The sequence below is a fragment of the Heloderma suspectum genome, chromosome 1, assembly GCF_057233095.1.
Source record: "Heloderma suspectum isolate Gila_16-S chromosome 1, 16-S_ref, whole genome shotgun sequence".
NCBI lineage: Eukaryota > Metazoa > Chordata > Lepidosauria > Squamata > Helodermatidae > Heloderma > Heloderma suspectum.
Window position 1 is genome coordinate 134,507,777 of NC_139458.1, and position 72,089 is coordinate 134,579,865.

General features: G+C 45.2%; 1 protein-coding gene across 1 annotated transcript; it reads left to right on the forward strand.

Moving 5' to 3' along the window:
- Positions 1 to 20,037: 20,037 nt before the first annotated feature.
- On the forward strand, positions 20,038 to 47,784 carry LOC146357933 (acyl-CoA (8-3)-desaturase-like). The gene is made up of 12 exons (XM_084810835.1): positions 20,038 to 20,379; positions 26,471 to 26,581; positions 31,453 to 31,650; positions 32,426 to 32,527; positions 32,626 to 32,754; positions 38,792 to 38,849; positions 39,627 to 39,703; positions 39,824 to 39,921; positions 41,702 to 41,798; positions 43,483 to 43,562; positions 43,710 to 43,835; positions 46,406 to 47,784. The coding sequence occupies exons 1-12, from the start codon at positions 20,134 to 20,136 to the stop codon at positions 46,455 to 46,457; spliced, it is 1,374 nt and encodes a 457-aa protein (XP_084666961.1). The 5' UTR covers positions 20,038 to 20,133; the 3' UTR covers positions 46,458 to 47,784.
- Positions 47,785 to 72,089: the final 24,305 nt, after the last annotated feature.

Here is a 72,089-nt window from a genome sequence, read left to right on the forward strand (position 1 = left end):
GAGCCTACCTGGCGGCAGCTCCGGCTCCTCTTCCGGCTGCTGCGGCAGCAAATGGCGGCCGTCATAGCGGCTGCCATTTGCATGGCTGCCTTTTCGCATGGCTGCCTGACTGGCATTTGTTCATGAGTTACTGAATATAACTGGAGCTGTGGGGAATCATAGAATAGTAGGGTTGGAAGAGGCCTACAAGGCCATCGAGTCCAACCCCCTGCTCAATGCAGGAATCCAAGTCAGAGCATCTGGTGCAGCTGGTGCAGCTGGAAGAGCACCAGCTGCACCAGGTGGACCCTGAGCCTGTTTCTGCCCTTGCCAAACAGGCACTTAGGTGGGGCTGCCAGAGGCAGCGCCTCGGCGTCGCGCCAAGTACAACGCTAAGTGCGCACTTGCTGTCACACTTGGAGACACACTGAGGAGCACATGAAGACTCACCCACCGCCTCTCCAGAGATACCAGCAACCAGAGATACTAGCAGCAAATAGCAGCAGCAGAGGGCAGCAGCTTTAAAAACCAGGAAGACAGGGGCAAACACAGATCTTATCTGCCCTTCTTAGCTGCTGCTCTCTTTTATAGTCTTTTATACTGTTTTATATTTTACATCTTAATATTTTAACATGTGCCTGCAAAGTCTATTGAACAACTCAGGTCGTCAGGGAGGTGCCCCCATAACTGTGGTCACGTGCAGGGGGAGGTATGGCACTGGGGGATTAGCAGGGCAGCTGAGGAGAAGAGGGGCTAGACACCTTATGGCTATCCCCTCTTCTGGTTCTTCCCCCAGACTGATGGTTCCTGGCGGCCTTACCAGCTTGCCCTTGGGTCTGCTGCTGCTGCTGCATGCCAGGTGGGTCCAAAATAAAATCCCCCTCATCCATGACTTGATCGTGGATGAGGGAGCTGACCTGGTATGTATTACTGAGACCTGGGTGGGGGACCTGGGAGGGGTCACTCTTTCCCAGCTGTGCCCTCCTGCGTACTCAGTGCAGCACCAACACCGACTCATGGTTGTGGGGCGGTTGCCGTGGTCTATAGGAATTCACTCCCTCTCTCCAGGCTTCCTGCTCATTCAAGTGCAGATCTTGAGTGCTTGTACCTTGTGTTGGGTACCCGGGACAGATTAGGGATTCTGTTGGTGTATCACCCACCCCACTGCCCATCAGACTTCCTGCCTGAGCTGACGCAGGTGGTCTCAGACTTGGTGTTGAGGACCCCTAGGATGATGGTCCTGGGGGATCTCAACTTCCATGCCGAGGCTGCTGTATCTGGGGCAGCTCAGGACTTCATGGCCGCCATGACAACCATGGGCCTGTCCCAACATGTCATCGGACCAACACATGTAACCAACACATGCTTGATCTGATTTTCTTGAGTGGGCAGGAGGATGGTGATCTGAAAGTGGAGGAATTAATATCTGTCCCTTTGTCATGGTCAGATCACTTCCTGTTGAGGTTTAGATTCTTGGCAGCCTTCCCCCTCTGCAAGGGTGGGGGACCTATTAAAATGGTCCGCCCCTGGAAGCTAATGGATTCCGATGAATTCCAGAGGGCTCTGGGGGATTTTCCTGCTGGTGTGGCTGGTGTTCCTGTCGAAGCCCAGGTCGCTCTGTGGAATGCAGAGATGACTCGGGCGGTTGACACGATTGTGCCCAAGCGCCCTCTCCCTCTGAGCAGATCCCAGGCAGCTCCTTGGTATACACCTGAGCTGAGGCAATGAAGCAAGAGGGAGACGGCTAGAATGTAGGTGGAGGAAAACTCGTGCTGAGTCTGACCGAACACAGGTAAGAGCTCACTATCGAGCCTACTCTGTGGCAGTGAGGGTGGCAAAGAGACAGATCTTTTCCACCAGCATTGCATCTTCTCAGTGTTGTCCAGTGGAGCTTTTCCGAGTGGTTCGCAGCTTGTTACATTCTGGGCCAGAGAAAGAGACTGTGGAACCCTCAGTTGCACGCTGTGACGAGTTTGCAAGGCACTTTGAAGATAAAGTTGCTCAGATTCGCCATGAATTGGACACCATTATTAATGCAGTTCCATTGGTAGAGGCGTTCAGAGCACCATCTGGTCCAGTTTTATTGGATGAGTTTCAGTTATTGAGGCCTGAGGATGTGGACAAGGTGCTTGGCCAAGTCCAATTGACCAGCTGTGTGCTTGACCCTTGCCCTTCATGGCTTATTAAATCAAATAAGGAGGGGCTGTCCGGCTGGGTCCAGGAGGTTGTAAATTCCTCCTTGAGAGAGGGAGTGGTGCCAGCTGCTTTAAAAGAGGCGGTAATCAGACCACTCCTGAAAAAGCCTAACCTGGACCCAGAGGATGTTAACAATTATAGGCCAGTGGCCAACATCCCCTTCTTGGGCAAGGTGCTTGAGCGGGTGGTTGTAGGACAGCTCCAGGAACTCTTGAATGAAACGGATTATCTAGATCCATTTCAATCGGGCTTCAGGCCTGGTTTTGGAACGGAAACTGCCTTGGTCGCCTTGTGGGATGACCTCTGCCAGGAGAGGGACAGGGGGAGTGCGACCCTGTTGATTCTCCTGGACCTCTCAGTGGCTTTCAATGCCATCGACCATGGTATCCTTCTGGATAGATTGTCTGGGTTGGGAGTTGGAGGCACTGCACTGCAGTGGTTCCGCTCCTACTTGGATAGCCAACTCCAGAAGGTGGTGCTGGGGGATTATCGCTCTGCATCATGGCAATTATGCTTTTTCTTTTTCTTCTTTTTCTTCTGTGGCACCCCGGCTGTGGAATGAGCTCCCTAGTGAGGTTTGCCTGGCACCTACATGGTATTCTTTCCAGCACCAGGTGAAGACCTTTTTATTTTCCCAGGCATTTTAGCATTTTAGCTTTCTAGACTTTTAGTGTTGCTGTTTTAAATCTGTATTTTAAATTACTGCACTGCTGCTAGGTTTTATTCTGGTTTTAATCTGGTTGTATTGTTATACTGAGGTTTTAAGGTTTTATATATTTTATATTGTTTTATTGTGTGCTCCTTGGTTTTAATTTTTGTGAACCGCCCAGAGAGCTTTGGCTACTGGGTGGTATAGAAATGAAATAAATAAATAAATATCCCCATTTGCATTTAGTCCATCTTGGAAAATGGCAGCTACCAAATTCATGCACCAGAATGGGCATTTGTGCCCAAGTTAAATCTGTTCCTTCGTGGGCCTGAAACACATACAAGCTTCAAGATTCTCTGAACATCTATTTTTATGGAGGTCTAGAGCAGGTCCTGGACTAATATCTATGTAACTAATTTTGTTTAGGACACATTATACGGTAACTCCAAGTAACCGAGAATGGTATGGGTTCAAATGAAACTTACTTGAGCAGGAAGCTCTTTAGATCCAGTAGGAATGCATAACTCAGAAAGAAACAGATATAGAAAGTCACTATCCAGGCCAGATCCTGTCACAAAAGAGAGGAAGGGAGTGTTATATATAGCACCACAGTTTTTCCCCACCAATTTGCACATGTAGGGCACTAGCCCTGGAGACCACCTGTGTCATCTTCATTCACTATGCCTGTGGCCTCCCGCAGTGTGCCACAGTGGAAATGGAGCCACCTCCATCCAACTATTTACCAAGGCTTTATTAAAGTGTACAGAAGCTGAAACCTATTTTGGTAACTCTGAAACTGAAGTGTAGGTTTCACCATCCGTTCAAGTTCAGTGTAAGCTTTAAGTTTAATTTAAAAACTCAAGTGCAAGTTTAATAAAGTGCAAGTTAAGCCAGGCTTAAAGTAGGTCTTGTGCTTCCAGAGTAGTCTAACTGATCTAGGGTAAGCAATCCTATGTCCCCTAGACAATATCTGGGGGACATAGAATATCTCGGTTTCCTGGATCCACGCTCAGAGACAGGGCTCCAAGCTCGGGGCCAGGAAACTGTGCTCCCTGCCCCCTCCCCTGCCCCTCGCAGCCAGTGTGGAGAGACCCGCACTGGCTGCTGCTATGAGCTCACAAATGCGAGTTCGTTGGGGATGAAAAGGAGTTCCTGGGGGAGGAGAGGGGAGGGGAAGGGAGGGGAGGAGATCGGGGTGGCAGCCCTATGGTTGCCCCAGCCTCCTTCCTTCCCCCTCCCTGAAGCCTCCATTAGACAGGCGAAATTGCCCACCTAGCTTAAACAGAGTGGGAGGCGCAACAAGTACCCAGGTCAGTACTCGTTGTGAACGCTTACAAGTACCCACAGCAGACCCCACAGGACTGCGCCCTTAATCACCTTTCATTACCACTTGTTGTTCAATCCTCCATTACAATCATTATAGTCTTGTGCAGTCCAAGTCAATATAGATACCCTTGCTGTAACTAGGCCATCCTATTCTAATTCTTTACAAAAGGAGATGAGGGTATCTATATTTAGGGCTGGCTTGCAAAGGGGCCCAGCTCTGTGAGTTTAAGTGTACCCCCATGTTGAGGTATAATAGCCATCACAGCAGTAAATTGAACATTCTGTCATGTATGTTAAGGGGTAGTGGGGGATTGGGTTATTAGGCCACTCCTGAAAAAGCCTACCCTGGACCCGGACTATGTTAACAACTATAGGCCAGTAGCCAACATCCCTTTCCTGGGCAAGGTGCTTGAGTGGATGGTTGTGGGACTACTCCAGGCACTCTTGAATGAAACTGATTATCTGGATCCATTTAAATCGAGCTCCAGGGCTGGTTTTGGAACAGAAATTGCCTTGATCACTCTGTGGGCTGACCTCTGCCACGAGAGGAAAAGGGGGAGTGTGTCCCTATTAATTCTCTTGGACCTCTCAGCAGTATTCGATAACATCAACCATAGTATCCTTCTGGGTAAGTTGTCTGGGATGGGACTTGGAGGCACTGTGCTACAGTCGTTCCAATCCTATTTGGATGGCTGATTCCATAATGTGGTGGGAGATTATTGCGCTGTGCCTTGACAGCTATGCTGTGGGGCTCCAGGGGGCTCTATTCTATCTCCCCATGCTGTTCAACATCTACACGAAACCATTGGGGGAGCTTATATGGAGGTGTGGGCTGAGGTGCCATCAATATGCAGAAGAAACCCAGCTCTATCTCTCCTTTTCATCAAATCCACGTAAGGCAGTGGCTGTTCAGAATCAGTGCCAGGGCACAGTAATGGACTGGATGAGGACCAATAAACTGAGACTCGATCCAGACAACACGGAGCTATTGTTGGTGGATGGTTCATCTGCCTGGCTAAGTGATGTTCAACCTGTTCTGGAAAGGGTTGCACTCCCCCTAAAGGATCAGGTTCAGTTTTGGGGTTCTCTTGGATCGAGAACTGTAACTCGACGCACAGGTGGTCTTGGTGGCAGGGAGCACCTTTTATCAACTTAGGCTGATATACCAACTATGTACTTAACAGGGCAGAGATAACCTAGCTGCAGTTATCCATGGTCCGATAACCTCTCATCTGGGTTACTACAATATGTTATACATGGGGCTCCCTTGGAAAACAATCTGGAAACTTCAGATAGTCCTAAATAGGGAAGTGAGATTATTAATGGGGACTGGACGTGATCATATTATGCTAGTACTTTTCCATCTGCACTGGCTGCCAGTCCATGTCCAATTTAAAGTGCTAGTATTAATATTCAAAGCCCTAAATGGCTTGCGGCCAGGTTACCTGAAGAAACATCTCCTCCCATATGTACTTGCCCAGACCCTAAGATCATCTTCAGCAGTCCTTCCCCAGGAGCCCCTGCCAAAGGAAGTGAGGTGGGTGGCTACCAAAAAAGAGGGCCTTTTCTGCTGTGGAACGAGCTTTCCAGAGAGCCTTGCCTGGCACCTATGTTGTGCTCTTTCCAGCATCCGGTGAAGACCTTTTTATTTTCCCAGGCATTTTAGTCTTGTTTTAAATCTGTTACTGTATTTGAAATCTCTGTATTGCTGCTAGGTTTTATTCTGATTTCTACTTTTATACCATAGTTTTAAACTTTTAAATTTTTATAATGTATTTTATGCTGTATTTTGTGATTTTAATTGTTGTGAACTCCCAGAGAGCTTTGGCTATTGGCTGGTATAACAATGAAATGAATGAATGAATAAAGTAGGTTGCCGCCTTTTTTAACTTGCTAAATTGTGGGCAATCCAGCAATTAAGTCCTACTAGTTTTGTCCCACTGATATGGGGAGGATCTTCACAACAACAGAATGAGAAGCATGTGGGAGCATTTTCTGAATTTTCATGGAATCAGCTTTGGTCCATCAGGGACACATGAAGCAAGATAAGCCAAGTATACCATACCTTTAAAATCTAGTTTTCAGGGGTCACATGACGCTTGAAAGGAACATACTTCTGTGTGGGGTGGTGGGGGAGTAGAACTGAATGACATCAACCTGGCAGGGGCTGATCAACCAATGAGAGAGGCTTATTTCCAGCTCATATCCAGGGTCCCCCCTGCTATTACATTATTATGAATGGAGAGCAACTAATAGGCTTCCAATGAGAGCATCCCCCGCCTCCGATTTCCCTGCATTCCAGCAATCTGCTGTGGAGTTATGTTTTTCTCCCCTCTTCCCTAATGTACACACTTTTGCCTTGAGAAGCCAGATACCCAGTTCTCAAGTGCAGCATCTGAAGACTCCCCCTAAGAGCATCTCCCCCACCACAATTTTGATGCATTCCAGCAAACTGTCGCAAAGTTATTGCTTACACACACACACACACACACACACACCCTGCCTTTCTCCTTCTTTGTGCACTTTCTCCCTGCTTGCAATGACAACCTCCTGAGACCTCACTAGATCAGAGAAGCAACTTTACATAACATCAAAGAATCAACTTCACACAATTATCAAAGATGCAATGTAACACAGCAATGGAGAAGCAAATGCAAACATCAGAGAAGTGCATCATCATGGAGGCTAATTACTGGCGAAATGGGAGTGCAGGGTGATTCTGATGGCTCGAAAGGCTCAGTGAGGTCATGGCAAGGTGAAAGACACACCCCTGAGCAGGGCTATCATACCTAAGTAAATGCGGAGGATAGGGGCACACAGCACCAGAAGCGCAGAGAACACAAATTAAATAAATAAAATAGAGTAAAAGTAGTCTCAGAAAATCTGGCTTTTCCACCAGAAATCTGCAGGGTGGCTGCAGATTGACCATGATGTCATCTGCTGCCAACAACCTTGAAGTGCTCCCAATTCGCAGCAAATCCCACGTGAGGATATCCTCGTGGTGAATGGCTGGATTACCCACAGTTATTTGTAACAGACACTTAGGGTGCAATCCTGTGTCTGCTGGGGCATGGTGGGAGTTGTAGGGTTTTTTCTGTCTAAACAGGCATAGGATTCTGCCCTACTTATCCCTGCTCTAACAGTTATTTGTAATAGACACTTAGCTATATATCCCTGCACTAACAGTGACAGCAGGGTTCTCTGGAAGCAAATACTCCTAGTCCCTATAACACCTCTGCCAGCACAACCCCCACAAGCTCCTCCTCCTCTTCTTCTCTGTTTTGAGTTCTGCAGGGCAAAGGGCGAAACCAGTAGAATTTCCTGACTTGTTGGATTGTGGCTTTCCAAGACATGATCAGGCAGGCAGAACATCTCCATGTCTTTTACCCATTGTTTTCTACACAACCTGGCAGAAGATGAAAGACACCTCCAGGCATGTAGCTGGGCCCCAGAAGGTGCAGCCCCCGAGGATCCAGTGTGGCTTTAATCTCATTCCAGAGCGGACCGTGTGTAGAAGTCTTGAATGCCTGACAAACAGTAAGTCAGGGGGATCCAAACAGATATGACTAAATAGTCATCAAGGGTCTCTCTGTGCTAATAGAAGTGAATCTAAAATGAAACATGGGGCAAGATGATATCCTGCATGGAAATGTTGGAGGTAATTAAAATAATGAGTGCTTCTGCTCCCTTCCTAACTCATTGAAGTTCAGAGTGCTGCTTCTTAAGTTCACATAATTAAGCCCTTCCTTGAAGGAAAATGCCTTGAGATGACCTCAGCAAAATAGTAGTGGAGGACTGGAGCATTTGTGAAGAAAATAACTCCTTCATTCTAGGCTGGGATTATTTCATTTTTGCCATTGCTTCTACAGCACAAATTAATATGGTCTGCAAGCTCAAAAAACAAATTACTTACCCAGACACTGCCACTGAGTCTATGAGCTTTTCTACACGAGGCTTTATTGTGCGCTCACCATTCTTCGCTAACACTTGTTTACTGTGCTTTAGACAACATTGTTTAGACAACATTGACCTTGCAGTTTCACTTCTGTTTTTTAAGAGCACTTTCATTCAAGGTTTTAGACTGGGGAAAATGCAATATTTTTTCATCCCAAAACAAAGCGTAAGTCCCCACTAGTATTATTGTGTTGTTCCACTATATCACAGCGCCACCTAGAGATTATGTAAGAGAGAGTATAGAAAGATAGGAAAGACAATGCTCTTTGTGTAGAGAGCCAATCTTAGTTCTGCAACAAAACCAGAAGTAGATACAGCAGGTTAATAGCCTCATCTAGAAAGGCTCTATAGATCAAGATATTACTTGTCCCTAGTAAATTGTTGTCCCTATTTTGTCTTCTGGATAGGTTTTGGAGGTATCTTTTTGAAATGTTTTCACTGTGAGTTGTTAAGAGTTGCCATTTTTCAGGTTTGAACTCCTCCCCAGGTTTCAAGGAAGTAAATCTAGAATGGTGTAGGTCGTCTTTCCTGGATGGCCATAGTAGCTGCACTGCGCAGGGAGTTGAACTAGATGATCTCCAAGATCTCTTCCAGTGCTAGGATTCTATGATCTTTTGGCCTGAGGAAAAAGAACAGTAAGAGAAGCAGCAGAGCAGTGTGGCAACTGCCTGATCAAGAAGAGGACTGAGGAAAAAAATACTGACTCCCACTGCTTCTTCCAGCTTGGTAAGAAGAACTCATCCCCACCACTACAACCTAATTAGGATAATAACATCTGCCATTTTCAGGGGAACCTGGACCCCAGAGCCATCGAAGTATCCCATGGTAAAATATGACATGCACAAGCAACATGTCCCCTTCTTCCACAATTATGGCACTGAAGGTAGATAAAGATTCATTTTTCAGGCTGGTGTCTTTAAACCAGGGATGGATAAAGATGTAACAAATTAAGTAAAATAGAATAAATAATACTGTCCCTGCTTGAGACTGCTTCTTTTTCTGAACCATGCCTAATAGTCTTTTTTTCAACTCAGAATGTCTTAATTCCAGAACAAATTCACCTCTTCCTTCCAAAATTACATAGCAGCTAGCAGCTTCTTTAAGCCTGCAAGAAATGTTGAAACACTTTCTCTTTTCATTTGTTTTCATAAAAGGAAATTATCAATCTACAAGGAAATTATCATTACACTCATAATGGCTCTTAAATATTTTAATGATGTCCTTATATCCCACTTGCCCAGGCTCTTGGGGGTAAGTCAAGTTCTTAGACAAAGCCAGTCATCTACCCTATTCATGTGAAAACACAGTGTTTCCCCCACCCTTTATCTTGTTGAGTGCCAATTGCTTTAAAATACTGATCCAGCCTCTCAACATATGTGTCAAAACCTTCCTCTTTTAAATTATACTCTAAACCTTCCATGCTTCCATGAGTAGCCTTTTCACCATCTTACTTACTAGAAGGCCTCTGCTTTAATGAGATCCATCCTTGTGGCCAAACAATTTCTTCATAGCAAACATATCACACAGTCTCAACTAAATTTATTTCACAACGAAAGAATAAATGTATAAAAAGAACAAAGCAGGGCTGGACAACTTATTATTATTATTATTATTTATTAAATTTATTAATCGCCCATCTGGCTGGTCACCCAGCCACTCTGGGCGATGTACAGCATATAATAAAACAGTTTAAAACAATAAAATTCTACAATAAAAACATTTTCTAAAATACCCTAACCCACCCCAAATGCCTGCCTGAACAACCACGTTTTTAATGAACGGCAGAAGCTCATTAATGAGGGGGCATGGCGGAGTTCCCTAGGGAGGGAGTTCCACAGAGTGGGGGCCACCACAGAAAAGGCCCTCTCCCTCGTCCCCACCAGTCTAGCTGTCCTGGCTGATGGGACAGAGAGAAGGCCATCCGAGCCTGATCTTGTTAAGCGGCCTGGGTTTTAAAGGTCAAAACCAACACCTTGAATTTGGCCCGGAAAACAACTGGTAACCAGTGCAACTCCTTCAGCACTGGAGTGATGTGAAGTTGCCGGCGGCTGCCTTTAATCAGGCAAGCCACCACGTTCTGTACCAGCTGAAGCTTCCGAACTGTCTTCAAGGGTAACCCCATGTAGAGCGCATTGTTGTTCAGTCGTTCAGTCGTGTCCGACTCTTCGTGACCCCATGGACCACAGCACGCCAGGCCTCCCTGTCCTCCGCTCTCTCCCGGAGCATGCTCAAGTTCATATTCATTGCATCGGTGATGCTATCTAGCCATCTCATCCTCTGCCGTCCCCTTCTCCTTTTGCCTTCAGTCTTTCCCAGCATCAGGGTCTTTTCCAGAGAGTTTTCTCTTCGCATTAGGTGGTCTTACACTAGTCTAAATGAGAGGAGACCAGGGCATGTACTATTGATGGGAACAGATGGTCGGGAAGGAAGGGGCGCAGCCGCCGTATCAGATGGAGTTGGTACAGCGCTGTCTGGCTCACAGCTCACACCTAAGCCTCCATGGACAGCTGGGAGTCCAAAATGACCCCCAGACTGCGGACCTGGTCTTTCAAGGGTAGCCGTACCTCATTCAACACCAGGTCTACATCCCCCAGCCTCCTCTTGTCTCCCACCAAAAGTACCTCAGTCTTGTCAGGGTTCAGCTTCAACTTATTCCTCCCCATCCAGCCACTACCCATCTCCAGACATTTGGACAGGGATTCTACGGCCAACCTTGGTGAAGATTTGAACGAGAGGTAGAGCTGCGTGTCATCCGCATATTGATGACACCGCACCCCAAACCTCCTGATGATAGCCCCCAGCGGCCTCACATAGATGTGTGGCCGTCCAGATGTTTTGGCCTACAACTTCCATCAGACTTAGCCAGTATAGCCAATGGTGAGGGATCACAGGAGTTGTAGACCAAAACATCGGGAGAGCCACAAGTAGTCAACCTCTGAATTAAAGAAACAACAAACTCTTTGAATAGGCAGGCCAGCTCTTCTCTTGGTAGCAGCACACATACAGCTCATATTCTTCAGGCCCAAACAAAACAGGAAGTTGTACCTTAAAAATACAGCAATGCTGCATTACACACACACACACGGCATGATATATCCCTTTCCCCACTTGCAGTATTGTGAGCGTAGGAAAGGTTCCACAAAGGAAGCCTATTGAGTCCCCCACTTAGCCAGGCACATCGATTACGGACGAAGAAGTGAGATTTAGCAAAAAGGCTTGCTGAAGGCCTCCTAATGCTTGGATAGGCAGTGTGGTGCCCATGGGCACGAATGTGCCCCCAGATACCTTATTTGGTGCCCACCAAGGTGCCTCTAGCTGCTGCCATCTTCATTTCCCATGAATATCTCTGGGCTACATGATGGGGCTCAGAGACATTTTTAGGTAATGAAGACAAGAGAGAGAGAGAGAGAGAGAGACTGAGTGAGCATATATGGGTGGTGATCCAGAGAAAAGAGACGGGGGGAATGAGTTGGTTGGCAGAGGAGAGAGGAAGAGAAAAAGAACTTTCCTTCTGTGAAATAGATTTCTCTTGACACTGAAAATTGTGGGTTCAAAAGAGTTGTTGAGTGTGTTGTGGCTCAGACCCAACTCTGTCTTGTAAGCAATTGTTTGGGCAGGTTACTTGTCCTTTGTGACTAATTAGACCTCCCATGGCAGCCATTTTGTAGTGCTGCCTGTTAGATAAAAAGGGGAGGTCATAAGTAGCTAGTGACTCAGTCACATAGGCATGACACGTGACAGATGAGTCAGCTTAAACAGAGCAGGCAAAGAAGCAAAGAACAATAGGTCAGTTTATACTGAGAGCAGGAGAAAAGACAAAGAACAATGGGTCAGTTTAAACTGAGAGCATGCGCAGAGACAAGAACTGATGGAGAAGTATTGAGCTGTTAGGGGTGGGTATAAAAAGATTGGGCGTGCCATGTTCTGGGTCCAGACTGCTCTGTACCCGTTTTGCAAAACGATCAATAAAACTTTGTTGGTTCCTCTGTCGCCTGCCTGGCCTCTCATTTGACCAGAAGCAAGAACTTTTTCTAACACTGCCCATGACATTTTCTCAAATTATCATATGCCCACAGGTAAAAAAGGTTGCCTACTCCTGACCTAATGTGTTTGTAGATGAGACAACAATTTAGAAGACCCTCATCTGGTTCACGCCTCAGCATCCTACTATTACACTACACCGCAACTGGTTCATTACACCGTTAGCTTTTTCATGGTTATGTAAACAGAAAGTTTGCTCCTTATAAAGCTCCATGTATTAAAGGAGCAAAGAAAGCATGTATTCTAAAGAATAAGTTAAGTTTATAAGTGGAACCTGCAAAAAAATGTTGCAGTGTATTCCCAACGAGAGTGCTCCTGTTCAGGGTTCCTGCCAGCTTGGAAGAGAGAACGTAGTGCTGTACAAGGCGCCGGCAGGGGTGAGTTGCAGGAGGAGGGGAAGGCCTTGGGCTTTCTTCACATGGAGCTTTTATCCTGCGACTGAGATTGCTCCGCCATGGAAATTTGCAGGCTGTTTACATGACGCCATGAACCTCCAGGGTGTCTCCTGCACTAAATGCCCTTTGTTCTCTTTTTAAATAGATTGCAGATAATGAGCTACCAAATTACCCTGTTGTGTTCTACTTGAGTTCCCTCTGTGAAAAGAGGAAAAGGGCCAAGAGGAGCAAGATCAAATAAAAGATAATGGAAGACTCAGATATGGGGAGAAAGAGAGAGGGGAAGTGCGGGGGGGGGGGGGAGTCATTGTGATCCTGCATTTAAAAGGGAAGCACAAAGCCCCATTTTAAATGCAGGATTTTAGGCTGGTGTAAAGATGCCCCTGGTCTTTTTCTCCTGCTACTGGCATAGCTTTCCCTGCTCTGCAATACAGCATTTGAGAGTTCAGGTTTGGGGCTGGTTGCCAACGTCATCCCAACACTAATCCCCCCTTTCCAGGATACTTACTATAAGCTCTTAGTGGTTTGAGCAGGTCACTTCCCTCTTCCCCTCCTGGCCTCCATTTTCCATACCTTTCCCCTTGACTGACAGTCTAATATTTTGTGTTTCAACAGCTCTTAACTACAGACAGGCCCAGCCCTCCCAAGATACGGTGAAGCCCCTGCCTCAGGCCACAGACTAGGAGGAGCAGCAAATTGCACCATTCCCCCCTGCCCCTGCCACAAAGGCCCCCAGGCCCCTTCCACAAAGGCATTTACTGCAGTGGGCCAGTGGGGCCAGCAGGGCTCTCCAGAGCAGCAGCTCACCCAAAGGACAAGCAGCGGATTTCAGTTACCCACCCTCTGGCTTGCGCTGAGAATCCTCTGAGAGCCAGAGGGCGGGTGGTCGGGGGCTCTGGAGACCCAGCCATGCCAAATTCCTGGCTCTGAGGGTGCTCTTCCTCAGAACCGGGCATGGGAGCAGTGTCCCAGGAGATCCTCTGGATGACACGGCTCTCCAGAGGGCCCATTTGCCTGCAGGCTCATGCAGCACAACACAGCAATGGCAAGCGAGGTGGGGTGGGGTGCGAGTGATGTGATGCAGTGGCAGGAATTGGGTGGGTAGGTGGGAGCACGATGCAGCAATAGGAAGGGGAAGGGAAGGCGGTGGGCTGGGTGTGATGCAGCAGCGGGAAGGGGTAAGAATGCAGTGTGATGGGAAGGGCGTGGGGAGGTGCGATGCAACAAGGGGGTGGGCAGGGGAAGGGGCGGGGGGCAAAATGCAGCAGCGGGGACAGGCAGGGGATGCAACAAAGGAAGAGGAAGGGGAGTGGGGGGCACGACACAGGAAGAGGAAGAATGGCTACAAGACATAAGATATGAACTCAGTCTGCCTGACTTCTGATTCCTTTGGACCTTTCTCTTTTTCTCCTCATGGGAAGAAGTTAGAGCTACCCATAGAAAGCAATAGAGAAATTCAGACTTTTAGCATAGCTGTAATTGGCCAACAGCATTTGTTATCCTCTCCCCACTTCCCCCCGCAAATGGTAGGAGCAAAGACAGGCATTCCTGTCTTTAATGTTCAGTGTGAACCTGGAGGTTCCTTCTCCACATAAGGAGTGGATTATTCTAGAACTGGCTCAACTGTTATCAACATTCCAAAGGTCCTGGAAGCTTGCTGGGGCACTTTTGTTTGTAATTTATATTTTCTTTTAATTTATAAACGTGTGTGTTTCTATGTACCTAGAGAGTCCCCCAAGTATGTAGTAGCCACTACCTTATTTTTGGGTGGCACTGTTTTTTTGCTTCCAAACTGACAGGCACTTGCTCACCCCTGTTCACTAACCAGGCCCAGTGTCAGAGTGTCGAAGGCCAGGCACCTGCTGAGGGGCCACAGGCTCAGAAGTTCAAAAGAACTTCAGAAGGATCTCTCTAAACTGTAGGAATAAGCATCAAAATGGCAAATCTAATTCAATTTAAACAAATATGAAGTGATGCACATCAGGGCAAAAAATCCTAACTTCATGTATATGCTGACTGGAACTCAGCTGGCGATGACTGACCAAGAAATGTCTAACCATGCCTGATAGTACCCTTAAAATACTAAAATGCCATGTGGAATAAAACAGTTTTAAACAGCCCGTCTAAAATTGAAAAAAGAAAGGGCCGGTCTCCCTTCCTTAGGGAGGGCTCCACAGGGGGTGGGGTGGCATACAGAAAAATACGTTTCCAAAAATATCCTCAAATATCCCCTGAATGTGCAATTCAGTTTTTTCCCTCCTGGTAATGGGGTTGCAGCTTGGGCCAGAGCCCTCTGGATCTCCAGGGCCCAGTAAAGTGTACCATCCTCACCGCCACCAAATGCTTGAGCTCTGGCTTTCCAAGCCTTCTAACAGAGCAGCTGAGCCAGATGATTCTGTTGGGAGTGGATACAGAGCTGGGGCACTGCAAGAGGGGCAGCGAGAGGACACCAAGTAGAAACTTTTGATGTAATGTGGAAGAACATCTGATCTGGGGTAGGAGGGAATTGAAGGCCTTACCAGATACTGTGGAATCTCCATTATATCCTGGAGGTGTTGAGGAGGTTGGGTCAGGGTGTGATTGACTGGAAGTGCAGGGCCTCATGGGTCTACAGTTATCCACTTTTTCCTTTTGACTGGAAACTAGTAACAGTTGGGTTTTTGTTTTTTGTTTGCTTGTTTTTATGATGGGTAGTATGAGAGAGGCATTGTTGCAGGGCAGGAATGTCTCAGTATCATCTCAGGGTTTTCAGGATGTGAGGATATGATTTTTAAAACACTGCAAAACTTGTATACAAGAGGCGATGGCAGGATGCGCGAACATGGGCATAAGACCCTGCTCTCATTCCACTTTCAACACTCTCTCAAGAGTCATAGTTGGACTAATATAATGTCTGTGCGAATGTGGGGTGTAAAGGAATGTTTCATATAAAGGGGGGAGTTTGCAGAGGAATATGCTGACAGCCTGCAATAATTTAAGATGCTTTTGACCATTTCCAAACATTTAAAGCATGTCAGAAATAAGTGGGAGAACTATTGTTCAGGATATCCACAGGTTAGAGCAGGAACCAAATGGAAGGAACATTTGGGAATATATTAGAAAGAGCTGATCAACAATGGGAAATATTTGGAACAATGCTAATGAAGAAATTTACTTCCTATAGGAAGGGAGAATTCAGTTGACTGAGAAATGTGTTCAAAACTGGAACTCCTCCCCACTCCCTCCACAATACTGGAACTGAGAAAATACCTAAAGAAAACATTAAGCTGGAAGTTTGGTCTCTGATTCAAATTTTGTTTGTATGGGCATGTGATCTTGCTACTCTTTACACTCTAACTTGGTTTGCACATAATGACAATCCAGAGTCCCGGTTGAATATGGGCTGTTGTTGAATTGTGGGTTGTTGCTACATGCAAACATTGCACTATGGTTTAACTATGGGTTGTTAATCATGAACAACTCAAGAGTTCACAACCCAACCACAAACCATGAGTTCTCTTCTTGGGATATTTGTGGTTTACAACCCATAGTTACATCATAATGCAGGGTTTGCACATAACAACAACCCACGATTCAACTACAACAATCCATGTTGTTGTTGTTGTTGTTGTTGAGTCGTTCAGTCGTGTCCGACTCTTCGTGACCCCATGGACCATAGCACGCCAGGCCTTCCTGTCCTCCACTCTCTCCCAGAGCGTGCTCAAGTTCATATTCATTGCATCGGTGATGCTATCTAGCCATTTCATCCTCTGCCATCCCCTTCTCCGTTTGCCTTCAGTCTTTCCCAGCATCAGGGTCTTTTCCAGAGAGTTTTCTCTTCGCATTAGGTGGCCAAAATATTTGAGCTTCAGCTTCAGTATCTGTCCTTCCAATGAGCACTCAGGGTTGATTTCCTTTAGGATTGACTGATTTGACCTCCTTGCAGTCCAGGGGACTCATAAGAGTCTTCTCCAGCACCACAGTTTGAAAGCATCCATTCTTCGGCGCTCAGCCTTCCTTATAGTCCAGCTCTCACAGCCATACATTACTACTGGGAAAACCATAGCTTTGATTAGACAGACCTTTGTCGGCAAGGTGATGTCTCTGCTTCTGACTATGCTGTCTAGGTTTGCCATAGCTTTCCTCCCAAGGAGCAAGCGTCTTTTAATTTCATGGCTACAGTCACCGTCTGTGGTGATCTTGGAGCCCAAGAAAATAAAATCTGTCACTGCTTCCATTTCTTCCAGCTCATACTCTGGATTGTCATTATGTGCAAACCAGACCTCTGTATGTGGGATTTGGTGGTGGTGGTATTTTTTCCGCAGCTTTGCACTACATGTTTTGTTTTAAAAAGTATATACTTCCACTTCTAAAAAAAGTTTAGAAGTTTTTAAAAAGTGGGATAAAGTATACAGGCAGATATGGAATCTCATTCTTTGAAGGTGTTTCAAAGTAGGGATGTACGAAAGTGACTTACCTGTTCGCGGATTATGTTTATGGGGGGGGGAGGCGCTCTATTCCTCCCCCTGGAATCCTTGAATGGCCGGCTATGCTCCGCGGCAGATCCGCGGAGCAGCCAGCCAGGCCCAGCCAGGCCAGAGCCATCCGCAGCCAGATTTCCAGCCGCGGAGGGCTCTGGGTAAAAAACAACAACAAATCTTTACGTAGGCTAAAACGGCGAATCAAAAGGGGACGCAAATAGTGCCCGCTACGCTATTTGCGTTCCCCTTTCTTTTCGCCGTCATAGTCTACGTAAATATTTATGTAGACTAAGACGGCCAAAAAGAAGGAACGCAAAAGATGGTGGCCGTAGCCACCGCCATTTGCGTACGTGGGTTTTGTTTTGTTTTTAAACCCACCCAGCCATGATAGGCTATGTAAAGATTTACATAGCCTATCACGTCTTTTTTTTTAAACCCACCCAGCCATGATAAGCTACGTAAATCTTTACGTAGCCTATCACGTCTTTTTTTTTTTTTTTACCAAGACTGCAAATGGCAGTGGCGGCAGCCAGTCAGAAGACCAGCAGCCGCTGCTGCCGGAGCCGCCGCCGGAGCCACCGCCGCCCGGAAGATCCGCCCCAGGTGAGTCTCGTCCCTGGGGGGATCCGCAGGGGAGCGGGGGATGGCAGGCCATTCTGCCACAGATTTCGGGGGGCCAAACGCACTGGCATTCGGCCTCACCGAGATCCATGGCGGAATTCTCTGCCATCCCTATTTCAAAGATGGTTGGACGAGTATATCTGTAAGGGATATTTTAAGCAAAGGATATCCTTTCTTGAATAAAGTGTATTTTATTAGATTAGTGGTTTCCAAGCTCTGTTCCAGGAAACCGTGATGTTTGTTGGAAGTTTTTTAAATGAGAAGATCAGTAATGGCAGACAAGCTGCCCTGAGAGACAAATTGTCCAACATTACTAAGCACCTCCTAAAATGCATAGCTGCAAGAGTAAACTCTAGGATGCATTCTCAGTTCAAGTGAGGCTAAACAGGCTTGGCTAGCGCTCCATGTATATTGTAGTCCTCAGAACACTTCTGAGAATCCTCTACAGCACATAGGGGTTCCATGGCAGGTATGCAGGGATTCCTAAGCTGAGAAGTCTATGTGGAAAGGGGTCTCTGAAGCTTGACAATTAAAACGTTTGGACCAAACGATTCACCAGATCCCTTCCACTTTTGTCATTCCAAGTCTAAAAAAAAAGACAAAGATGAAGATGCAGATTCTGCGTATCATCTTCATTGTGTTCATCATCACCCCTTCCCCTATGTTGTACTCATCCAGGAACAGCCCCTTGGCTCCCTGCCTATGCACATGCTGGCAGATAATGGATCACTGCATGAACACAAGTGATCCATGTGGGCTCTGGGAGCCTGGGTGCATTGCATCTAAATATTCTAATGCTAGAAGTGTAGAGGGGAGTTTCACATTTGCTATTACTTATTCCTTGTTTTTCAGTTGCTCCTCATATTTTATTTACTTATTTACAGGATTTATATATTGCTTCATAACAAACAAGATTCCCAAGCAGTGATCAATTAAAAAAAAATCAAACTACAACTACAAATTAAAATATTTAAAATCAACGTATGCCAATAAAACCGTGGCTAGTTAGTCAGGTAAGGCTTGTTTAAATAAAAATGACTTCAGCAGTGCAAAAAACAAGACGTCAGCACCTGCCTGGCAGCAACAGGCAGAGAGTTTCACGCAGAAAAAGCCAGTACACTGAAAGTCTCAGGGTGGACTCCATATCTTTCAAAATAATAAACTAGAAAAATACCTTGATTGATTTATTTTAATTTGTAAAGAAGTAAGGGAGAAAATGATGGCCAAACTCCTAAGCATGGCAATGAAATAAAGAAGAGATCAGGGAAAGTTGGGGAGGCGAGGCAAAATAGTTTTGGAAGTAGTATGACAGAATCAGCTTCGCCTGTGGGGTCCATACTAACCCCATCAATGGGTGTTCACAAGCTTAGCAGAGCTTCCTAAACCTGCAAAACCTGCTTGATCCAGAGCAATAGCACGGGGGGGGGGGGGGAAGCCGCCCAGCCAACACTGTTATTTGGTGGCAGATAAATGTTGTTTATTAATCATAAAATGAGTGACGCGCTACAAACAAATATGGCTCTTCCACACTTCCTGCAGGGGGGAAAAGGCACAAGGCTGTAATTTACCTGGGAGTAAGTCCCCCTGAACTGGAGCTGAGAGGTGGAGGATTCACGACAGATAAAAGGAAGTTCTTCGTCACAGCTCATAGTTAGACGACGATGGAAGTCGCTACCACAAGCCGTAGTGATGGCCGCTAATTAGGATGGCTTTAAAAAGGGAGTAACACGCTCCGGGAGAGAGCGGAGGACAGGAAGGCCTGGCGCGCTATGGTCCATGGGGTCACGAAGAGTCGGACACGACTGAACAATAACAACAAAAGGGGATTGGGCAAATGCATGGAAGGCTATTGATGGCTACTAGCCCTGATAGCTATCTGCTACCTCCTGCATCAGAGGCAGTATGCCTACGTGCCCCGGTTGCTGGGGGACTTGGGAGGTAGGGTGCTGTTGCGCTCGTGTCCTGCTTGTGGGTTTCTTGTCGGCAGTTGCTTGGCCTTTATGTGAAAAGAATGCTGGACTAGGTGGACCCTTTGATCCAGCACAGCTTTTCTTCACGTTCTTATGACATGCACAGTTGGCCTCGTAGCAGAGGGGCAGAGAGAAAGGCCGGGATGGGGCTTCTGAGGAGAGATACATAAGATTGCACGGCCGCTCTCACGGCGGGAGAGAGCGAGAGAGAGACGCCGGGGATCTACGTGCCGCAGCTCTCTTCAGGGGCGTAGCAAGCCAGCGAGCGGAATGAAGGAGACCTTCGGCTTCCTCAGAAGGCGTCGTTCGTCCGCCAGAGCCGGCGCCAATTTAGCGAGGCGCCTAATAGCCAATGGCGTTCCCCGAAAGCACGAGAAGCCAATCAGGTGCTGAGTGCGCGGCCCCTGAAGAAGGCGCTTGGGCGAGCGCGCGGCGGCGGCGCTTTCGCTCGGGACGGTGTTCGCGCCGCGTGGGCCCGAATCTCCGCGCGGAGACCCGTGGCGCCGGTCCCGACGGGCGCGCAGGGTTGGCCGGGCGCGGGGATGGCTCCTCCGCTGCAGGACGCCGGGGTGGGAGCGAGGGCGAGGAAGGCTGCGAGCGACGGCGAGGTCCGTTCCCGCCGCTTTTTCACCTGGGGAGAAGTCGAGCTGCGCACGGGGCGGACCCAGCCTTATCTCCAAGAGCGCTGGCTGGTGATCGACAGGAAAGTCTACGACATCAGCAGCTTCTTCAGGCGCCACCCGGGAGGCCCCAGGGTGATCAGCCACTATGCCGGGCAGGACGCCACGGTGAGAGGGGTGAGGTGGGTTGTGGTGGAACAGCCGCTCCTCAGGGTAGCGGCGGCAGGTCGTGGATTACCGAAGGCATCGCGCGCACCTCTCCCCCTCACCCCAAAGAGATCTGGATTACTCTGCTTTTCTCTGGGGCCGACAATCGGGGCGGCTCTTGAACGGAGTTAATCGGTGAATGATGCCAGATTCACCTAGATCTCGTTCCTGTTCGAACGGTTTCGCCATTGGGAGTGGTGTCCAGGGGTTTGGGGGAGGCCATCCGTGGGTCTTTATGGTATCAGGACTGGTGCTGTTCAGGGGAGTTCCAGGCCCGTTTAATGATTTGAGTTCATTTGTTTAGAAATAATGTTGTATTTTTTCTTGTCATTGACAAGCTTTTGGCTTCTTGCACCTGTCCTTTCTCAGATAAGTCTCGTCTGTCCAAAGAAAGTAGATCATATGCCACAAGTGAAATCCACTGAAATCAATGGGACTTAAAGCTTAGTAAAGATGCTTAGGTTCACAGCGTCAGATGTTGCGGTGTAAAATCACACCTCCCTTTTATATAAAGCCTATGGTTTTCTTAGTTCCCGTTGATATATGTCATTTCACTGCCAGTTTCACCAAGCACTGCATTAAGAGTCTAACCTAGCCTTGCAAATATGCCTCCAGAATTTGTTGTTTATTCAGTCAGTCGCTTCTGGCTCTTCGTGACTTCATGGACCAGCCCACGCCAGAGCTTCCTGTCGGCCGTCGCCACCCCCAGCTCCCCCAAGGTCTAGTCCGTCAATTCCAGAATATCATCCATCCACCTTGCCCTTGGTTGGCCCCTCTTCCTTTTGCCTTCCACTTTCCCTAGCATCAGCATCTTCTCCAGGGTATCCTGTCTTCTCATGATGTGGCCAAAGTACTTCAGTTTTGCCTTTAATATCCTTCCCTCAAGTGAGCAGTCTGGCTTTATTTCCTGGAGTATGGACTGGTTGGATCTTCTTGCAGTCCAGGGCACTCTCAGAAAAATTTACTAGCCCATAAAAACCTTCACTAGCTCAGCTGCTCACATGTACTTATTAGTAATATCTGGTTCAAAAGAAGGAAACTAGCTGTTGTAATGCTTTTCTTCTTAGTTGCCTGGATGCAATTCTAACTTACCACAGTACACTAAGCCTGGTCTAACAATGACCTGGATTAAACATCCCATGGCCTATTGTGCACAAGTGGGAGAGAGCAGGCGCACTGCTTCCCATATGCCCGCCACTTCTGCTTTTAATCAGCAACCCATGAGCGGTTCCTTCATAGGTTGCTTATTGTGCTGTCTGAACCCAGAGTGCTGGGGCTAAACAACCAAGCAGTTAGCCCAACATCAAACCATGATTAACAGCTGGGTTCTTCTGCTAGCTTCTAAACCACCCAGCAGTCTGGGTTTGGACAACATACTCGGCAAAGTACAAAGGAGTTGCTCATAGGTTGCTGATTATAAGTGGAAGTGGCGGAAATGTTTAACCCATTTGTTGTGCAAACCGGCCCATTGTATTCCTGGCTGAATTGATGTTTTGTGGTGTGATTGTTCCATGGGCTTCTCTTACAGTACTTCACACCAGTCACAATTTTTTCCTGCATTTTTTAGCATCAAGATTACTTCAGTGACATGTTTGGAAAACAAGGTTTATTATGGGTTCATAGAAATGCTATCTATGATTGCCCTGTACTACTTTGCAAGGACAGCAGTGGAAGTGGAATGAATCATTAGAATGGACCACATTAGGAAAGAAAGAGGGCTGAAACTTGGGTTTTGCAGAGGGCTGGGATTTTGAACTAAATGAAAATTTTCTCAGCAAGGTGTTCAAATGGCAACAGTGAGCTGGCTCTTTGCAGTGGAAGTTTAAATGGAGGGGAAAAAATGAGCCTCTGCCCATATTTAGAAAGTTTGCTCTCTCTGAGGGCAGAAAGAGGGTGTATATTTGTTGTGGAGAGGGATATACAGCCAGGCATACATTTAAGTAGTGGGGGTAGAAGGCATACATATGCACGCAGAAGATGTTAATAATAGGTTTATAATGGGAAAGTTGTGCAATAAACAGGTATCGGGTATGAATGCATGATCAAACATGTCTAGAAGAAAGGGTGTAACCATGTCATATAAAACTGCAATACTACTGAGGACTTCACCTTCCTCCAGATGTGACTGGAGTTGGTATTTGATGCTGAAATGTTTCACATTTTAAAATCTTTGTAATTTTTTAAAAATTTTAAAAATCTATAAATATTTAAAAATTGGATGCATTATCATTCGTCTTTTGGAGTGCTCTGTCGTGCATATCACATAGCCTACATAACGCTTTACTACAAACATTTTATCTGTAAAGGAGTGTACGTGTATACCCAAAGCAATGGGGACAATAGAGTGAGAAAGATGGGACCCTTAAGGTCTTTAGATATGAAGGGGGAACTCAATCTGAAAATATTTTTTTCTAGTATAGTATAGGGATGTCAGAGAATTTTGCCACGAATCTCGGGGAGGCCGAATGCCAGTGCATTCGGCCCCCCGAAATCGGTGGTGAAACGGTCTGCCACGCCCCCTCCCCCCAGGACGGGACTTACCTGGGGCGGATCTTCCTGGCGGTGGCGGTTCAGTGGCGGCTGCGGTGGCCGGTGTTCCGACCGGCTGCCGCCGCCGCCATTTCCAGTTTAAAAACAAACAAACGTGATAGGCTACGTAAAGATTTACGTAGCCTATCACAGCTAGATTTTTAAAAAACACCGTGATAGGCTACGTAACTGTTTACGTAGCCTATCACGGCTGATTTAAAAGGGAAAAAAATGAGCGTACGCAAATGGCGGCGCCCATGGGTGCCACCATTTGCGTTCCTTATTTTGGCACGTCTTAGTCTACGTAAACATTTACGTAGACTAAAATGGCGAAAATAAGAGGAACGCAAATAGCGTAGATGCTACGCTATTTGCGTTCCCCTTATTTTCGCCGTCTTAGTCTACGTAAATGTTTATGTAGACTAAGACGTGCCAAAATAAGGAACGCAAATGGTGGCACCCATGGGCGCTGCCATTTGCGTACGCGCGTTGTTTTTTTTTCCTTTTAAATCAGTTGTGATAGGCTACGTAAATATTTACATAGCCTATCACGGCTGACTGCAGGGATGCAAGCGGCGACGGCTACAGCCGCCGCCATTTGCGTCCCTGCTAGCCAGCGGCCGGATGTCCGGCTGCTGGTGGAGCCGGCTGGCCAGAATTTCACGGGGGGGACGGAGCACCTCCCCCCCTGGCCAGAATTTCGGGGGAAGGGACGGAGCGCCTCCCCCCCACCACAAATGTCACCCTTCAAAAAGGTAAGTGACTTTCGTACATCCCTAGTATAGTCGCTTTATGCTCAGGGAGATAAGCAATATTTTAACCTCTGTGATTAAAATACTCTGGGGGGAATGGAAGAGGTATGTTTCACAGTACAACATTCTTGCTTGTAGCCTTATATAAAACATAGTGCACAAGCCACGCACAGAGGATAGTTTTGCTGCATGTACCAATGCTGTGAAATCAAAATGACCCACAGCTTCTCAGCACTTGTATGCAAAATAGAGATGTAAAATTTCTAGAAATTTTGAGGCCATGGGGGAAAAAATGTTTTTTCCCCACTTTTTTGGGCAGGGGGGAAATTGGAAATTTTGGAAGACCTGGAAAATAAGCAGTACTTGTTTTTTTAGTGCTCTTTACAGATCTAAAGTCACTTTGTTGCTTTAAGACAGCCTTCCCCAATCTGATGCCCTTCACATATTTTGGACTTCAGTTCCCATCAGCCTCAGGCAGCATGGCCAATGCGGGGCACTGTATGGAATGCTGGGCACTCTAGTCCCAAACATCCGGAGGGCACCCGGTTGGGGAGGGCTGCTTTAGGAACATGAAGCAGCCTTTCTGTTCCTCAAGTTATTCTATGTATCACTTAGCTTTCTCTAAAGTTATCATTATATTTCAAAACTTTAAAAAGTAAACTCAGTAAATTTGTAATTATTGTCTGAATAGATTAGAACTACATTAAATGACTGCTACGCATCAGAAACACAGGACTCTATAGAACAAAACCCAAACTGTCAAGAATGCACATTTACTGCCAAGGATGCACAGTGGTGGCTATACTCACATGTTGGGAAACTAAGCATAAATGTCTATCAGTAAAATATAAATTAGATCAATAATTTTAATAAGGACTGAAAGGGCTAATTATGCTGGGAACCTTACAGAGAGGATGAAGAAAATATTTTTCCCCAGTGCTTCATTATTTCCAGACATTTTACATCTCCGGTCTTTCTTGAAAAAGTGTTCTTATTATATAATTTTTAGAAATCATTTGCGGGGGTGGGGGGAGTAAAGGCTTGGTACCAATATGTAAATACTTTGTCTTAAATTCTAAAAGAAAATATTTCATAATCCAAAGCTGTTCAATTTTTTTGAAAAACAAAAATAGTCCTCGGGGGTGGGGGGGACACATTTTTTCCCCAAATGTTTACAGTTTTTTTCTGGGCCTTCACATCTCTAGTACAGAATGAAAGATAGCAAGGAGAAGCAACAAATACTGGAACTGTGTTGCCTTACACAACAGTATAAAAAGGAAAGGGGTAGATCAGGTTTGCAGCCAGTGCGAATTCAACACTCAAATGAAAATGGGTGGAGATCAGCCTTCTGCCTTGCAGTGGGACATGCCGTAAGATCTACCTCATAAAGGGCACAATCCTGTCAGGATGACCGTAAGCCTCTGAATCCGGAGGCTTATGGCCATCCAGTGCAGAGCAGGAGGAGCAGAGGAGGTGCTCTTTGCCTCCGTGCTCCTTTAGGGATGTCAGAGAATTCCATCATGGATCTCAGTGAGGCTGAATACCAGTGCATTCGGCCCCCCAAAATCTGTGGCGGAACGAAGCCCCCCCCAACCCACGAAAGGTGCTCAAAACGGGACACCTACCTGCTGCTGCTTGCGCTGCTTTGCGAATGGTGGGCGTGGCCACCATTTGCTTCTTCATTTTAGCCGTGATAGGCTACATAAATACTTACGCAGCCTATCACGGCTAATGCAGGGACACCATTTGCGTCCCTGCGGAAGCCATGATAGGCTGCATAAGTATTTACGTAGCCTATCACAGCAAAAAGGAACGCAAATGGTGGCGGCTACGGCTGCCGCCATTTGCGTTCCCTGTTTTTTTTGGCCGTGATAGCCTACGTAAATATTGATGTAGCCTATTAGGCAAAAGAAAGGGGCGCAAATGGTGTAGTGGCTGCCATTTGCGCCCATCGCTTTTGCCGTAATAGGCTACATAAATATTTACATAGCTTATCATGGCCAAAAAAAATAGGGAACGCAAATGGTGGCAGCCGTAGCCACCGCCATTTGCGTTCGCTGTTTTGGGGTTTTTTTTGCCGTGATAGGCTATATAAATATTTACGTCGCCTATCACAGCAAAATACAGGGACACAAATGGCGGTGGCTACGGCAGCTGCCATTTGCGTCCCTGTGCAGGCTGCCCAGTGGCCGGATGTCCGGCTGCAGGCAGCTCTGGCCGGTGGATCTGCAGAATTGCCGTAGAGTAGAGCCGGCAGAAGAGAATTTTAGGGGGAGGGATGGAGTGCCTCCCCCCCACTGCGAATGTCATCCTTCGAAAAGGTAAGTGACTTTCATACATCCCTATGCTACTTCTGCTCTGCATCTTTGCTAGATGGGCTTTTTTGCCCATTTAGCTGGCGCTCTACCAAGTGGGAGGGAAGGTGGGTGGAGAGGCCCAAGGACACATCATTAGCTGGCCTCGCCAGTCCCCTCCCTGGCCACCAGCATGCCTCCTTTCCCTCCTCTCCAAGGTAGCCTTTGCAGCCTCAGAGAGGCAGCCAGCACAGTTCCCTCCACACTGGCTGCAAGGGGGCAAGGAGCTTGGATTCCTGGGTCCGAAGTCAGCGTTGTCTCTTACCTCAGATCCAGGAATCCAAGCTATCCTGTGGCTCCGCAGACTCTGTCTAGGGGCCATAGGATTGCTCCCTCTAGCCACTTTCCATCCTCCTCTGCATAGGTTTGTGTTTGTCCTTCATTCCATTCCATTGTGTGACTTCTTTTCTCTCTCAGGATGCATTCACAGCATTTCACCTTCACAAGGCTCAAGCAAGCAAGTTCTTGAATTCACTGCTGATAGGGGAACTGGCACCAGATCAACCTAGCTGTGAGCCCAGCAAAAATGTGAGTGTTCATAAAACGTCAGAAGTGGCAAGCAATATGTACTTCTATAGGATTTTTAAAACCTTTTACAGCACGAGGAAAAAGAGAAAAATCAGATTTCAATTTTATACTAATAAAGGTACACTGATATATCATGCACAGAATATTGTACCACTGTTCTGTTGCCAGCATAGTATTCTAGGATTCCTTATCATCTCATCTGCATTCCATAATATAAGCTAAAGCTACATAATGACTGAGATTGTATAGCAAACAACCTAAAATATAGAATCTTTCCTGTATTCACCTTTGACTAAACTTTCCTAGTCCTGTTCTCTACTGTGTGATGCAGGGCTGCACAACGTACACCCCCTGGACCACGTGTGCCCTTTGGCCACTCCCAGTGCAGCCTGCAGAGCCATGGCAACCCCACCCACTTTCCCCCCTGCAGCCCAGTTGCAGTGTGTGTATGTGTGGTTCCAGCAATGCTATTAGCAGCACCAGGACGATGATGTTGGTGAGGATTGGGAGTGGCTTTCACCTCTCCAAACACCCAGCAGCCCCACTTCTGAGACAGCTGTTTTCTTGCTGCTGAAAAAAATAAAATAAATCTCAGGGATCCCTAGATCTCGGCAGGCGTGGAGGGAAAGTTTAAACATGCATGGCCCCTCAACCCCCAAGAGCAGAGGTGACCCTTGGGGCTGAAAGGTTGTGCACCCCTGGTGTAATGGATGTCCAGTTGGCCCCATAGAAAAAGAAAATTTCAGTGCAATCTTATACTTGTCTGCTCAGAGGTATGTTCCACTGAGTTCTTTGGGGCCTACTCCCTGGTAGAGATGGGTGAGAAATGTGTTGGCTTTGCATTTTAATGCGAGATTCCTCAATTTGCACCTCCTGGAACCAAATGCAAACCCAAACACAATTTGCAGTCAGAAACCTCTGCATTTCCAAGGCCCCATCTACACGAGCCTTTTACTCCGGGGCGGCTGCAAGTCGAGGTCCTTCAGAACATACTTGCAGCTATCCGTGGTTTTCTCCCAGAAAATGCAGATTTCCAGAGAGGCGTTTTGCTGTGTTGTTTTTGGTTTGCTGCGGGTTTCCCACGGTTGCGAGCTATCTGTCCCTTCGCCAGACCGACTTCACATTTTGTGGTGGGCATGTTGTAGGTGTGCCTAGTGCTTGCGTCACTCCATGACGCCTCTTCATTCTCCTCATTCCTTCGCAGTTATGGAGGCATGGAGAGGCGTTTTCATTTATTTAATCGCACGCTCACAGCTTCATATCTTCGCAATGGCTGCTTTGGAGTCAGTGCCCAAGGGCGCAGAAGGCCCAGGACCAACTTCACTCCAGCCACCATTTTGGAGTGATAGGTAGGCACGTACCTCTCACACCTTGGTGCGTGTGAACCATCACGAGAGTCTTAGGCTGGGAAACTGCCGAACAGTTGGCATGGAAATGAAGGAGCAGATCACCCACATTTTACCTAACGAGGAACAGACAGACACAACAGAACCCCTAAAATACAAAACAGCCACTAAAACTCAAAGTGTCGCTCCCCCACGTTCATGTCCCTGTGCAGCTGTGCATTAAAATATATGGTAAAAAACAAGGGCACAGCAGATTTTCCTCTTGGGGAAGTCCGCAGTAAATCGCGTGTATATCACAGCAGAAGCTAATTTGCAGCTGCAGCGCTACACAGTTGCGATGAAGTGAAGGGTGAAAGCAGTGCCGTGTAGATGGCTCCCAAGTTTGCGCTGCGTTCTGCAGAACAAAATGCTTGACAGCAGGCATACATTGGAAAAATGTATACACTTCTAAAATGCATAATTTGTATTTGTTACAAGCAGGGTTGACTTGATTTAAATCAAATTGATTTTAAATCACAGTTTAAATCATTAGTGAGGAAGATTCTGTTTAATCATAATTTTTAGTAGAAGTACATTATTGGTTAATATAACCTTAATACATATTCAGAGACGCAGGTTTCATTAGAAGGTAGGTACACAATGGAGGATACATGCAGCAGAAGTTTCCTCAGGAGCCAGGACTGCATGAATATATTCTGTTCACTTTTGGGCTCACTTTCTATTCCCCTCCCCTATCACTTGCATTTATATCCAGACTCCTCCTCCTTGTTCAGATCTCCCCAAATTCTCTATTCCTTGACCTTCTCCATCTTTGCTCTTAGAGAGAGAGGCAAGACCTTGAGAAAGCAAGTGACCACGCACTCCTGTACACAACCTGCACTGCAGAATAGGACAGATCAGGACTGATCTCCCATCTCCATAAGCTGCTGTTAACATATTCATAGAACGTATTTAGATGTTGTATAATTAATATTAATGATGATATATTTGGCCTAGACTCCTCTTCTTCTGATTGTTTTAAGAACATTTCAAAATCTGATTTAAATTTTAAAAATCCAATTTGAATTTTAAAAATCCGATTTTTTTTATATAGTCATTGATTTTTATCAACCCTGATTACAAGTAACCAGATGACTAGCTATTTACAAGCTTGGAATTCTAATCCTGAGATTGGAAAAACAATCAGTTGCTCAGGGCAGAGGAGTTTCCTTACTTGCCTTTTGGTAAAGAGATTCTTCCAAAACTTGGCCTCTCTTTACTGTCACAATTCAATGCAAATGTGAAGATATTGACAGCTTGAAGCTTTGTCCCATGCCATGAGGACCACTGCAGCACTTGGTGATGAGGTTAATACCATGGAAAGCAGGGGTGCCGAACCTCTGGCCCGCAGGCACCCCATGTCAAGCTCCTTGGTCCTCTCCATTTGCAGTCACACACTCCAAGGCACTAGGCTTCAGGCTCACTACTTTATTAGCCACCAGGCTCTTTACAAATGCAAATCCTCAGAGACTCTCAAGCTACAAAGGAAAACAGCTACTCCACACAATTAGGAATATCAGTAGAGGAGCCAACTGGAAATCAGAGACAATGCCAGTAGTTTGAACAAGAACTTGCCGGCCAGAATAACTTAGGGGGGGATGCCCTCCCTTACAGTTGTGCCCTCCTATGTAGGCTACCACGCATAGCCAACCAGGTGGAACGTCTGAGCTCTGCCTCTAACTTTTCCCTCTTTGCTCTGCGCCAGACTCTAACATCCTTCAGGTCACGCCCTGCACTCTCCTCCTCCTCCGAGACCTGGGTTTTCACGGGGAGGAAAGGGGGGTCCTTCTGGTCGAGCCATCTGTGAGCCAAGTTCCTGAGAAGAACGCCTATCCATATCTGAGCTCACTAGGGAGGAAACCTCCCCCAGTTCTGGCTGTTCCTATTCCGAGTCTGAGCTGCTAACTATCTCCACACGCTCAGAATCATTCCTGACACCCCAGTCTGGCCCGTGCCATCTCTTGGAGTCTGTCCAGGGGGCCGGGCTGAGGCTCCAAGCCCCGCCTCCTGGAGGAAACCCCTCGGAAGGCATCCCTGCTGAAATGGGAGATGACAACGAGGATTCCTCTGCTGGCACGGGCCAGCAGCAGAACCCCTGCTGTTATCTCCAGTCCAAGATAGCAGCAGGGATGCCTGGCTGCTCGGGTTGGGGCTCTCTCCCCCCCTGCACTGGCGAGTCCCACTGCCTCTCATCCCTGCAGCAATGAGGATGAGAAGTGGGGTGGGGGCTGGGACCTGTCAGTGCGGGCGGAAGAGAGGCCGCTCATCCCTGCGTGTGGGCAAGCCCCAACTGGCAACAAAGAAAAAATGGAGTGATGTCAGGGTTGGTGGAGCCACACTCCCCACTTGACATCAGTGGGCACAGCTGCATGCCCTGACATCATCTGGCCCACGGGGTGGGATAAATCACGGCAGGGCTGACTGATCCTGTGCAGCATATCATCTGTCTCTGGGGTCTCCAGTGCAATTCCCACAGGTACACCTCCACCTGAGACCCCTGCCTTGGTCCCCACAGAGGCCTCTTGCCCCTCTTGCTTTAAAAAAAAAAAAAAGATACCACAACACTTTTTCTCTTGGGCATTCTCAGAATGCCTGTGGGCCCCATGGGAGAAGAGGAAGAGGGTGGGGCGACTGGAAGCTTGAGCCAGTTGCTCAAACTGCCTTTAAAAAAAAAAGGTGGGGAAAAGGGACCCGCTGCTACCTGGTAACCTGATAGGGCTTGGGAGGACAGCAGAGAGTGCTTTGGGAGCATTGTCTCTTGTTTGTGGGGGCAGGTTGCCTGGATGTGTTTGTGTAAGTTGCCTGAATTTATTGTGGGTTTTGTGGTGTGTAGTCTGGGCTTTTTTTGTGGTTTTCGTGAGGTTGGGGAGTCGCCGAGTGTATGTGTTGCCTGGGATCTTTCGGCGGGGAGGAAGGAGATACTGCCTGGGTTTTGTGTGTGCATTTTGGTTGGGGCGGTCATTGCCTGTTTTGGGCAGGGGTGTGTGTGTGTGATGCCTTGGGTTGGGGGGCGGTGAAGGTTGCTTGAGTTTTGTGCATTTTAGAGGGTGCTTGTGTACTTTGCCTGGATCTTCTTTGTGGGGGAATGCTGTCTCGATTTTGCGAGGGGGGATTGCCTGGGTGTTCTTGTTGTTTTTGGAGCAGAGTTGTATATTGCCTGGGTTTTGTTGTTGTGGAGGGTTGCCTGGGATTAATGTGTTTGGGGCGGTTTGAGTTTTGTATGGGCATTGCCTGGATTTGGGGGGGAGGTGTCTGTTTTGCCTGGGGGGGGGGGGTTGTGTGTTGTGGGGTTGAAAAGGCTGATTTTCGGAATGGTGGTCTCAAATGTTAGCTCATCCTTTTTTTTCAATCGCCCAATTTTGATAATGGGCTAGCACTTCGCTCTCCCTGTCTTTACATACTTCATTTCATCCTTCCTTTCTGTATACTTACAAGGTCGTAACGTTTTTCACATGGCACAAAAGGCTATTTGGTGTTTTCCCACAGCAACTGCTAGTCGAAGACTTCCGGGAGCTGCGGTCCAGAGTTGAGAAGATGGGACTTCTGAAGCCAAATAGCCTCTTCTTCTTCCTGATGTTCCTTCATATCGTTCTGCTGGATGTTGCTGCCTGGATGACCATCTGGTACTTTGGGTCATCCTTAGTACCATTCCTTATAGGTGTTGCACTGTTTACTGTTGCTCAGGTATAATGTGGAAGTCACCATATAATCTTCAAAGTTAGTCTGTTTTCCATATACTGAGGATTTCAAGAATTCTACATGTTTAACTAATTTGGGACACAGTCTAAGTAACTATGCAGCTAGCTCTTTGCAGCCCTGCATATTGGTTTTTTGTTTTTTTCACGTTGACAAGACGCTTTAAGATCACGGGGAAATTTTCAAAGAACTTTGCATTGTGATGTAGGTTGGCTGCTCTGTCAGTCAGAATCTGAACATGCACTAGATTCTGCATGCATCCATAGTTTAATCCTTCGGGTGCCTCTGCCGAAGAAAGCTATGTGGGTGGTTACAAGAGAGAGGGCCTTCTCCGCTGTGGCACCCCACTCATGGACTGCCCTCCTCAAAGAGGCTTGCCTGGCACCTACATGGTTATCTTTTTGGCAGCAGGCAAAGACCTTTATTTTATCCTGGGCATTTTAGAGACCTAGTTCTAGATTTTTATGGCTGTTAATCTTGTGCTATTTGTTTTGCATTTTAGTATTGTAACTGTTTGTAATCCACCCAGAGAATGTTTGTTATTAGGTGGGTTAAAAATATAATAAATAAATTCAGCTAGGACTCACCAAGTTTGATCCCAAAATCTGCTTAGAGGAAAGGTTCCATCTTAGTAAATGTAATATGGGATGTTGATGTGTCTCAATGAGTATGATCTTCCTCAAGAAGGAAGTACCATAATCCTGTGTTGGTTCTGCAGTGAACCTCAGCCTTGCCTTTGAAATGATCCCTTTATGTCTTACAGGTCCAAATGTCCTGGTTCCAGCATGATTTGGGACACCTTTCAGTCTTTAGAACGTCCAAGTGGAATCATGTGATTCACAAGATTTTAATGGGCCTAATGAAAGTAAGTAGCCTTTGCTTTAAGGGAACACTTCCCTTTTGAACTGCATAATTCATTGAATTCTTCTCTTGTTCTCAATCCTGTGTTCTCTTTTCCTATAGGGAATGCCAGCTCAGTGGTGGAATAACCTGCATTTCCAGCACCACGCCAAACCTAACTGCTTCCGCAAAGACCCTGATCTCAACATGCACCCCATTGTGTTTGCTTTGGGGAAGAAACTGGCTGCAGAGGTACATTTGCAGGGTGTATATTTCTGAAATGATGCTTGGGAAGAGAATAAGCTATTTCATCACCATTAGTCAATTTATATGAGACAATCATGCAAGCTGCAGCACTTTTGGAGGGGTAATTTCCAACAGGAAAACATGCAGGGGGATTTTCTTTTAACTCTCTCCCTCTCTCTCTCCCTCTCCTTCCCCCCTCCCCCTTTTCTTTTGGTTAAAAAAAGATGTGGGTGGGGATTCCCAAGCAAGGAATTAAAAGACACATTTAAAGTAGGCCCTATTATAAGCCCTGTACTTTCAGTGTACGGAATCTCAGTTTCCAGCCTAATATAACCATGTGCACTATTGTGAAACATCAAATAACACCCCACCCTGATAGGGATCGGGATCTGATTTCAAATACTGGGCTATTACTATCCCTGATTAAGCTGGCAATCAAAATTCAGAGGTAGGGTTGCTGCTGAATTTTGCCTCAAGTGGAATTGTGAGGTAAATTTGGAGGTTCCCGTTTGATTTGACCTTCTGAGGAATTTTAAGGGAAGCCAACAGTTCTGGTCAGACAAATGAAGTTCCTCATGGGGATTCTTTATGTCCTTGCTCAGTGGCTGTTTGTGCTCTTGGTTTGACTCGGGTCAAACTATACCTTGCTTTTAAACACATATAGTACTTGAAAAAGCATTGGCCACTTTAACCAGAAAAAGCAGGTGTATGAGACCCTGGGACAGGGAGGGGGTGGTTAACACTTTTGTCCCTGTGCCACTTTCCCTCTAAAAATCCCCCAGCTGCTATTTGCCCCAGGATCCTCGGGGGGCAGTAGCAGCTGTGCGGCTGGGGAACCAACACAGGTAGGAAAAAGTTAAAGTTCCCCCTAATCCAAATTACAGCCCCATGCAGCTGTTTTTTCTGAGAAAAATAGACAATTTCAGTAGTGTGCTTAACGTAATATGTAGGTTGACCACCAAGTAAAAGCTTCTCCAGTAATTTGCAGCACAATCCTATCCATGTCTACTTCAAAAGTAAGTTGCTCCAAGTTCATAAGATTTAACTCCCAGATAAGTGTATAGGTTTGCAGCCTTAAAGGGCATACAGCTGCTTAATTAACCTGCTCTTCTGCTTTTGTATGCTATTTTTTACTCACTCCTAGTTTTTATTAATGTGTAGGCTGCCTACTGCTATTTTTATTATGCTGTATTAGTGTTTTGTTCTTGCGTAAAAGGGTGGGATAGAAACCTTAAAATAGATGATTAAAGTATCCCTTTCAGTGCTATCTGTGGGGGGGGGGGGGGAATGGAAGATTAAGCAATATTAAAAGTTACCTAAAAGTGTTCTTTTATCATTTAAAACATATAATATTATTGTGCCCCTTCATGGATCATTGCCTTGTTGTGGCGAAGCAGCTTGCGTAACTCAGTGAAGCCATAAGCTATGCCGTGCAGGGCCACCCAAGACGGACAGGTCATGGCGGAGAGCTCTGACAAAATGTGGTCCACTGGAGAAGGAAATGGCAACCCACTCCAGTATTCTTGCCAAGAAAACCCCATGGAACGTATCACAAGGCTAAAAGATATGATGCCGGAAGATGAGCCCCTCAGGTCGGAAGGTGTCCAATATACTACTGGGGAAGAGCAGAGGGAATTTCCAAGTAGCGCCAGAAAGAGTGACGCGGCTGGGCCAAAGCCGAAAGGACACTCAGCTGTGGATGTGTCTGGTGGTGAAAAGAAAGTCTGATGCTGTAAAGAACAATATTGTTTAGGAACCTGGAATGTCAGATCAATGAATCAAAGTAAGCTGGAGGTGGTCAAACATGAGATGGCAAGACTGAACATCGACATCTTGGGAATCAGCAAACTAAAATGGACAGGCATGGGCGAATTTAATTCAGGGGACCATCATATCTACTACTGTGGGCAAGAATCCCTTAGAAGAAATGGAGTAGCACTCCTAGTCAACAAAAGGGTGGGACTTTTTTTTTTTAAGTCAGCCGTGATAGGCTACGTAAAGATTTACGTAGCCTATCACGGTGTTTTTTTAAAATCTAGCCATGATAGGCTACGTAAACCTTTACATAGCCTATCGCGTTTTTTTGGTTTTTTTTTAACCTGGAAATGGCAGCAGCGGCAGCTGGTCGGAAGATCGGCCGCCGCCAGGAAGCTCCACCCAAGGTAAGTCTCGTCCCGGGAGGGTGGCGACGGGGTGGCGGGCCGTTCCGCCACCGATTTCGGGGGGCCGAATGCACTGGCATTCGGCCTCCCCGAGATCCGTGGCAGAACTTTTGTACATCCCTAGACCTGATAAGACAGAGTGCCTGAGGAACTATGGACGGAGGTCCGTAACATTGTTCAGGAGGCAGCAACTCAATCCATCCCAAAGAAAAAGAAATGCAAGAAAGCAAAGTGGCTGTCTGATGAAGCTTTACAAGTAGCTGAGGAAAGAAGGGAAGTGAAAAGCAAGGGAGAAAGGGCAAGATATACCCAACTGAATGCAGACTTCCAGAGAATAGCAAGGAGAGACAGGAAGGCCTTCTTAAATGAACAATGCAAAGAAATCGAGGAAAGCAATAGAATGGGAAAGACGAGAGATCTCTTCAAGGAAATCGGAGATCTCAAGGGAACATTTTGTGCAAAGACGGGCATGATAAAGGACAAAGAAGGCAGGGACCTCACAGAAGCAGATGAGATTAAGAAGAGGTGGCAAGAATACACAGAAGAACTATACAGGAAAGATCTTAATGTCCCTGATAGCCATGATAGCGTGGTCACTGAACTTGAGCCAGACATCCTAGAGAGTGAAGTCAAGTGGGCCTTAGGAAGCATTAGTAACAACAAAGCTAGCGGAGATGACAGTATTGCAGCTGAGCTATTTAAAATCCTGAAAGATGATGCTGTTGAAGTGCTGCACTCAATATGCCAACAAATTTGGAACACTCAACAGTGGCCACAAGACTGGAAGAGGTCAGTTTACATTCCAATTCCAAAGAAGGACAATGCCAAAGAGTGTTCAAACTACCGTACAATTGCGCTCATTTCACATGCCACCAAGGTGATGCTCAAAATCCTACAAGCTAGGCTTCAGCAGTATGTGAACCAAGAACTACCAGAAGTACAAGCTGGGTTTCGAAGAGGCAGAGGAACTAGAGATCAAATGGCCAACATTCGCTGCATCATGGAGAAAGCAAGAGAATTCCAGAAAAACGTCTATTTCTGCTTCATTGACTACGCTAAAGCCTTTGATTGTGTGGATGACAACAAACTGTGGCAAATTCTTAAAGAGATGGGAGTACCAGACCACCTTACCTGTCTCCTGAGAAACCTGTACGAGGGTCAAGAAGCAACAGTAAGAACCAGACATGGAACAACCGATGGGTTCAAAATTGGGAAAGGAGTACGACAAGGCTGTATATTGTCGCCCTGCTTATTTAATTTATATGCAGAGTACATCATGAGAAACGCCGGGTTGGATGAATCACAAGTCGGAATTAAGATTGCTGGGAGAATTATCAACAACCTCAGATAGGCAGACGATACCACCCTTATGGCAGAAAGCGAAGAGATTCTAAAGAGCCTCTCGTTGAGGGTGAAAGTGGTGAGTGCAAAAGCTGGTTTGAAACTCAATATTAAAAAAACGAAGATCATGGCATCTGGCCCCATCACTTCCTGGCATATAGAAGGGGAAGAAATGGAAGCAGTGACAGATGTTATTTTCTTGGGCTCCAAGATCACCGCAGACGGTGACTGTAGCCATGAAATTAAAAGACGCTTGCTCCTTGGGAGGAAAGCTATGGCAAACCTAGACAGCATAGTCAGAAGCAGAGACATCACCTTGCCAACAAAGATTTGTATAATCAAAGCTATGGTTTTCCCAGTATGGCTGTGAGAGCTGGACTATAAGGAAGGCTGAGCACCGAAGAATTGATGCTTTCGAACTGTGGTGCTGGAGAAGACTCTTATGAGTCCGCTGGCCTGCAAGGAAGTCAAATCAGTCCATCCTAAAGGAAATCAACCCTGAGTGCTCATTGGAAGGACAGATACTGAAGCTGAAGCTCAAATATTTTGGCCACCTAATGCGAAGAGAAAACTCCCTGGAAAAGACCCTGATGCTGGGAAAGATTTACAGCAAAAGGAGAAGGGGACGGCAGAGGATGAGATGACTAGATAGCATCACCGATGCGATGAATATGAACTTGAGCATGCTCCAGGAGAGAGCAGAGGACAGGAAGGCCTGGCGTGCTGTGGTCCATGGGGTCACGAAGAGTCGGACACGACTTAACGACTGAACAACAACAACATATTATTGTGGCTGTTCCTTGCCAACAACTGCGTATCAAGCAAATATGTCACCCAGACATCTGCTCAGTTTAAGCAGACTATCTGATAGTCCTGGCCATTTTTCTTCTAAAACCTGAACAGAAATAAGGTTAATGAATTCAGTGGGTCTTTCTCCCAAGTAACTGTGCATAGGTTTGAAGCCTAAAAGTTACCTGTTGTCCAGCCTCAAATCATATGCCTGTTCTATAGCATCCTTCTATGCTGCCTTTTGTATTAATTACTGTCAAATTAACTAATCTCAAACATAACATAGAGGCTACGTTTGGTTCTGATACCTTGGCCATTGCATCGCAAAAATTCTACCTTTGAGAGGTTACAAAGGCTTGAATGACTATTAATAAGTCTGTTTCTAAGAAAGCTGCATCCTCCTCACCAGGTGGGGATGATCAAAGGCTCTCTGGTCATTGCAACAGCCAGGCGCTCCTGGCTGAACCCCCAAGCATCCTAAAACAGCATTTTTAGGCAAGCTGAATTTATTTAGTGACCAATGATTTTCAGATCACTACCTATTAACAGCCTTCCCTTCGGCCTTATCTGGATTCAGTTTCGGTTCTCTTACCTTCAGCTCATCCCCAATGAAAGCAAGCCCCTGAACACTGAGACTGTGGGCCTTGGATCAACAATAATCCTGTGAAAGCTGACCCATTCTTTCAGTTACATTGCTAACATTTCATAATCGGAGACCACAGAGGATATAATGGGTCAGTAGAGTACAATGGTCCCTGTTGATCTTTAGGCAGAGTGTGTCAACCATGCTCTGAGGGCTGAGATGGGCAGAAAGGTAGACTACAAATGTAATAAATAATACAACTTTCTGAGGACAGATAATCCTAATTGGCCACCTTCTTGACCAAACAGGGACCTGTATGTTCAGAAGGTAACGATCCAACCTTAGTTATGGTTTTGATTTTGCATACTCCCATTATTAGATTAAGCCCAGAGGCACAGGCTGTCTTTACATGAGGCATGTATAACGCACTCATGATTGGTCACTCACAGACATTGGCAGGTCATTTACATGACGCCATCAACCTCCAGGGCACATCCAGCTGTATTAGCTTTTTATGCTGCTAAAAATAAATGCCTGAGGTAATCCGCTATTTAAATATAAATCCGCTTTAATGGCTATATGTAAATGTGCAGTTCCACTATAATCACAGCCTGGGAAGAAGAAGCCATTGCGTGGAGCAGGAGAATCACAATTGCCCTTCCCCACCCCTCCTCCAGCGTGTCTGCCTTTTGACCTGGGCTGAGAGGAGAGTTCTTGGCTGGGCTAGGAAAGGCTCAAAGCGAGCGCAGAGCTGACCAGGGGAGGAAGAAGAAGAAGACCACATCCCATGTAGACAGCTGACAGCAACAAAGCCACCCCACCCACCCCTTGTGCTGCTTTGCAGAGAGAGAGCACAAGCGAGAGATACTTGAATCCCTCGGGAGACCCGTTGATTCACTGCTTGCTCTCTGCCGTAAGGCTGCGGAGAACTTAACTGTGTAAAAAACTGATCTTTATCTTGCTTAGAATGTGGAAACAGAAGCCCTGGTAAATTGTGAAATAAAAGGCCTCATGTGGTGAACCCCACGCAGGAGTAAAGATAAGTATATTATGAACAGAATACCTGTGCCAGTGTAACAAGTGCCACGCAGAGAGTAAAAGAAGCGTGATAGGTAATGGCATGGGTGTCTGTAGCCTGGATGAGGTGCTGATACATCTTTCTTCACAGCTTGGGATGCAGAAGAAGAAGTTCATGCCTTACAACCATCAGCACAAGTACTTTTTCTGTGAGTATCCCTGTTATTGAGCAATATAGCAAAGTTCCTGTTGATCACAAAACCTTTCACTCCTGGCTTAATGCTTCCTAAATGACACTGGAAGGGCGCAAGTTATAGCATCCCAGCCGGTGGAGATTGAAAATCAGAGGATGTAAGATAACTGCAAATTGTGTGGTTGAATCCAACGATGTTCCACCAGTGGAAAGGGAACTGCTGGCAGATTTCCCCCTCCCCAAATTTGCTCCAGAGAGTGGGGGACTCCCCAGAGCAGATTTGAGTGGTGGGTATGCAAGAGGAAAGGAGGGGAAAGGAAACTCCTATTGTACAAGTCTACTCGCATTACATTGGATGTAGCCCAGCATCACTTTTGGGATGCAGGGTGACACTGAGACTTAATGGTGTGATGGTGCAAGAATCTAGGGATAAGAAGGTAAGGTGGAAGAAGAGACAAATAGCAGCATCAGAAGTGCAGTTGTTTTAGAATCATAAAATGCTGAGGAATCATAAAATGCTGAGTCACCGTAACGGGGCCGTGGAGGATGAGGGCAGACAAAATGGGTAGTCTACCTTACTGGCTATTGGACTTGCCACTTGGAGCAATTAAAAGGGAGCTCTGGAGTGTGAAGAGAAATAAAAGCTGAGGAAGCAAAAGACAGAAAGAAATGGGAAAAAGAACAGCCCCTCCTGACCAAAGGCAAGTCTTTTGGCCAGGCTAAAGCATTTCATGGGGGTGTGTGTGTGTGTGTTCCAAATAAATTCTACATGCTTCTTTTCCTTCTTCAATAGTGATAGCCCCAACTTTGTTAGTTCCCTTCTTTCAGTTGTCTATATTCTACTCTTCAATCAAGCGCAAAGAGTGGGTGGTAAGTGTGCTTACTGTTATCCAAAAGAGCCCTTCTAGAGTGAGCCCATTTTATGTGCTGTCTTGTCATGCAGGTCTGCTTGTGGTAAAGGTTCTCCTTCCTTTCTCTCTCCTTTAACAGGACCTAGCCTTGATCGTGTCCTACAACATCCGAGTCTGTCTTATCTATATTCCCCTTATGGGCTTTAACTCTTTTATGGCATACTACTGGCTCTCCAGGTAACATTAAAAACTTAATTGTTCTAACCATTGGATCCCTTATATCATTGATGTTTAATCTCAAATATCCCAAGAGTTTAGTTTGTTCTTACAAATTATAACTTACTCTGGATAAATTTGACTTCCAGCAATTTGATCCTTGTAGTCATTTTAGGTGTCATGCAAAATTACCTTGCATTTGCATTGCATCAGAGTGCAGGACCAAAGTTTTGGAGGAGTTTGTAAACGATGACACTAGAGGGGAAAATGTTTGTGTTGTGTAGAAGGCACGGCTAGAGGCTGGATGAATTGTTGATGCTAAATATACATCTGAATTGGGCCAGGGCTGTAGAAGGGGATCTTGGGGTTGGAGGGACCTTGGAGATAATCTAGTCCAACCCTCTGCTCAATGCAGGAGGCAACTATAGCATCCTTGGCAGATGGCAATCCAAGTTCTGCCTAGATACCACCAGCAAAGGTGTACCCATCTCCTCCCAGGGCAGTTTGTTCCACTGTCAAACAGTTCTTACCACTAGGAAGTTTCTCCTAATGTTTAGTCAAAATCTGCTTCCTTGCAGTTTGCACCTTTTAGTTTAGTTGCCTGTTTGGTGTGAGGAGGTATCCAAGAACAGGTTTAGTCTCCCAGCTACCAAGGCAAGGCAGGGGCCACATGACCAGGGTGTTTTGCCATGGTACTGGACTCTGTAGCTCCTCCCAGTTTCTTCCCCACCTTTGCCCAGGACAATTATCTTTAACAGCTGTGGCATATGCCCTGGTTCAGAGGTTCTTTCAAAATATGTTACCAGTGTATGTACAACTCTGGGCTTCCTGATTAACCACACATATTCAAAGGCCTCCCAAAATCAGCTACCATCATAGGACAAGCTTAATACATCACTCTCGATATGGGTGATTCAGAATTCTCTTTCTTAAGAAACTCTCTCTCAGGCAAGATTTGCCTTTTTGCGTTTTTACTACCAACCTATCAGCATAACAGTACTAAATACAAAGGCTTATACATGCATAAATTAAAACGCATGAAACATCCAACGTCCTCCTAAGCAAGGCTTCTAAGCAAAGTTGGGTACATTTGCCAGTTCTCAGTGGTGATCAATATCAAGCTTACCAGGTTGATTCTACAGGCAACACATTGGGGAGGCTGATCCAAGAGGCTAGTGTCAAGAGGCTGTTGACACTAATGATCAATCTCTGAAAACCTGGCGCTACTGTCTCATCTGGCAAGCCTCAGAGATGAGACACCTTTACACAGGTCAAGCTGTGTTGCATTAGCAGTTGGAATCTCATTTTTAATTCCAGATTTCTCATGGAGGCACTTGATTATAGCATTTCCTAATGGAGCAGCAGGGATAAGCTGATACAAATATGAAAGATTGGCCTCATCTGCCGCACAGCTTTCATACTGAGTGTGATCGCTCCTTTATTAAGTCATTCACTCAGTCCTCGAGGCTCAAATGAATGCATGTTTTAATTGCCAGAGCTATCACTGTGGTCTGAAGTGGCCACCCAAGGTTCCCTGATGCAGCCAAGCAAAGCTGGGTGGAAACACACAACTGTATTCAACGTGACTTGCTTGTACACCACTTGATGTGTGTTTTCAGGAAAATTTTCCAGTGTCCTAAATGGATGGGGTTCTGATGTAGCAAGTTTATACCAGCTTACATTTAGTAAACAAAACTAAAATTGTCCCATGGTGATTTTATGTACTTTGTTTTACCATCCCAGGTTGACACCAAGTTAAGTTGATTTTATGACATTACTCTTGATGCATTTCATTCCGCAGGTTCCTAGAGGCAGTCTGGTTTATTTGGATTTCTCAAATGAATCACATCCCAATGAACATTGATTATGATAAAAACATGGACTGGGTGTCTACCCAGGTATGGTTCTCTCCTGTTGCTCAAAGGTTTCTGAGGTTCATGACAGACACTTTCTGGAAAGTGCTGATGCAAAATTTGATAATGGGCGGGGGGGGCTGGACATACGAACTTCCCTCAGTTGACAAGCCTGGGGCTGTTATGAGTCAAGCCAAACATGCACACACATCACATAAGTTTCAGCTCTGCTCGTAATGGCTTGGCACCATGCCCAGAAGTCTTCATTACAGACTGTAGCATGGGAACTTTGAATGAGCTTTGGAGTTATTTATGCATTTATTAAAACATTTGCATCCCACATTGCCATTGCAACAGAAACACCTAAGGCAGCATACATCAAAAGTTTAAAAGCTACCAACTTAAAAATCATAAAAACGGAATCAGATTAAAAAGAAGCAATTGTAGTCCCAGCACAGCCAGGGGAAATAGAACTGAGCATTGGCCAAGCTTAAGCCCTGCCAAAATAAAAATACATTCAAGAGGCATAGAAAAGTCATCGTCGAATCATCTCTTGCCAGTCTTCTCAGCTGCTAGTTTTTCTCTCCAGCCCCACAACTTAGGGTGCAATCCTGTGCAGATAGGCGGCCGCGTCTGAACTCAGAGGCAACCACCTATTCAATGCAGGGCAGGAGAAGCACAGAGGGATCGTCCCCTCCACGCTTCTCCTGCCCTACGTTTGCAGCTAGACAGCCGATTGCAGCTGCCTAGCTGCAGAAGGGCTGAGCAGGGGAGGAAGCTGCCAGTATGACACACTGGATGTGTCATACCAGTATTTCTGCCCTGCCCACCCCAGAACGCCCCCCTGGGAATGCCCCATTTTGACTGCTCTGCACTCCTCCTGCAAGTGTGGAGTACAGGGCTAAGTGGGGGAAGGTTGGTTCGCCGGGAACCAGCCTTAGAGTGTGGGCTCCAAGGTTGGTTTCTGGAAAACCAGATATGCTATGGCCATCTAGCCGCCAACTAGCGGCCATAGGATTGGTCCCTTAGTGTATTTGGGGCAAACGACAGAAACGAGCAGCATGGAGCTGGTGTTGGTGGAGGAGCTCCTCCATGTTCAGTATTTCTGAGTTTAGGAGATCTCCAAAAATGTTTAAGCCCAATTTTTCTCTTGAGAGGTCTCCAAAAAGCCTGGGAGACTGAGCAAATTGTGAACTGAGATGGGGAGTTTTGCCTGTCGCTACTTCTGAAAGACTGGAATGCTAAGGAAGCACAAAGGCCCATGTGGTAGCGCATGTGCTTCTGCATGCAGGAGGCCCCAGGTTCAGTCCCAGGCATCTCGAAGTAGGGCTGGAAAAGACTCCTGTCTAAAGCCCTGGAAAGCTGCTGCCAGTCAGTAGACAATACTGAGCACAATGGGCCAGGGCTCTGACTTGGTATAAGGCAACTCCCCATCATCCTAATGTAGCATAATCTGGGATGATGGAAACTCTGCTGTTCCACTTCCCATGCTGAACAAGATGCAACACTGCTCCTGTAGGATCCAGGTGGTGCTAGTAATATAACTGGCCCTGAGTCCTCCAGCTGAGAATGTAAAGAGCACTTGGTTTATTATGAACAGGGCTCATATGGGCCATGCCAGAGGAAAAATTAGGAGAGCACCCAAAAGACTGTGCCTCATTCAGGTGCAGTCTGTTTAGGGGTGCACAAGTGGATCTTTGGCTCCCCAACCTTTCTTGTTTCCCCACAGCTCCAAGCAACATGCAATGTGGATCAATCCCTATTCAATGACTGGTTCAGTGGCCACCTGAATTTCCAGATTGAGCACCAGTAAGTGAGACGGTCGGGGAAACAGAACCCTTTGGATTACTCCTTTGGTTTCACAGGGCAGATGAGATCTATGTAAGTGGGGGGAGGGTCTAAAGAAGAGAGAAGGTTACGATTCAACTGAGCCTCCATCTTTTTGTCTCTCCACAGCCTTTTCCCCACAATGCCTCGACACAACTACTGGAAGGCGGCCCCCCTTGTGAAATCCCTCTGTGCCAAGCATGGCGTTGACTATCAAAGCAAGCCCCTGCTCACAGCCTTTGCAGACATCTTGCAGTAAGTATGGCAGGGATATCACGAACTATTGTCTGGCAAAGCGTCATGAGTAGGTGGAGGAAAAGAGGAAGAAATACTGGAGCCCTGATCAGTAATTGACAGCTAACGGGGTTAATACCTCAAACTGAACCAGGACCAAAGAGCCAGCAGTGTCGGTTCCACCAGTTGACCTACTCCCATGCGGCCCAAGGCACAGGCAAAGATCTGAATGGGTTATATCCAGCGGTGGTGTTCTGCTAGCAGAAGGGAGATCACTGGTGGAATGGATTTCCCCTGCCCCCTAAATCTGCTCCAGAGGATTGGGGGACCCTCTGTAGCTGATTTGGGGGCACACAGGGGGTGCAGTGGATAGGAGATGCATGAGCAGACTTCCAGTCACGCAGTGTTGGCTCGAATCTCTACCACTGTCCCCCCCGCCTCAGTTAACAGCAGAAGAGGCATTGGCAGAGCCCTTGCCTTCTGCACCTTAGCCTGTTTACTTTTCTCCTGGACCTCACACGGAACTGGGCCCGGTGTCCCATATTCGCCAACTGCACTTCTGATGGTAGTGGGACATGAAGTAGGGTCTCTGATTACCTTATTAGGTGGACAGAATCATGAAGAAAAAGGCAGTCCTTTAAATGTGCTCATACCAAACTATTTAGGGTTTCTGGCTCAAAACATTTGTGTCTTGGGACTAATTGGACCTCCCAACTCTTTACAAATATGTAAAAAGTTGGGAAGGTTGAATTTGGTCGAGGGTTGCAGTTCTGGGAAAGGGTTTCACCCCTCTCTCGCATGCTGTTTCCCTGATGAAAATCACCTCATCTGCAGTTTCTGATTGTCCCATTGGGGAAAACCGAAGTATTGCACTGAATAGCAGCTTCTGGGGTGGGGTGGGGTAAGGAGTTAGCCCCATTTTCCCTGCACCATGGTCCTGATCTTAATTGCCACTTCATGGCTGCTTTTTAGCAAAAATTTAAAGAGATGGGAAATCTAGTCATGGTTTTCCAACGTTTCATCTAGGTTGTGAGAGATAATTCTGAAGAGATTTATCATATGACTTTTAGAAATACTGTTGTCTTGGCTAGAGATGTGGAAACGTGAGACTTCAAACTAAGACACAAGCTCGTGGTAGCATAACACAGAAGAGTGTGCATTGTTTCCTCCGCAGTGTTGACCATTGCATAAAGCCAACCAAGCTTTGTACCATTGGAAGTCTCTGTATGCCTGTCTTCATGTTTGTGCTCCAGAAGGAGAAATCCGGGGCCGAGCTGGAGATTGCCTTTTCCAACAGCTTGCAACTATTGAGGGTACTTTGGAACAGTGCTTAGAGTAATGGATGGAACCATCCTAAGCGTTCCAGCATGAGCAAGTTCTTGGCTAGAGAAAGAAAAGAGGAAATAGAAATTTGTGAAAGATAAAGGAGGATCACATGATCGTTTGAAAGAGCATGTGAAGGCGTCATGGGGCTGTGCGGGTAGCTCAACCCCTTGCTGCTGCCACATGTTGCAGCACCACCAGTCCCTGCAGCAGAAACATTTCTCCACTGTTGGCGCGTTCAGATGGCACGGAAAGGGCCTCTCCATGCATACTCATGTACACGCATAGAGCGTTTGGGCCAGAGGCCTTCCTCCTGTGGAGGAGCTCTATGCATGTAGATCAGTACATCCACGGAGCCCTTTTCCACACCAGCCAGATGTGCAGATGACTGGAAAAAGTTTCTGCTCTAGATGCTGACAGCTATGGGTGTGGCCACAGTGAGGACAGGGCTGGCCCATATAGCCCCCTCGCAAGTTCTTTCAACATGTGCAGTGAGGGGGATGTGAACCTTCCGACAAAACGCGGGGAACGGGCGTGGACAATGATGTCAGGTTGACAATTTTCCACGCCTATAATTTTCCACTTTAAGAAATGCAGAGAATTTATGGATAACTTACTGAGTGAACACCATCCACTTTGTGCAATCGGAATGCGTACGTTACCGGTCGAGTCTAAAATCAAAGTTGTAATTAACTTTTTTTCGCAACTCGCCTTAGGACACACCTCTGCTTTATGTGCACAGCTGTTCAGGCATGCTAAAATAAATATCTTAACCATTTTCAGTGCCTTCATTTCCCCCCTTAAATCAAATATAAGGGAAGAGTGTGCTACTGAGTTGCCATGCTTTAAAAATGTAGAAGTACTTCAATAAAAATAATTTGTTTTGAATTGTTTGAATATAAGATTTGAACCACACAGGTGCACTTTATTTCATTTTTTCCCTAATCAAACATTTCAATTCTTTTGTCTGCTGAGGAAAAAATCAGATATTTATAAAGCATCTAAAATTAATCTGGGCATATTTATTTTCTTTCTTTTAGTATTGTATACTATATGTAAACCAGAGAAACATGCTATATCAGATTTCTATCTATTTAGGGTTGTTTTTTCCAGGCAGTTCACAACACTAGGTGTGGAATACCTATTTGTGTATTGATCAAAGAAATGACAGGTGGCAGAGAAAGAAAATAGCGTTTTTTGGTAAGCTCTAGTTGTCCATGCGACAGGTTTCCTTTTGTGTAATCAATGCCCGGCTCGCTGTCTTGCAGCTCTCTCAAGGACTCTGGGGAAGCCTGGCTGGATGCATATCTGTATGGATAAGAGGAAGAAGCTACTGGAGAACAAATCCCAGCATGAGCCATTAAGATGCACTGCAGACTATAGGACAGCCAATGTGCTAAGGAAGAATTTGGGGTCTGGTGGGTGAGCTGGACAAATGTTAATGAATTTGTGGGTGGGAGGAGGCAGTTCTGAAACTCTTTCCCACATCCTGTGCACAATGTTTTCTTGTGCACATGTTCTGCTGTTTGTACTGTGGCATTTGTGCCTGTGCTTTTTGTATGAGAACATTTTGCTTGTTGCACATGTGGGATAGGAACCTCACCATCCTCTTCCTTATATTGGGGCAGAAACTTTCAGAAGAGAGAGGAGGAGAGTTCAAAGCAGAAAGGCAGAGTTAAGTTTTCATGTTCATTGTAATTCCCCACTATAGTGCCATTAGTGAAAGCCACAGGTTAGTTGAAGGACCATTTTTTTAAGGGATACTGTTGCAGGTTTCTGAGGGGAAGGGACAGGATTCGTAACTTGAGTTGAAAGCCCATTTTGGGGTGTATTCAAGTTCAATTTCAAAAAGCTTTGTATTAAGAGCATTGCTTGCGGTGGTGGTGGGGTTTAATGCTCTCAGAAACTAGAGAGGGAAGTGCTCCTGGAGATTCATCACATGTGGTTTGAACCATGAGGTGGTTGCCCTCACGTGACACCATTGTGCAAGGCAGCTTCCCATATTGAGCTCAGGAAAAGGTTCCAAGTAGAGTTAGCAGATGCCGAAGTCACTCCCACACTGCCACTGCCCCAAATCATATCTTACCAGAGATGGTGGCCCTTGTGTGGTGGAGGAGCAGGCAAGCGCCCCTCTCCTCCGGCATGCACATGAAAGACTGTGTGAGCCTAGACCTCCACACGTATGCCTGGTCACAGAGAGGCTCCATTCACACGATCCCCCCCCTGCCCTTTTTTTTTTTTTTTTTTTGAGGGAGAGGAATTACATGAGTGCGGTCTGTGTGCAGTCAGGCATTGGTGTGGACGCCTCTGCTCACACCTTCTCAGAAGCACACACTGGAAGGGAGGAGCAGCCTCCCGCTCCTCTACTGCTCAAAGGCCGCATTGCCACTCAGGATATATGAACTGGGACAACGGCTCTTACCTGTGGAGTCTATCTGGCAGCACGATTGAAAGTATTAACTCGTATTAAATTAACTATGTAATTAGTTAGATATTTGTTGTCTTGACTTGGATTAGAAAGCATTGATCTTCTGTTGGACGCTTAGCCCAGGCCTCTTCAAGTGTACACCACTTCACGTGTATACATATTTGTATTTATTTGTACCTTTTAATATATTTCATAAATTTCTTTGTCTTGATGCACGTGGCTGCCTTTTTGTTTCTTGTGGCGACTGGAGCATGGGCACAGCTATGATACTGGTACAATTCCAGAGGATATTGATGTGTCTTTTAGATGTACTTACAAAGCTGAGGAGGGGTGGAGGGATAGCCGTCGGACAGCCCTCCCCAACCTGGCGCCCTCCAGATGTGTTGGATTATGACTCCCAGCATCCCCCAGCCATTTATGCTGGGGATTGTAGTCCAACACATATGGAGGGTATGAGGTTGGGGAGGCTGCTGTAGGGTTTAAAAACTGACCACAGAAAAGATGCTGCTTCTCCAATACCCACATCTGAAATGCTAGCTTTTCATATAAAAGTAATGCATTGCACCATGGGAGCAAGTGGTCCATGCAGAGCTGTGCTTTTCAATAGGAGCAGCAAAGCTACTGCAAGAATCTCCGTGTTCCTGTCAATAGGAAATGGTTAGACAAAAAAGAGCTGGCCCTGTAAACATATTGTGCATTAAATTGTGCATCTGTCTGTTAGTGTGTAAAATGGGTTTTAAAGGCAGGATTTGGCAGGCAATGTAAACGTACCTTTCCTCTAGCAGGCAGCATTGTGAGTCGATGTCAGTCCAGAGGCAGAAACAGATTTTTTGCTAATTTTAAGGTCCCAGGTTAATCAGTGGCATCTCCAGATGAAAGAATCTCATTTAGTAGGGCTGAGCATTACCTCCTTAACATTTAGAAAGCTTCTTCCAGTCCACATTCACCAGAGTAGCGAGACCCATGGGACTCCTGTAAGGCAGCTTCATATCTCCCATTAAAACAGGGGTGTTGAACGTCTTTCAGCCCTGGGGCTGAACTTAATTTTGGAAAAGCTTTTGGGGGGGGGTGTATTGACCTGGCCGTGGGCTTTGACCTCTGAATTTAGAGGTGCCAAGATAGTGATAAAACAGACCCAGGTTTACTTACAAGGAGTACTTTATTGAGTAACTTACAGCACACAGGAGTACCCAATAGTTGGATCAGACAGCTTCTCTGAACCCAGAACCATGGGTGCAATGGGTTTTATACCATACATGTTAGCAATAGGGATGTCAGAGAATTTCGCCACGAATCTCGGGGAGGCCAAATGCCAGCGCATTCGGTCCCCCGAAATTGGTGGCAAAACGGTCTCTCCCCCCCCCCCCCCCCCAGGACGGGACTTACCTTGGGCGAATCCTCCTGGCGGCGGTGGTGCGGCGGCGGCGGCAGCTGCAGCGGCCAGTCTTCTGACCGCCTGCCACCGCTGCCATATCCAGTAAAAAAAACAACAACAACAAAACGTGATAGGCTACGTAAAGATTTACGTAGCCTATCACGGCTAGATTTTTAAAAAATACCATGATAGGCTATGTAAATGTTTACGTAGCCTGTCACAGCTGAGTAAAAAAAAACACGCGCGTATGCAAATGGCGGTGCCCACAGGCGCCGCCATTTGCGTTCCTTATTTTGGCATGTCTAGTCTACGTAAACATTTATGTAGACTACAGTGAAAATAAGGGGAACGCAAATAGCGTAGCGTCTACGCTGTTTGCGTTCCCCTTATTTTCGCTGTAGTCTATGAAAATGTTTACGTAGACTAGACGTGCCAAAATAAGGAACGCAAATGGCGGCGCCCGTGCTTTTTTTTTTTTTAAACTCAGCTTTTTTTTTTAAACTCAGTTCCTTATTTACGTAGCCTATCACAGCTGACTGCAGGGACACAAACGGCAGCGGCTATGGCCAGGATTCAGGGGTGGAGGGATGGAGCGCCTCCCCCCCCCGGCCAGAATTTCAGGGGGGAGGGATGGAGCACCTCCCCCTGCCAGAATTTCGGGGGGACGGATGGAGCGCCTCCCCCCACCACGAATCAAATTTCGTTAAAAGTAAGTGACTTTCGTACATCCCTAGCTTAGCAATGAGACAGCATAACAGTAACCAGCGCCCCCTAGTGTTCATTCCCAGCGTACACTAACAGCACTTGGTTCTCAGCACAGCCACCTGTAGCTTTAAGGTAAACAACCTTCGCTTCCCAGGCACATCTTGATTAGGTACTCTACTCATTAATGTGGAATGTGCTAGGCCGTGCTTTTGGCCCTTTGACTCATCTTCACATGCTCAGAGGCTTACTAGCAAGGGAATTGCACTAATAATAATGGGGCCAATACAGGGGGGCACATTCTGGTGGTGGGTGGAGTCAGTGGCAAAACAGCATGGCCAAAGGCAAAGGGGGCAGGGCCAAAATGCCAATCAGTGGTTGGGAGGAAGGGGTGGGGCCAAGGAAAGGGGTGTGGCCATCCGGAAAACCCCAGAGGGCCTGCTTGGCTTGCGGGCCTAAGGTTCTGCACCCCTGCATTAAAACATGAGAACATTTGGATTGAACCAGAGGTCCATCTAGTCAAGCAGAAAGTGGCCATATTATACTTGAGTTCTTGGTTCTAAAGGAAGCAGAAGCCGAGTGTAGCCAAACGTGTACCCTGGATTTTAGGAAAGCCAATTTTAATAAACTCAGAACAATGATAAGTAAGGTCCCATGGCAAGCGACTCTAATGAGAAAAGGAGTCCAAGATGGGTGGGAGTTTTTTAAAAAGGAAATTCTAAAGGCACAATTACAGATAATTCCAACAAGGAAAAAAGGTCGAAGACAACAGAAGAAGTAGGTAATTGGTTCCATACAACAATGGAACCAATTACCTGGGGAGGTAGTGGGCTCTCCCACACTGGAGGCATTCAAGATGAAGCTGGACAGCCACCTGTCAGGGATGCTTTGACTTGGATTCCTGCACTGAGCAGGGGGGTTGACTCGATGGTCTTATAGGCCCCTTCCAACCCTACTATTCTCTCATTCTATGATTTTCTAAAGTAATTAAGAGAGTAATCCCATGGTGCCCGAGTGTAAAGATTGGGCCCAGCTCTTTTGCAGAAGCATCTTGAGAAAGCATAAGAACTGACATAAGAGTCCAGTGGAGAAGAGGTGGAGGAGCTACCAAGGTTTCAAGAGAGAGAGAGCAGGGAGACAGGGGAACAGAGGAATTTGTTAAGATGCCAGTTAATCAGTTGGTGCAAAGCCAAACAGAAACTTCTCCAGCTGTGGGAACACAAGATTTTATGGAGAAGGAGGAGTTGGGAGTGACAGATGCCAGAATTAGACGTTGGATCAAGAGAGAAGAGAAACTTTGAGAAGTGAGGCATTCTACAAGTTTGGCCCATCAAAAGGAGTCCCTAGGAGAAAACCCTCCCTGATGGCAGAACTAGAAAAGCCTCTCAGGTTTCATACTGTGAGCTGGTGCCAGTGTCATTGCAACTTAGATAGCAATAGTGCATCCATCAAAGAGATCTTCTGATAGTCTATGTACTATTGTGCAAAGCTAGTTAGAGATCTTTGCCTAGGCTGCTGGAGGCTGAGGAAGTCTAACCTGAAACACTGTTGATCTGGAGGAGGAAAGGGGGCGTTCTGATGGGTAGGGAGGGGAGGAGACTGGAGAGGCCAGGATATGAGTTATCCTGAGCCTCTTCCTGCCTCGTTTCCTCCCCCTCCAAAGCGACCTTGCTAGACAGGCTAAAAAGCCCATCTAGCAAATTCTGCAGGATGGGAGGATGGGGAGCCGAAGGTTGTCTCTGCTGCACCTCCCACCCCGCACTGGATGTTCAGACATCTCTGAGTTCAGCAGCTTCCGATCACCGAGGGTGCAATCGATAGGATTGTACCTTTAGGCTAGTAGTCATCGCCACATCTTGTGATAGTGGCTTGCATAAGTAAGTTGTGCATTGTGTGAAGGAGGAAATTCCTGGATCCACTGCTAGTCATTTCATTGGGTAATCCTGAGTTCTAAAATCAAAGTGAAATTTCTATCAACTCTCCAAATTTTGTTAAAAAGTTTGTAATAGGCCCATATATAAATGTAGCAGCCTCTGAATTCAATTCAACTCACTCTCTTTTTTGCAAGAAGTTGATGTCTTCAGAGCAAAGATGGTTCTTACTTATTTTTGCACACTGTTCAATGTTATCCGAAAGAATTGTGCACTACTAAGTGGCAGGTTATTCAAAACCCATTGGACTGAACAGTCTTCCAGGGAGAGAACTTGATCCAAGCATTTCAATATAATATTTTTACATAATCACAAGATTGCATCCGCCTTGCAATTATAAAAGTAGACCTCTGGGGAAAGAGTTGGTGCAGTAGCTCAAATTAGTATGAGAAATTCAGCCTGACTTGGTTGAAGTGGGGAGCGGGGGGGCTTGCTTCCCCAGCAGCATTTCCAGATCCCAATGCTATGAGGAGAGGCACAAATGGCAAAATTCCTGCTTCTAAAGAACTGTTTCAGGAGACGGGTTATCCAAGGTCTGGATTTGCAAGGTTGAGCCACCATGGTACCTTGGGCCTTCTTCCCACTCAGCTTTCTAATCCCAAATCTCTGCCTTGTCCTCCCTCCTGATAGTTGGGCCTCTGTGAAGTTTCCCAGCCAAACGGATATTTTACTTCTCTCATAGCATCTGGTTTGTTTGAGATCAGTGAAGGCTGGTGGCTCCGATTTCAGTGGGGCTATGAATTCATTCTGGGTTTCAGTCAGAACCAGACAGAACTCTAAAGGAGCTATCCAAGGAGCTGAACCCTATCCCCCAAAATGGGTTTGGCACCTTAGATAGCTCCTTTGGAGGACTGGCTGGTTCTGGCTGAAACCCAGAGTGGATTCACAGGCCCACTGACATCGGAGCCACCAGCCTCCACTGCTTGTGAGAATGTTTGTGAGCGTTCTGTTCCCAAGAGGTTCCTCTGCAGACAAAATCTTTGTGAACAATGCAGAAACTAAGCCAGCCAGTGCAGCAGTAACACTGCTAGTGACACAGCATCCTTCAGCAGATTATAATACAGATTGGGGGCGATGTAATTTTATGGCAAGGTTACTAATAAGTATATATGTTTTTTACTGTGAGTTTTAACAAAACAGACAAACAAAATTTTGTAACCCATTTCAAAAATTCTATAGGAAAACCAAAATTTGTCAGTGTGGTAAAAATAAATTTCCAATGAATTTTGTAAAAGGCCTTTTCTGCATCCAGGGAAATGATGGCTGCCTGGTCAGTTCTTTCAGAGTTTAAAGTGACTAGATCAACAACTAATCTAAGATTATCAGCCCCCTGTCGGTTTTTAATAAATCCCCCCTGGTCTGGTCTAACCAATGTGTCCATAACTTGCTGCAATCTGTTTGCCAAGACTGCTGTTAATATTTTGATATCTACATTAATTAATGATATAGGTCGATCAGTAGGTATGATCCTTGCCAGGCTTAGGAATCACAGTAATATAAGCATCATTTAACGAAGAAAGGGAGCCCGCCTCAAAAATATGGGTATAGAGGCAATACAGCTTTAGAGCTAAAAAACTGGAGAATGTTTTATACCACTCAACTGGGAATCCATCCGGTCCGGGTGATTTCCCAGTGTTCATATTCATAATTTCCTCTATGCAAAGGAGCCAAAAGAAGCTGTTGTTGTGAAGAATCTAAGCATGGAAGATCAATATGAGAAAAGAAAGCTTCCATATCTTGCTCTGATATCTTGCTACCAGTACCATAAAGATCAGAATAAAACTTGAAAAATTGTGAGTTTATGTCTATAGGAGAAATATATACTTTGCCACTCTCATCTTTAATAGCTGAAATGACATTTTGATGTGCAAGGATCTTGCTAGGACATTCTCCATTTTCCCAGTATTTCTGTCATAGACATGTCAGAGCAAATTCCGCCTGTTGTGAAAGGATATTATTCAACTCACACTTAGTATTCTATAGCTCTTGATAAAGTTGTGCTGTAGGGGAATTGAGTTATGAGAGATTTCAGCTTCTTATTTAAAAATGTCTGTTGAGTTTTTTAAAGTTTTTTTTTATAAGAAGCATAAGAAATAATTTGGCCCCTAATAAAAGCTTTACTGGCCTCCCACTCAATGGCACATGAACCTGCCGTACCCTCAGTATTAAAATTAGCTAAAATTAGTTCAGCTAACATCGGGGTTTTAAACTTATCATTAAGAAGAGAAGCATTAAGGCAGCAAAGACTGGGGGCCCTAGGGGTGTCAGAAAATTGTGGTTCCAAACATACCATGACATGATCTGACACTACCAGTGTGTCCATCTTACAGTCTTTTATTTGACATACGAAAGATGTAGAGACCAAAAAATAATCTAATCTAAAGCAATTATAGTGAATTAGTGAAATGAGAGTATACTCTCTGTCCGCAGGATGTAAAATCCTGCAAGCATCAAATAAACCATATTCCATCATGGAAGCCTGGAGTGCCAGTCTCACAGCAGATTGTTGGATAGGAGCACACCTCCTCCTAAGACCCAAAGGATCTAAGATCTCGTTAAAGCCCTCACCCACAATCAAATAATCATAAGCGGTATCAACCAGTTTAGCAAAACAACCATGAAACATAACCAGAGAGTCAATATTAGACCCATATACATTGATCATAGCAAGTAATTTATCCGTATACTTCCCAACCAGGATCAAAAAATGCCCCTCAGTGTCAAGAATCACCAGCTGAACTGAAATAGAAAGTTGCTTATGAATTAAAAGTGCAACCCCTTTACATCTTGTTGAAGTATCTGTAACATAAACCTCACCGACCCAGTCGTTTCACAACATGTGTCCATCTACAGCCATCAAATGGGTTTCTTGTAAAAAAAAAAAAAAACATTTCAACATTAACCTTGTTTCAGCTAAAAAGAACTTTTTTCTTCTTATTTACATTTCGCAGCCCCTTGACATTCCGTGAAGTCATGTTAAGCATTGAAAAAAGCAAAAGCAAATTATTTGCCCCTCTGCCCAAACACATCTTTCCAGGTGTGCAAAAATAACTGAATTTGTATAGTGTAAGTAGTATAACAGATACATCCTTAGTTTACATTTAGGACTAACCATTTCAAACATCATCAGAATAATTTTTATTATATAGAAACTGAGAAAAATTGTTAAATTACTCAAAGGTATAAACAATAATTGAAAATAACCCCTCCCCAAATAAAAATCAAATAATCCAATTTATGTCCAAATCTGTTATCTAATTCCAAAAAAGAAAAAGTGCCAAAAACACCCCAACCAAAAAAAATGTTAACAAAAAAATAAATAAAAGTTTTTGCCTTCCGTTTGGACTGACGTGCAACCGCAGTACTCAGCTACGCCTCTCCCACATATTGAATGCATACACAGATCAAGATTACAAACAAGCAGACTTTAACCAGCAAAAATAATAATAATAATTTCTGCTTGTTTACATTTCACAGCCCCTTGACGTTCCATGAAGTCACATTAAGCACTGAAAAAGCAAAAGCAAAGTATTTGCCCCTCCTCCCAGACACACCTTTCCAAATTCATCCAAAAAATTTATTTATTTATTTATTTATTACATTTATATCCCACCTTTCTTCCATCATGGAACTCAAGGTGGCTACATGTGGTTCCCCCTCCAAGCACTGGCCAGACCCAAACCTGCTTAGTTTCAGCAAGGTGGCTGCCTCATGTGCCTTCAGACAAATAACTAAATTTGTATAATATAAGTGATATGACAAATACATCCTTAGTTTACATTTAGGACTAACCATTTCAAACATCATCAGAATAGTTCTTATTGCATAGAAACCGAGAAAAAAATTAAAATCATTCAAAAATATAAACAATAATTGAAAATAAAAAAACCCAAATAAAAATCAAATAATCCAATTTGTGTCCACATTTTTACCTAATACCAAAAAAGAAGTGCCAAAAAAACCCAAAACAAAACAAAAAAGAACCTTGACACAAACAAAAACAAAAAACAAAATTTTTGGTCTTCTCCGTGTTTGATTTTATTTGGTATATGTTCCTCTGTAGTTGGTGAATATCTATGGTGCCACACATAGGTGGCACAGAAATTAATTAATTAATTAATTAATTTTTATTTATTTCATTTCTATACCGCCCAATAGCCGAAGCTCTATGACTCAAAAGATGTGAAGACAAAGTCAAAAAGAGCAGATCTCATTGGACCAACTTTATGGTATAGATTCTAATTGAAAACATTTATATAAGCTATGAAACATGTCCATCTGATTTGTGTTTAGAGATGGGAAAGCCTGGGAAAAAATGGGAAAATTTAAAAACAAACATTTTTTTCTGAGGACTGTGCCTGTTTATTTCCAAACAATTGAATAGCTTTGGATTATGATTATGAGCTCCCACCACAACTGAGACAGTTCAGGGAAAACTCCCCTTGAGCTCGCCACCCAGGTTTTGCAGGGCCTCCTCTGTAGCAGCGAGAGAGTGCATCCTAAGCATGTCTAGATCCATAATACTGTACTGTGCTTACTCCTGCACCTTCTCCTCAGACAGCTGCCTGTATGCCACAGGTAGGAGCCCCCTCAGTTCTTGGGTGCATATCTCCATACCTTCCCCAGGGAGGTCCAGCTCTGACTAAGGATGTATGAATTGTGTAAAATCTGTTCAGTCTGTGTTTCGCCATCATCTGCCCATCGATGGAATCAGAATTTTCTCTTTCTGAATTTGTGCAAATTCGCAGTTGCATGAATGCAAAGTTATGCAAATTTGCAGAGGCAAAAATGTATAAATTCCCCTAAAATGCACATTTTCACACTTTAGCCTATGGGGGAAATGCACACTTTGGGCTTTTTTTTTTTTTTTAATTTTACGTACTTTTCTAGGATGAAATTCACGCAAAGTTCAAGAAAGTTAAAGAACTGGTCTGCAGAATCCACCTGACAGGGGAAAAGCTGGTCCTGTGCAGACTAACCCTGCCACCTAGGTTTGCATGACATGGTAAGCTGGGCTTTCAAGGGCGCCATGCAGAAACAGCACCCAGCACAACACAACAGTCTCCACGGGTAAATTAAGCTATGGTGGCTGTTATGACATGCAAACAGGCTCGTTGTTTTATCTCCCCTTTTCTCTCTTCTTAGCAGTCAGGATGGAGAGGAGCAGGGAAAGTTAGCTGCTAAGAAGAGAGACAAGAGGAGAAATGATGGACAGAGAAAAGCAGTTGATGGCTCCTCCTTTGCTGTGTGTATGATCTCTGACTTTTCTAGCTTTTGCTGCTTGTTGATGGGGGAAACCTTCAGAGTTCTCAACAGGCAGAGCTCTCACTGGTGGACTTCTCTCACAAATGGCGAGTGTAATACATACCCAGGCTTTAAAACGCATCTAGCACTTTACAAGATGATATTTATAAATGATAAAAACATCGTTGGTGTTTTCAATAAAGATTTTCAACATGCCTTGACGTTTATTTGTAGGGCAGAGATTTTTACCAGAGTTCTGTGGTAGAAAGTTCCTAAGTTATCTGTGTTCTAGAATTATAGTATTGCAATTGCCATTTTTGCTCAAAAATGGAAGGCTAGGGGCAGATTTTGAAGTCAGTCTGGGGTGCAGAAATCTCTGGTTATGACTCTTGTTGTTGTTCAGTCGTTCAGTCGTGTCCGACTCTTCGTGACCCCATGGACCATAGCATGCCAGGCCTTCCTGTCCTGCGCTCTCTCCCGGAGTGTGCTCAAGTTCATATTCATTGCATCGGTGATGCTGTCTAGCCATCTCATCCTCCGTCGTCCCCTTCTCCTTTTGCCTTCAGTCTTTCCCAGCATCAGGGTCTTTTCCAGAGAGTTTTCTCTTCGCATTAGGTGGCCAAAATATTTGAGCTTCAGCTTCAGGAACTGTCCTTCCAATGAGCACTCAGGGTTGATTTCCTTTAGGATGGACTGATTTGACCTCCTTGCAGTCCAGGGGACTCGTAAGAGTCTTCTCCAGCACCACGGTTCGAAAGCATCAATTCTTCGGCGCTCAGCCTTCCTTATAGTCCAGCTCTCACAGCCATATGTTACTACTGGGAAAACCATAGCTTTGATTAGACGGACCTTTGTCGGCAAGGTGATGTCTCTGCTTCTTACTACGCTGTCTAGGTTTGCCATAGCTGCCCTCCCAAGGAGCAAGCGTCTTTTAATTTCATGGCTACAGTCACCGTCTGTGGTGATCTTGGAGCCCAAGAAAGTAAAATCTGTCACTGCTTCCATTTCTTCCCCTTCTATATGCCAGGAAGTGATGGGGCCAGATGCCATGATCTTAGTTTTTTTAATGTTGAGTTTCAAACCAGCTGGCAAGATCTAAAAATGGTATGGGGTTGATCTGCTCTGATGCCAATACTATCATATTTATTTAAAGTGTTTTTTTCTACCCCAAATTTAACATTAGCAGCTCTTTATATGCCTAAGCCCTACCTCTTCCATGCTTCTGTAATACCATCTAGTTCAGTCGGTGTTTTTCCAAGTTCAGAGTACTAAGCAATGAATGATGGAAACGCTCTGGAACATGTAGCACTACAAATTGGAGCCAGCCGCGTACTATGTGTTGAACTGACTTGTCAGATTCTGACCACCTTTTAAGCAGCTGCGCTTTCAGCTTTGTACAATGAAAAAAATTCACTTATTTTAACATTATAGCACAAGTACTACCACATATTCCCAAACTACAGGAAAAACACAACCCAGCCTAAAGTTAAGCACTCTAAAGCTCCATTAATTTCAGTAGAAGAGTTAGTTACACATACACCTGACAATGCAATCCCATATGTGTATATGGGAAGTAAGTTCCATTGGGTTACCTAAGATTGCAAAAAAAAAGAAAAAAAGTAAGATAAACAGGATTTAAGAGTGCTTTGTTTTAGATTGAGCTTTTCCTATCGACTTTTCATTATCTATTCCTTGCGCACTAGGTCTTAAGAGGGTCCTCCCTGGCACACCCCTCACCACACACATATCAGAAATACCTGTCATAGCATGACAGCATTCCGGTTTTCTAAAAAACACCAGCGAAAGATGTTTCACTATTACCAGCATGTACTATATTTAACTTCGCATAAACTATTCCAACCATGACATGGTAAAAGATACACAAGGAATAATACATATGATAAATATCAGGCTCAGCTAAAAATACACAGAATAAAAATCAAATAGTTTAACAATACTAAAAAAATTAGTAGCTTACTATGATGTGCTCAGGGAAGACATTCTCTCATGAGTATATCTTGGTAAAATGATACATAGCTCAGTCTTTCACCATTACAGCATCTTTTGTTCCATTGCCAGCCAACAAGTTTGAGCTGAATAGCTTTGTGCCAACATACACACCCAACATGATTTTGAACAGGTAATTGCAGCATGTACTGATGTGCAGTGGGGTTTTCTAATACAACATGAGTCTTGCAGCAAAACATTGCAATAAGAATTAATGCCACGAGCAAGTTTTATCTTTTATTTTGTAACCATATGGATTATAAATTATTATATTTTTTTCATAAAGTCTAACCTCGTTGCTGAGTGGCTGCCATTAAAGCTGCCTTGGATTGGTTGTACGGGAATGATTTAATTTAGATTAGCATGGCTTAGATTAAATATTTTTATTCTTTTATCTTTTAAGATGTGCATAATCAGCATGTAATTAATCCACTCCATAAAATTTGTTTCCAGAACATATCTCAGTACATCAGAATCTACCTAAGTGCTTCTTACATTCTGTGAGTTTCATAAGGCAGTGGGCTGCATCCAGAGTTGTGTGGCTGACTTCCACTGGTGCAACAGACAACTCCCTTCCTACTCTTACCCCCAGCAGTCCTTCATTCATCCCTAAAATCTGCTCTGGATGCCCCTGCCAACTCCTCAGAGCAGATTGGGGGGTGGAGCTGGGCTTCAGTGGGGAGAGGCAACCTGCTCCACTGGCAAAAGCCATTCCATCAGCCGACAGACACGATTGGACTTCACCCAGTATGAGAAAAACCTGTTTGCATCATATTCATCGTACAGATGCATGGTGAATAATGCAACATCTAGATAGGAAATCTATACTGTAGCCAGAATGTTACAGTGAGGGTGATTATGATATGCCCCCTTCCCTTAAGCAACCTTAAGTCAGTGTGGAACAGTAAAATCTAAATATATTGGACTTTTGAAGTTATTGGCTTGCTAATTTAAACGTCACCGATGCAATGAATATGGACTTGAGCACACACTGGGAGAGAGCACAGGACAGGAAGGCCTGGTGTGCTATGTTCCATGGGGTCACGAAGAGTCGGTCACGACTGAACAATAACAACAACAACAACAATTTAAACTTAGATTTGTTAGTTATCTTAGATAAAGTGGAGTCATTCTGAAATTAATCCTATCTTTATTTCCAGGTAGAACTTTTAAAGGGCCTGCTGAACCCCCAATAACAGATGGATTGATAGTGTCAGTGCTATAAGAAGTTTATATGCCAGATGTCCAAGTCCTCATCTAGGCCCTGAATTTTAAGGTGACTGCTGACTGATCCCTTTCAAAGCAGAGAAGTTATGTTTTTGCATCCTCAGGTAGAGAAGCTGAGGTGGTTTGAGTCCAAATGTGGCATATGCCCTTGTCCAGAGGTTCTCTTAACAAATGTTACCAGTATGTTACCAGCCTTCTTTATAGTCCAGCTCTCACAGCCATACATTACTACTGGGAAAACCATAGCTTTGATTAGACGGACCTTTGTCGGCAAGGTGATGTCTCTGCTTCTGACTATGCTGTCTAGGTTTGCCATAGTTTTCCTCCCAAGGAGCAAGCGTCTTTTAATTTCATGGCTACAGTCACCGTCTGCGGTGATCTTGGAGCCCAAGAAAATAAAATCTGTCACTGCTTCCATTTCTTCCCCTTCTGTATGCCAGGAAGTGATGGGGCCAGATGCCATGATCTTAGTTTTTTTAATGTTGAGTTTTAAACCAGCTTTTGCACTCCCCAGCTTTCACCCTCAACAAGAGGCTCTTTAGATCCTCTTCACTTTTTGCCATTAGGGTGGTATCGTCTGCGTATCTGAGGTTGTTGATAATTCTCCCGGCAGTCTTAATTCCGACCTGTGATTCATCCACCCATGATGTACTCTGCATATAAATTAAATAAGCAGGGCGGCAATATACAGCCTTATCGTACTCCTTTCCCTATTTTGAACCCGTCAGTTGTTCCATGTCCGGTTCTTACTGTTGCTTCTTGTCCCTCGTACAGGTTTCTCAGAAGACAGGTAAGGTGGTCTGGTGCTCCCATCTCTTTAAGAATTTGCCACAGTTTGTTGTGATCCACACAATCAAAGGCTTTAGGGTAGTCAATGAAGCAGAAATAGACGTTTTTGTGGAATTCTCTTGCTTTCTCCATGATCCAGAGAACGTTGGCGATTTGATCTCTAGTTCCTCTGCCTCTTCGAAACCCAGCTTGTACTTGTGGTAGTTCTCGGTTCACATACTGCTGAAGCCTAGCTTGTAGGATTTTGAGCATAACCTTGCTGGCATGTGAAATGAGCGCAATTGTACGGTAGTTTGAGCACTCTTTGGCATTGCCCTTCTTTGGAATTGGAATGTAAACTGACCTTTTCCAGTCTTGTGGCCACTGTTGAGTGTTCCAAATTTGTTGGCATATTGAGTGCAGCACTTTAACAGCATCATCTTTTAGGATTTTAAATAGCTCAGCTGCAATACTGTCATCTCCGCTAGCTTTGTTGTTACTAATGCTTCCTAAGGCCCACTTGACTTCACTCTTGAGGATGTCCGGCTCAAGTTCAGTGACCGCACTATCATGGCTCTCAGGGACATTAAGATCTTTCCTGTATGGTTCTTCTGTGTATTCTTTCCACCTCTTCTTAATGTCATCTGCTTCTGTGAGGTCCCTGCCTTCTTTGTCCTTTATCATGCCCGTCTTTGCACAAAATGTTCCCTTGAGATCTCCTCAAAGTCCTCAATCCATTGCATTATAAGAGGTAAATATTTATCATTCCAATATTGTAATATCAGTCTTTTAGCTGTCAAAAGGACACAGAGAATCCATTTACACTGACCATTTGTAAATTTCCATGAAGCAGGTAAATAATTAAAAGAGCATGTACATCAGTGAAGATTAAAGACTGTTCCGGTACAAAATTTATCTGTGTAATAACCTCCCCACAAAAAGAAACAACTGCTGGACATAGCCAAAACATATGTTTAAAAGAAGCGTGGCTGTATTGCACTGCCAGCAGTTAGCCAAATTAGAGAATCCCTTATTAAAGGGATGTTGCGGCGTCCAGGAAACAAAAGTTTTTGCTGAATAAGATGCAGCCTAAGATCCAGAGACATGACAGGTAGACAACAAAGTGGCGATCCACTGATTAGGCATTTTGTGGTGGTGCCCACATCAGTTTCTCAAATTCTCAGATGTGCCTATGGTTCCAAAAAGGTTGGGGACCCCTAGTCTGGCATTTCTGCCTCCCATCTGAGAGGCCTCAAATATAAGACAAACTTAACTGCTCTTGCGCCAAGAGGCCAAGCAGCATTGTATTAGCTACTGGAATCCCAGATATTAATCCAGAATTCTCTTGCAGGCATTTAATTGTTGCATTTCCTAATTGTGTAGCAACGGTAAGGTGGTTCAAATATGATCTGCCATACTAAGGCAGGGTACATGTGAAAATTCTTCCGATCTCTGTTCATAGGCCAGGCTGTTTGTGCAAAGTGACTCCCTCTTTTGTCTTACATTTTATTCACAAACCTCAGAGGAACATGCCCACCGTTATGTAGCCAACGTGGCAGCACCCTGGCATAATTGGCAGACTCCTGGGAACCCTGAGGTTTGCAGAAATTTAAAAAATCCTAATGGGGGGACCCTAAACAGGTGGAACCCCAAAGCAGCCCCTTAAGAACTCAGTGGCAAAGGACGTTGAGAGACTGAGAAGGAAAAAAAAACTGATAATGGGGTGGGTAGGGGAACTGAATGGAACGGCTGGAAAGGAGAAAGAGACATATACATCTAAAAATGGTTTGAGACAACCCTCTCATTGTCTGGATAGGTAATTTCCTGGTCCACACTGAGAAGCTATTTTAAAATGTCTCCATGGATGGAAGTGAGAGCTACCCTTAGAAGTAAGTGGTGGAGACACAGAGAACAGGGGCTGCAGTCCCTTGAGATCTTCATGACACACGCACCCTGCCATCAGCCTGTGTTGTTACCTTCCCCAACTGTGGTTGTATGGCTTGCCTGGTGAGCTGTTCTAACAGTGACAGCAGCAACAGCATGTTGTGGTAGCATACCTGCTTAAGGACAGAGCTGTAAAAGATGGTGCGCTGCCCGCACAGAGCCACTAGAAGGGCGCCCCCCTTGGCAAGCTCATCTGGCGAACCAAAAAGTGAAGGCAAGAAACACTGCCAAGTCTTGCTGACCTTAGAACGCAGCACTTTTTTCTGTATAAAATACTGCTGAGTTATATCAATTAATATAATGTTTAATTTAGGTCATGACCTGCTATTTAAACAGGCTAGTTGACAGATACTGTTTTAAGTTTGGGGGGGGTTAGTCTGGATGTCTTCTGAGGGGGTCTTCCACAGCCCTGTGATTCTTCATTATAATATTGGGATTTGGTCAGAAAGTTCATGGAACCAGCGGGATTGCTTGAGATACTGTTGATGGCTCTGGCAGAGTGGTCAAGTACCCTGACCGGGGGACACCCTAGAGTGGATTGGGGGGTGCACAGGGCTGCAGGGGGGATGAGAGGGGAGGGAGGTCCCATTCCGCCTCCGGTTTCCATTCTACTGATGGAAGGACATCGTTGGATCCACACCAAGATTTATGGAGGAGAAGTGGAATTTTATATTTACTAATGTTCCTGCTTCATCCCCCTGTGTAAATATAAAAGCAAACTATTTCAAAATATTGTAGTGTTGGTATTTCACTCAGAAAAATGGGCAAATATGTACTCTAACGCTGTGGCAGATTTTATGCGAACTTGGTGGAACTGTGATAAAATTAATATTTTGTGGAAAAATATTATTTCACATACAACCCAAATGGTTGGATGTACCCTACAAATGGACCCCTTATATATTTGATTTGATTTCCTTAAGAATACAGTACAGTTAAAACATATACATCTAGTAGGAAACTTAGCAGCTGTAAATGACATTCACCTAGCGTACTGAGAGAAAAGGAATAACTGAATAAGGCTTGGCCTATAGCCATAATGTCTAAATTTACAGAAATGATATGCCTATGAGAAAGTAATTTTTTAGTATTCTTGGGTGCCATTTTTTGAATATGTGAGTAAAAAAATAATACTGACATGGATTGTAGTCCATTTTCTCAGTGCTGATGTGAGCTAATTACTTGTGCATTGATTTACAGTTTGTAAATACATAATTGCTTGTGCAGTTGTTTTGGGCTTCAACTCCCATCAGCACTAGCCTGCATAGCCAATGGTCAGGAATCTTGTAAGTTGTAGTCCAAAATATCTGGAGGGCACTAGGTTGGGGGAGGCTGGTTTAGAGGAATGTGGTATCAACAGTAATCTAAACTAGTATGTTTTCTATTATTTCTATTCTAATTCTGGATTTAATCTTGTAGAAATATTTATATGATAGCGCACATCACAAGGGTGTGTGTTTTGTCTGATTTGTACATTTGTGTACATTTATCTTCAATTTTTTTAAAAGAATGGAAATGGGATTTTTTAGTATACAACTAAGGGCGCCATCCTATGACCCCAGTGAGGGTGTTGCAGGGGCCATAGGACTTTTGAGGTCTCCCTGTCCAAGAGTGGAGAGAGGGAGGCCTACACACTCAGAGAGGGAGCTCTAACCTTGCAGGCCTCCTACCTGCAGCTGTGGAAAGACCACTTCTGGAGCTTCCCTGATGTCATGATACCAGTGTGAGAGAGGACAAAAAATGAGGCATGCTACAAGAGGTTGTGGATCCACAAGGTCCAGAACAGGCCTGTTCCCCAGGCATACACTGGACTAAAGAGAACTAAACTTGGAGCTGGCATGGTTTTATTTTTCTCCCATTCAGAGCAATGGGAAGGGAAAGTTTTTCTTTTAAAGGCTGTGAAATGGGGTGGGGTGGGGCGGGGGGGGGGATTTCAGCCCTCCAGATATTTTGGCCTACAACCCCACATCATCCCTCACCATTGCTAAACGTACTAGGGCTGATGGAAATTGTCAGCCAAAACATCTGGAAGGCCATAAGTTGCCCATCCCTGTAAAAGAGCACCAAAAGTGGAAAAGCCATAGCCGCGTTCACACCCACCCCATTTACCCTGCTGCCATGAGCCAACAGAGCTTCAGAAAAGGTGGTTCCTCTACCTTGGTTTTTCCTTTCAACATAGGATTGCTTTATAAAGGCATCAATTAAGGAACAGGGGGCAGGCAGGGAGAGAATTGTCACTGAATATCGCTCATCCAGGATGGTGTTTTGGTTTAATGCTGGCACCAGCAAAGAAGTGGAGTTACCTAAAAAATACTTATTGAGACTGTTTTATCAGCAAATGTGCAGGCAGATAAAGAGCTGGGAGAAGTTAAAATTACAGCAAGTTTATCTTTGGATACAATTATAAAATTGCTGAAGCTAAACTTCTCCCAAGCATTACCCCAAAAATGGGGATGAATTTAAGGTATGGGAGAAATTAATACTTTTTCTGGCAAAAGGAAAAACCAGCATTCAAGAGCCTAGTAAAGCAAGATGAAAAATCAAAGAATTGACCTGGAAGTAATGAAGAGAAAGTTGCATTATTGTACCAGCTACACCCAATGTCTGATGGAAATGGCTACATCAGTTTGAAAAATTAGCCATTGGGATAAGTCAGCAAGGTAGTATAGATGCAGAAAACACTATTGTGGAGCAGTCCAACTCAGAGCAAATGATTAAGTACAGTTTTCTATTTTAAAAAAATGAAAGATGATATTTTATAGGAAATCATATTAATAATGCAATCCTATTCCCAATTTACACTGGTTAAAAATAAAATATTTTTAAATTTGTATTTAATGTATTTCTATCCTGCCTTTTAGTGTAAAACCCTCACAAAAAGTAGCTTACAGCAATCAATCAATACAATATATCAAACAATAAAACATTAAAAACATTTTTTACATTAACATTGAAAACAGCTTTATTTGGCTTCATCTAAAGCATGAAGTCAAAACCATCAATTACAAAGTGAGTGAAATAGTAAGTGTTTTAGAATCAAACACCACCACTGTGGGAGTGATATGCATGTCCCAGGGGAAGGAATTCCAAAGATGTAGGGCTGCCACTGAAAAGGCCCTGTCACTGGTACCCGCCAGTTTTATGGTTCTCAGCTGTGGGCCAGGGAACAGGGCCTCTGAGACTGATCTCCAGGCCTAGGCAGGGTTCATACAGGTGCAGTTCTTGTCCCAAACCATTCAGGGCTTTAAAGATCAATGCCAGCACTTTAAATTGAGACCAGAAACAAATAGGTAACCAAAGCAACAGATACAGATTTGGTGTAACCGGAATGAAATGCCTGGCCCCATGGGCATCCTGGCAGCTGTATTCTATACCACCTAACATTTCTGGACTGTCTTTAAAGGCAGCCCTGTGTAGAGTGCATTACAGTGGTAGGTTACTGTGGGGAGACTTCAGGGCATGCCGCCTCTTACCTGAGTCTTGAGGGGTGATCTGATATCCTGGTGGGGTGTGATGCTTCCCAGCCCTAGCACTGCAGTGGATAGGCAGGATGGGGCGGCCACAGATGGCCGGCCGTGATGATGCAAACCGCTGTCACACATCCACGGTTCAGTCCAATGGCCCAGATGTGCCCCAGCTGGAAGTGGCGGGGAAAGCAAGGACTGGTAGCTAGAGAGGGGAGGTGAAGGTAAAAGGACAGGGGAAATGCTAGGAAGGCAGGCAGTAGAATCGAGGGAGGTTACAAGAACCAAGGAATGGAGAATGAGGGGAAAGAGGCCAGAAGAAGGCATGGAGTGGAGGAGTGATACACAAATCACCACCAAGTAAAGTGGGAACAGAGGAAAGGGTGGGGAGTACAGGAAAGGGTAAGATTTACATCTTAGCCAGCAGAAGCCTCGCACTTACCTCGAAGCCCTAGCAGCCCAAAGGGGCATACGATGCTGGTTTAATTGAGGGAAGGGAGATGCAAAGCCTCCAAGGCCGCAACAACAGACACCTACTCTTATGGGGTAAGAAATCTGGCAAAGTCCCTAATAGGGGTTGGAGGCGGTGGAAGACAGAAGAGGATCCTCTTTTGGATGGGAAGCATCAGGGACAAGGCTCCGAAAAGGAACTGAAGGCTTACGGCATGAATCCGGGCGAGGGAAGCGACACTAACAAGCTGCGCACCTGTGAGAAGGAGATCCCTTCCTTAAACAAGTAAAGGTGTGTTCTTGGGACAAAGGCAAAGGCTGTTACAATGTCATGTAAACCAGTGATATGACCAGGCTGGGCTTTCGGTGTCAATAAAATCCCTTACTTAAGATGAACGTGGACTCAATGGTTCAATGAACACTATAGATCAGAGAGGTTTTGTTATGCCTCTCTCCAGCAACCTGCACACAGATACTGAGTAAGTCCTCTTGTACCAGCAGAGCCCAAAGCTACACTGGCAGGGATCTATGATGACAGACAACCAGGCTCGCACCAACATAACACCCTGCCAGTGATTCAGCTCAGCTGGATTAGAGGCCACCAGAATTAGGTGATGCTGGGGCGTGGGCTAAATAGACCACTATCACTCTGGCATTGTTCAGTCTCAAAACATAGAAGGGTGTGACTTTTTGATGGTGCGATGGTTAAAGAAACTTGGCACAAAAAGGAAGCAGGTGACAGAAACAAACACATTCTTACACCGATGGGTGAATCTTCAGATGGGCCATTGCAACATCGTAAGTATTCAATTAAGTGAAAGTGAAGCGAGACAGAAGGCAGATCTCTGAGTTATTCGTCACTATTTTTTTAAAAAAATCTTTGAATAGTACAGAAATCCTGAGATGGTAGATATGCTACATGTATTTAAGACCTTTTAGTATGATAATTGGGGCCACGGTGGCTTAGTGGTTAAGACGCTGAATTGCAGACCGGAAGGTCAGCAGGACAGCAGTTCGAGACCCGAGTGCTGCATGACGGAGTGAGCTCCCGTCTTCAGTCCCAGCTTCTGCCAACCTAGCAGTTCGAAAGCAAGAAATTGCAAGTAGATAAATAGGTACCGCCTCGGCGGGAAAGGTAACAGTGTTCCGTGCACCTCGGTGTTCAGTCATGCAGGCCACATGGCCACGGAAGCATCTTCGGACAGCGCTGGCTCTTCAGCTTAGAAACGGGGATGAGCACCGCACCCTAGAGTCGAACATGACTGGTTGGGGACACCTTTACCTTTACCTTTTAGTATGATAATTACAAAATCAAAATGATGTATTTTACAAGTTAAAAATGTATGCTTCCTAGCAAGGGAAGGGGTAGTATAGATCCACTATTTAAATATATACTGCTTTTTAAAAACAGTTTAAGTGTTTCTTCTTTAAGAAGGGCGTAATATATTTTCTTCATTGGCAGCATGACTAAGAAGTGAACAATTAGCCAAAGCAAGTTGCTCAGATGAGCATCAAAATAGGCTTCTTGCGCAATGAATTCACTTCCCATCTGATCTTGGGTCACATCCCCTTGCTTCATCAATAAGAACATAGGACACTGCCTTATTCGAGTTGGACCAGTAGTCCATCTTCCTCAATATTGTCTACACAACAGGATGTTAGAAGACATTTTGGAATTCAGTTCCCAGAAGCCCCTGCCAGCATGCCCAGTGATCAGGAATGCTGCACTGCCTGGCAGCAGTTCTCCAAGGGCAGCTTGCAAAGATTAATACTAAGAGAATCTTGGCCCTCAGGCTTACAGTCGGTAAGACACAACACAAAAGGAAGAGAGATCGGGAGGGAAGCCGGGCGGGGGGAAGCAAAACTCAGGCACCAGTTCTTAGTTTCAAGCTCTTCTAGGTGTCCTTTCTGCCAGAAAAGGGCGAAACAAGTTCCCTGCAGCTGTTCCTTCTCAGGCCAGTGTATGGGGCTAGGCTGGTCTCCCCCTTACCATGATGTTACAACCCTTCCCATATCCATTCAAGTGCTTTATGGTCAGGGTGTGCATATGCTTTGAACTGCTGCCCCAGAAAAGTATCACACAACATATTTATTTCAGTACCATTGTTATGCACATACAATGCTCTTGTAGCAGATAACAGTGCCGCAAAGACTTAAAATTAGGTGGCCAGTCCGGTCTCCCATGAAGGCTCTGAGGAAATTAGCAGAGCTAATTAGCAGAGCTTAGGAGCATCCTGTCACACAAGCTAAATATTATCAGTGACAAATCTACTGAGTAGTAGACAAGAGAAAAGGCTCAGATTAGGAGAGATGGATTTTGTGTAGGTGATGGTGTCTGTGCTGCAATTGATTTGACAAGAGAGCATGAAGTTGGAATTTAAGCTCCCTAAGCTTGCCTTCTGGCAATATTTACACCTTAGGCATTGTCTGAGGGCTATGTTTAATCCAGAAGCCCTTGCAGCAACAGAGATTCCTGGGGTGGTTGGATTCCTGCACATGGTGGAGTCATTTTCACGGACACACAGGTTTCTGTACTCTTACATTATAACCAAACTGAACTGCTGAACTGGAGAGGCCACCCACTGGTCAGCAGACGTATATCCTTGCAAATATCAACAACTCTTCAGATTTGCGGCTGCAGTTAATCCAGCAGAGGACCATCTTGCGTGCACACTGGGTACCTGACAGATTTTTCCGGTTGCACATTCTGCAGCACAATAGGTGCTGGAGATGCTCTAAAAGCAGAGGGACTCTAACCCACATGCTATGGTCCTGCCCAGTTATTGCCCCTTCTGGCATGCGGTATTGAAACATATCAATCTTGTACTAGATACAGCATCGGATTTCTCTGCTTATAATCTGTTGTTGGGATACTTAATATTACAATGGGACATTGCAAAGGGATGCAGACTCTGGATTTTATGGGCAACCTCGGTGGGCAAGCATATTGTATAGAAGAATTGGAAGTCCCCTACTTAGGGATGGCCATCGCGGGGAAATCCTGCCCTTTTTGGACTTGTCAGATTTCCCTGGGGCTCCTGGCTCAGCTTGCATTTGTGAGCCAAGCCACAGGCTTTTTTCTGCAATCCGGGAACTTAATCGGGGGCGGGGTCTTCTAAAATTGCAGTTTCCCCAGGATCCCCAACATGGTGCCCACAGCTGGCATTTGTGCAAATTGAGGTTGTAATTTGTGCACATTTCATCTGCAATTTGCACAGATCATGTGAATCTGAGGCCGTTATTTGCACAAAAATTTTTCATGCAATTTTAAAAAATAATTTATGGAAATTCCACCAGCTGACCCGACTCGTTGCACACTGAGTTGGGCCAGCTGGCAGAAGATGGAACGGAGTCCAGGGGGCCAAGCCAGTGAAAGCTTGATGAGCTCCACCCCTCGACAGGATTCCTCCGACATCCCTACACCACATATAGAACGGTGGACAGAGGACCTCTGGGACTTGGCCGTAAAAGAGAAAGTAGCATTTAGCAGGTGAAAGGCAAGCGAAAAATAAGTATTTGGTTCATGTTCCTGGAACTGTTTGATGGTGAGCCTAGATCTCTGAGGGAATATGGAAGCTATTGTTTGGAAGTCACCTTCCTTGTTCCCTTCACTTCTGTCCCTCCCCCCTCCCCCCTTGCCCTTTGTCAAAAACATCTGTTTTGTTTGTTTTTGTAAGTCTGTATGTATAGCTGAGTGTTTATTTGCTGTATTGAAAAACTAATAAAAACTTTAAATCAAAACAAAGCAAAGCAACCATCAAATGGGATGAATGAGAATACAACTGCAAAGTGACACAATTCAAAGGATTTAGAGATGTGTGTTTTTCTGAATTGTGGGAGCCTATATGATTTACTCAACATTTATACTCCAGTGTGCCAAACCTGGCATTTAATCTAGTTAAAGCCTTCACAGATTTCTGCATCCCAATCTTCTGAGTGGCAAGAACTCTAGGAGTGCAAGCGTTGACCCAGGGTTGTTTTCCTTTGGAGGGAGATTACTGGGGACTGGCTGGCATTTTGTAAGCTGTGCATTTATTTACAAATATAGAAGTTGAGCATAAGATGGAGCCTGACAGCATTAACTACATCAGGAGATGCTACTTCCTATCAGATTTCCAGGGGGAACCACCAATGCAATAGGATTCTCACAGAGAGCAACCCAGCTGTCTCTTCCAGTCTCTCCCAGTAATAACTACCAAAACTGCAAGTTTAGCTTTCTCATCCACCATTCTGGCTAAAGGACAAAATGCTGAGTTATCTTTCCACCTCCTTGGTCATTCTCAAAGGCAGCAGTTGACTTTTCAGTTGACACTCAGACACTCATCTGACCAAATCACATTCCTTGGGGAAGGGGGGGAGGCAAGGGGAAGAGGCTTCCCACTAATCTGGAATCTTACTGCCAAAGTCACTATGCTGTAAGGCAGCTTTCCCCAATCTGGGTACTCTCCAGATGTTTTTAGACCATGGCCTGATTTGCACATAATGAGAAGCCACTGGGTATATTTCCCCGTGGGGCTTCTCACTGTGGCGATGACTCCCATTTTTAATATTCGGGGGGAGGGAGCACACTGTAGCTTCTTGCTATATGTGAATCCAGTGAGGGTGGGTTGTCAGGGTGATTGACAAGCCACCCGCAATCCTAAAACAGCCCATGGGTTCTGGGTGGCTTGTCAATCACTCCAACAACCCACCCTTGCCAGGTTTGCACATAACGACTGGGTTTGCATGATCAGAGGGAAAATAAGCCATGGTCAACACAACAACCAGTGCCCAGTGAGGGTTGTTATGCTAAGTAGACAGCTCATAACCAGCACACATGGGGAGGGAAAATAAGCCACCATGGCTTATTTTCCCCACCGTGATTGTATGAAACTGGCCAATGAGAAACCATGGCTAATAAGCCATGGCAGGCTGCAATTATCATGTGAACAAGGTCTACAACCCCATCAACTCTAGCCAATGATAGCAGTTGTCATCCAAAACATCTAAAGGGCACCCCAGTGGAGAAGGCTGCTGTAAGAGAACCCTTAGACTCATATCTCATTACATTAACTTCTTGTAATTACTGAAAGATTTCCCATGTCAGAATGAGTCCACAGATCCTTCACATCTCTATTTCCCATTTCAAAAAACAACAACACACAATTTGGAAGGAAGGAAAGGGGGAAAAAACACCAGAATTCCCAATGAGCCCATTAGGGGAGATCCTGTTCCCACAGACCAGGGAGAGAAATTTAGCTAGAGGAATTCCAGTACGAATTTAAAAACACACACACACCTTCATCTGAATGCAGCTCTCTTCCAGTGCAAATCATCAGAATTACAAAAATAAGTCAATGGCAGGTAGTGGTAAAGTTAGACAGTTTTTAGGCCTGTGCATTGCTTTGGTGTTGAATCCGAATCCTGAAGCAA

Excerpts from the sequence above, each read along its gene's own strand:
- LOC146357933 (XM_084810835.1), top strand. The coding sequence starts at position 20,134 with ATGGCTCCTCCGCTGCAGGACGCCGGGGTGGGAGCGAGGGCGAGGAAG. Across the intron at positions 32,755-38,791 it reads GGAAGAAACTGGCTGCAGAG|CTTGGGATGCAGAAGAAGAA; the intron begins GTACATTTGCAG and ends CTTTCTTCACAG. Across the intron at positions 39,704-39,823 it reads TCAAGCGCAAAGAGTGGGTG|GACCTAGCCTTGATCGTGTC; the intron begins GTAAGTGTGCTT and ends CTCCTTTAACAG.